Below are 72,089 nucleotides of genomic sequence, written 5' to 3'. Positions count from 1 at the left end.
AGGCCTACACTGGTTTAGGCAGTGTGAGATACACCCTTTACATACAGAGGTTTGATTCAAGCATTTGAAATACAGCCATTTTGGGCAAAAAAATCTTTAATTGAGGCCTAGTCTGGTTCAGGCCATGTGAGATACACCCTTTACATACTGTCGTTCTATTCTATAATTAATTAAACACCCATTTAGTGCAAGATCCTAAATTCGAAAAATATGAGGAGAGCGTCAAAAAAGGGACATGGCCCAGGTCGTGGTGATGCTGGTGGAGCTCCTGTTGCAGGGAGAATACGTGGTCAATCTGTGCCAGCTACACGCACAAGTGAAACCCCTTCCTCAGGTGCGAGTAGGCGACAAAACCTGCAGCGGTATTTGGTCGGGACTAATGCTGCTCTACGAATGGTGAGGCCTGAACAAGTACAGGCGATAGTAGATTGGGTTGCTGACAGTGGATCCAGTTCCTTCACATGGTCTCCCACCCAGTCTCCTGCTGAAAGACCACAGTTGGCACCTGCAGCCGATGTCCATCAGTCTTTCACCTCACCCCCTTGCAAGTCAGCCAAGCAGTCTGAGCCCCAAGTCATGCAGCAGTCTCTTCTGCTTTTTGATGACTCTGTTAGCAGGGTTTCCCAGGGCCATCCACCTAGCCCTGCCCCAGAAGTGGAAGAGATTGAGTGCACCGATGCCCAACCACTTATCTTTCAAGATGAGTACATGGGAGGACCATCGCAGCACGTCTCGAATGATGACGAAACACAGGTGCCAACTGCTGGGGCTTTCGAAAGTGTGCAGACCGACAAGGAAGGCAGGGGTGAAGACTGGGTGGAAGATGATGTGGAGGACAATGAGGTCCTCGACCCCACATGGAATCAAGGTCATGCGAATGACCTATGTAGTTCGGAGGAAGAGCCGGTGGTTGCACAGAGCCACCAGCACAGCAGAAGAGGGAGCAGGGTGCAAAAGCGGAGTGGCCGTCCTCTAGACAGTACGCCTGCTACTGCCCACCGCAGCAAGGGACCGAGGACACCAAAGCCAGCTCCAAGGAGTTCCCTGGTGTGGCAGTTCTTCAGACAATGTGCTGACAATGACACGAGTGGTTTGCACGCTGTGCAATCAGAGCCTGAAGCGAGGCATAAACGTTCTCAACCTGAGCACAACCTGCATGACCAGGCATTTAAGTTGAAAGCACGAGCTGCAGTGGAGTAGACACCTCAAAAACCAAGAAAGGTCTCTGGCTCCTCCCTCTTCCTCTTCTGCTGCAGTCTCAGCCTCTTCATCCACCTCTGGAGTGACAGTGCCACCTGCCACCTGCAAACAGAGGATCTGCCAGCAACACCAACACCTGGGTCACCAAGCATCTCCACAATGTCCCACGGAAGCGTTCAGCTCTCCATCTCCCAAACGCTGGAGAGGAAGAGGAAGTACCCCCCTACACACCCGCGATCCCTAGCCCTGAATGCCAGCATTTCTAAATTCCTGGCCTTTGAAATGCTGTCATTCTGTCTGGTGGAGACGGATAGTTTTAAAGGCCTTATGGCGGTGGCTGTCCCACAGTACGTCGTGCCCAGCCGCCACTACTTTTCAAGGCGAGCCATCTCTTCCCTGCACAACCAAGTAGGGGACAAAATCAGGTGTGCACTGCACAACGCCATCTGTGGCAAGGTGCACCTGACTACGGATACGTGGACCAGTAAGCATGGTCAGGGCCGTTATATCTCCATAACAGCACACTGGGTAAATGCAGTGGCGGCTGGGCCTGAGGCGGATAGCAGTTTGGCACATGTCCTTCCACCACCAAGGATTGCAGGGCGCTTCAGTTTGCCTCCTGTTACTTCCTCCTCCTACTCTGCTTCCTGATCCTCTACCAGCTCCTCATCCGGTCAGCGTAACACCTTCACCACCAACTTCAGCACAGCCAGGGGTAAACGACAGCACATCCCTTGCCTGGCGCATGTGCTGAATTTTGTGGTGCAGAGATTTCTTAAAAATTACCCCAATATGTCAGAGCTGCTGCATAAAGTGCGGGCCTTCTGTGCGTGCTTTCGGCGTTCTCACCCTGCTGCTGCTCGCCTGTCAGCGCAGTAGCGTAACTTCGGCCACCCCGCTCACCGCCTCATATGTGACGTGCCCACAAGTTCGAGCAGCAGCAGGCGATAGTGGAGTTTCAGCTGCAGCACGCACGGGTGAGTCGCTCGGCGGAACAGCACCACTTCACCACCAATGACTGGGCCTCCATGCGAGACCTGTGTTCCTTGTTGCGCTGTTTCGAGTACTCCACCAACCTGGCCAGTGCCAACAACACCGTTCTCAGCGTTACTATCCCACTTCTATGCCTCCTTGAAAAAACGCTCCTGGCGATGATGAAAGAGGATGTGGCACAGGAGGAAGAGGGATCATTTCATAGGGTTTCCGGCCAGTCATTCCCAAGTGGCTCCGAGGGTGGGTTCCTGCACCCCCAAACCCAAGGTACACAATTGTCCAGCCAGGGCACAGTTCTGGGGGATGACGAGGTGGAGATGGAGGAGGAGGAACCATGTTCACAGTAGGGTGGCACCCAGACCAGCTCAAGGCCATCACTGGTGCGTGGATGGGGAGATACAGAGGACACAGACGATACACCTTCCACAGAGGACAGCTTTTTGTTGCCTCTGGGCAGCCTGGCACACATGAGCGATTACATGCTGCAGTGTCTCCGCAACGACCGCCCAGTTGCCCACATTCTAACTTGTGCTGATTACTGGGTGGCCACGCTGCTGGATCCATGTTACAAGGACAACGTACCGTCCTTAATTCTCTCACTGGAGCGTAATTGTAAGATGCGCGAGTACAAGCGCACGCTGATAAATGCGCTGCTGGTGGCATTATCACCTGACAGCGGGGGCACAGTGGAAGGCGAAGGCAGAGGACAAGGAAGAGGTCGCCAATGCAGCTGGGGCACCGCCAGCACCTCAGAAGGCAGGGTTAGCATGGCCGAAATGTGGAAAAGCTTTGTCAGCACGCCACAACAACCAGCACCACCAGCTGATATGGAACGTCTTTGCAGGAGGCAACATTTCACCAACATGGTGGAGCAGTATGTGTGCACACGCCTACACACACTGAATGACGGGTCTGCCCCCTTCAACTTCTGGGTCTCCAAATTGGGCACATGGCCTGAGCTTGCCCTTTACGCCTTGAAGATGCTGACATGCCCTGCAGCCAGTGTATTATCTGAACGTGTGTTTAGCACGGCAGGGGGCGTCATCACAGACAAGCGCAGCCGCCTGTCCACAGCCAATGTGGACAAGCTCACGTTCTTTAAAATGAACCAGGCATGGATCCCTCAGGACTTGTCCGTACCTTGTGCAGAATAGACATGTGTACCGGCACTAAGCAGCCATTGTTATACTGCAGCGCAATTGCTCATGTTTGTATTTTGGATATTTCACACTCTTTTGGAGTGTACCTTTATTTTAAAAAATTAAATTAAAACCAAAAACCTGTGTTGGCTATCTCCTCCTCCTCCACCGCTGCTTTCATCTACTCTGCTACGTCAACCGCCTCCTCAAACTCCTACTCTATATGGAACTTCCCCTCATAAATCTATTATTATTTTTTGTACGTATTTTATTTTATATCATTTCACTACTTTGTCATTTACATTTTCGGGTGAAATTCACCAATTTTTGGGTGTATAGTACCACTGCTATACCTAGTATGCATGTTAAAAAATTTTTAATAAATTGTAATTAACATTTTCGGGTCAAATTCATCAATTTTTGGGTGTATAGTACCACTGCTATACCTAGTAGGCCGGTTAACAAAAAAAAAAATTTGTCAGTTACATTTTCAGTTGAAATTCAACAATTTTTGGGTGTGAAGTACCACTGCTATACCTAGTAGACAGGTTAATTAATAAAACAATTTGTCTGTTACATTTTCGGGTGAAATTAACCAATTTTTGGGTGTATAGTACCACTGGTATATCTAGTAGACCGGTAAAAAAAATATATATATTTGTCAGTTACATTTTATGGTCAAAAATTTTTGGGTGTAATATACCCCTCTTCTACCTAGTTGACAGCTAAATAAATTTCAATAATTTTTATTTTACATGTTCGGGTGACAATAAACAATTGTTTTCTGTCATAGACCCCTGCTCTACCAAGTAGACAGGTTAATTAATTTCTGTAATTTTTCTGTTACATTCTTGGGTCGACATTATACAATTTTAGACGTGAATAAACCCCTGCTCTGCATAGGTGACAGGGAATAAAATTTCTGAAATGCTTCTTTAATTGATGCGCGCCACCTCCTTTGATTCAATGCTTAAACTTAAACAAGTTGTACCACATTTAAGCTTCAATACTTTGTCCCACATTTCCGCTATTCTCTTTTGGCCAACATTTGTGCCTCAATAGCTTTTCCCACAATTCCACTTGACTCTTTTGGCCCACATTTGGGCTTCTGTAATTTGTCCCACATTTACTCCTCAATAGCTTTTCCCACATTTCTTCTCGATCCCAAATTTTTAAAATAAATTTATCTCCCTTAAATTTGGTCTCTTTTTCTCACGCTCCCTCTCTGGCCTGGAACCCTGATTCCCTGCCACCGTTAATCAACATGGTAGGCGCATAAAAGAACATCGAAAGTTGATAGAGCAGATATCAAATTGGATCGTGAACATCACGGGGACGTGCGACAAGTTGAGGCAGTAAGTATGCACACGCCTACACGAACTAACTGACAAGGGTCAGCCCCTGCAACTTCTGGGTCTCCAAATTGGGCACATGGCCTGAACTTGCCCTTTACGCCTTGGAGGTGCTGGCCTGCCCTGCAGCTGGTGTATTGTCTGAACGTGTGTTTAGCACGACTGGAGGGTTATATTTCCCAATGTTTTGGGGTGTATCCTAATTTAAAAAAAATTAAATACATTTTAAAACATAAAGCAGTGTAGGCTACCTCCTCCTCCTCCACTGCCACATCCACCGCCTCCTCAACCTCCTACTCCATATAGACCTGGTCCTCCTAGATCAAGATTATAATTTTTTATTTTTACGTATTTTATTTTATTTAAAGTCATTTCCCTATCCACATTTGTTTGCAGAGCACTTGCCATGCTCTTAATCACATTTGCAGCCCTCTAGACCTTTCCATGACATTTTTACAGCCATTTTAGTGCTCAAAAGTTCGGGTCCCTATTGACTTCAATGGGGTTCGGTGTCAAGTTCGGGTCAAGTTCGGGTCCCAAACTCGAACTTTTTTCCGAAGTTCAGCCGAACCCGTCGAACCCGAACATCCAGGTGTCCGCTCAACTCTACCGTTCAGGGCTCTCACAAGCGGTCCAAAACGGATAGGTTTTGCCCTAATGCATTCTGAATGGAAAAGGATCCGCTCAGAATGCATCAGTTTGCCTCCGTTCCATTCCGCTCTGGAGGCGGATGATGCGGAGCCAAACGGATTCGTCCTGACACAAAATGGAAGTCAATGGGGACGGCTCCGTCTGAGGTGGATCCGTTTCAATTTGTTTTGATCAGCCATCTTGGATGAAGTTTTAAGCAACAGTTATAAAGCTCCTTCTTTCTTTCATTCTCTGGTTGGTGCTGATGGACTTGAGGTGGGGGGACGGGGTTGATGATGGCATGGGGGCATATTTTGGCAATGGGGGGGGATGGCGCAGAAGTGGGGCTGATGGCACGGGGGGAGAGGCACTGTTAGGGGCTCAAGGCATGTGGGAAGCTTTTGGCACGGGGGGAGTTTATGGCACTGGTGGTGGCAGATGGCATTGGGGGGGCCGTTGGCATATAGCAAGATTATGGGATGGGGGGAGTTGATGGCACTGGGAGGGGGGGCATACCGTGGGGGCAGATGGCAATGAGGGGCGGCAGATGGCACTGAATAGGGGCAGATGGCACAAAGGTGTGGCTGATGGCACGGGGGGAGGAGGCACTGTTGGGGCTAAAGGCATGTGGACAGATTATAGCACTGGGGGAGTTGATGGCAGTGGGAGGGGGGGCAGATGGCAGTGGGGGCGGCATATGGCACTGAATGAAGGCAGATGGCACCGAATGGGGTCATCAAAAACAAGATCATGGGAATATTTTTTTTTTTTTTTTTAGCATCTTCTTTAACCCCAAAAAAAACTAATTATAAAAGAATTTCTGTGGTGGTCAAGCCCAAAGCTTATCTAATAAAAAGTAAGTTTTTTAAATAAATATTTTATAAATGTGATATCTCTGGCAATGTTTAATGTACATTTGCTCTTGATTATGTTTCCTACAGATGTCTGAAGTCTCAGAAAGCGACAGAAGAAGGCCACCCAGAAAGTCCCGTAGAATTCAACAAGCGGTAAGTATAACAAGCGACAATTGGATTTTGTAACACAATTAGATTCATTGCATTAATCAGTATGTGTTTTATTATAGTCTTTATCATCAACCAGCTCACCTGCTGCAGCACCCTCACCTGCTGGGGTTGGGTCACCTAGGGCCTCGGCGTCATCAAGGGGAAGTGGAAAAAGCACGGACCAGGGCCGGCAGGAAGTAAGTATATTTCTATATATTCTGTTTAAAAAAAATTGTATACCCCAGTCTCCTCCAGAGATCGTGGGAGAGCCCGTGGCGGTTGGAGACATGTAAGTATTGAATACGTAGTTTTAATTTGCATTAGTTTTTTGTACTATTTTCTTTTTCTTCCAGGGTTCCAGAGTCTTCACCTGGGAAAATAATGAGTTTGTTGTCCCTCACATCGACAACGAACTCCTTATCCAACTGGTGGAGGCGCGTCCTGCTTTATGGGACCACACCGACCGCCACCATGTCAACCATCATCTCACTCGGCCGCTCTGGAGGGAGATCAGTGAGTCCTTATTCACTGGCTGGAGGGATCTCACTGCGGTGGCTCATAAACAATGTGGTAAGTATAGAAATATGTATTTTTTTACCACATATATAATGTTGACCTAACAGCATGCTAATATTTTTAGAATTATTATTTTTTTGTTCACAGTTGACAAGGTTATCATTCGGTGGCTGTCAATCCAGGACCGCTTCAAGAGAGATTATAACAAGGAGGTTCAGGCCCCGAGTGGATCCGGAGAAACCTCAAGGCCGCCATATATGTATAGTGCGGCCTTGGAGTTCCTACGACGGACGCTGGCACTAAGAAGTTATTTTTATTTTTTTTCCAAAATGAATAGAAAACACTTTTGCTTCCCTCTACCTCTGAGTGCAAGGGGCTGTCTGAGACAGAGAAGCGTTTGGCCCCTCTGTTTCTGTCAGCCCCCTACGGTCAGAGGGACAACTGTTCTCTCCCTCTGACTGCAAGGGACTGTCTGAGACAGAGGAGCGTTTGGCCACTCTGTTTCTAGCAGCCCCTACGGTTGGAGGGACAACTTTTCTTTCCCTCTGACTGCAAGTGGCTGTCTCAGACAGGGGAGCATTTGGACCCTCTGTTTCTGGCAGCCCCCTACGGTCAGAGGGACAACTGTTCTCTCCCTCTGACTGCAAGGGGCTGTCTGAAACAGAGGAGCATTTGGCCCCCTACTGCCCTACTGTAAGAGGTAGGCATAGCATCGAACCTGGACGCAGTAATTCAAGGCCTTTTTTTTTCCTCCACAGAACTGCCAGCAGCACTCGGGCGTATGACACAGCTCTTGAAGCGGACCCGGAACCAACCGCCACCCCCAGCCCTCCTGTCCATCATACCCCTGTTCAGGACAATCCTGGTGCCCTACCGGGTCCCTCTATTCAACAGGCACTCTGTAATTTGAGACAAAATGTGAGAGCGATGTTGAATAGTAGATCCGATAGGAGGTGTCTGAGGATTATGGGAACCTTGTCAGTAAATTATGTGAACTGGGTATCTTAAAACATAACTTTTACTATATATTATTTAAAATAAGTATACACCACATTGTTGTGAGACAAAAATGCAATTTAGGTAGAAGCGCCACTAACTAATATCACAGAATATGTGAAGAAAGAAAAATGGGTGGATCTTACCACGTCCAGTAGGGAGATCAACACCTGGTGGCGTAATGGTCGTTTTGTGAAGCGGCAGAAGGACAATGGTGACCGGCACTCTTTTGGTCAAGGCATTGGTTTGTTCTCCTGTTTAACCCTAAAATAGGACCCTACCTATGTAAAGGGTAGGGGGCTAACCGAGTTGCCTGCCTATCAGACACAGAGCACCGCCCCCCCCAACAGGGGCGACCCCATACGGAACCTTTCCCTGTATATGGACCTAATCCCTATTTGTACCCTATTTATAAAGCCCTACATGCCATGTTTCATTCCGAATTACCGGAACTCATCAGGGGACTTCAATGAACTTTTAGGGAATACTAAAAAGGAAAAAAGGGAAATACAAAATACACAAAATATTGGTCACTAACCGTCCTGGATAATGGACTATAAAAAGCTAAATGCTAGATCTTAGATGTTAAAATCTACTTACTAGAATTGAAGGTACGTTCCCCGTCGTATTCTATGTATAGACAATCAGTGGCAAATGTCCATACTAGGTGTAGGGAAGTGTTCCCTGTACACCTATGTCTCGCCGCAATTGGTGGTGGTTTGGGAGAGCACCTGTTTGTGCTCGATCCCTCCTTAAATATACTAGATATCCGGCTAATTCAACCCCTAATTACCTACCTCACCTGGCTTGCAGAGCGCGGAAACCATGGTCCGCATTTGGAACGCACGCCATCCGCGTGCGTTCCACAGTACCGGAAGTAGGAATTACGTGATCCCGGGTTGCCGGAAATGGGGTGGGAACTAATGTGTGAGCGTCGCCTGCAGCTTAGCAACCTCGCGACTAACATACAGAATACCCACGTGTACCGCCAATGATGTTTTGACAGCTGGTAAGAAATAGCAGAATCGCTTAGAGTGGATTTAAAATGACAGAACGGCTAAATACATTATAAGATACTGATTATGTGTAGTATACGGCAGAAGGTGATCACTAATGATTCATTCATATAATAATGAAAGCAATGAAAGCATTCAATGAAAGGCAATGAAATGGGGCAATCTTGTTTTAGTTTAGATAAAGCTGCTAAAGTTCAGCTGCTTGTTAGGGCCTAGGGGATAAGTGGTCTTCAAATAGAAGATCCATTTTGCCTCACACTGGAGGATTCTCCTGTCAAGGTCACCTCGTCTCACCCCTGGCTTGATCTTTTCAATGTGCATAAATGAGAGGCATTCTGTCTTCCCTCCATGTTCAGCTCTGACATGGCGCGAGACAGAAGTGTCCCTAGCATTTTTCACGTCTCCATGTTCACCTACCCTCCTCCTTAATTCTCTTGTTGTCTTACAGACGTACTCTTTACCACAGTCACAAGTGATTTTGAAAACCACCCCTGTGGACTTACAATTAATAAAGTCCCTAACCGTGTACGTCTTATGGGTATTACTGCTCTTGAAGGTCTTTGCACACTTCATGTACCTACACGCCGTACAACCTCCACACCTGTAATTACCATAGACACCTCTCTCTAACCAGGTTTTATTTGTGGGTGCTGGTGTGAAGTGGCTGTTTACCATCAGATCACGAACACTCCTACCTCTCCTGTACGTGATACTGGGGTGCTCTTTAATGACTCTACATATGTCGGGGTCCATCCTAAGCACATGCCAATGCTTTGAGATGATTTCCCTTATTGCAGCAGAGGACCCATTAAACGTGCTAATGAGACAAATTTCTCTTTTATTCCCTTGAGGATTAGCCCCCATTAGTTGTTTCTTTTTAGGGGTAAGAAGGGAAACACGATCACAGTTGAGGGCTGCTTGTAGGCCGGTGTCAAGATACCGACCGGGTAGCCTCGATCAACGAATCTGGTTTTCAAATCATCAGCCTGTCGTATAAAGTCAGAACGTCTCGAGCAATTCCTCCTTAGCCGTAAATATTGGCCTCGGGGGAAACCTTTCTTGAGGGGGAAAGGATGGCTACTCTCCCACCTCAAGAGAGAATTAGTGGAGGTAGGCTTTCGAAAAATTGAAGTATCAAGCGTACCATTGCGGTTCTGGATGACACATATGTCCAGGAAGGGGAGTTGTGTTGGATGACATTCAGATGTAAAGCGCAGGCCCATGTGGAGAAAGACTCCGGACTCCCCTTCCAAATGACATGTGGTGTATATGATACTTATTTTAAATAATATATAGTAAAAGTTATGTTTTAAGATACCAAGTTCACATAATTTACTGACAATTTGTTTGGGTTGTGACATTATACCTCTACACGCTCAATTCAGTGTGGAAGGTATACAAATATTTGATTATGGGAACCTTGTAGAGATCATTTTCGATGCTCTGGAAGGTTTTGCTGATGAAATGAGGCGAAGGTTAGATGACTTGGCATGTTGCCTGGAAGGGGAGGAAGCGGCGCATCAAGTCAGCCCTCACCATCATTACGTGCTAACCATAATCCCCAGGATGGACCAAATGATGCCCAAGCAGATGCATGAGTTTAAAAATTTGGTGGAGAACGGGTCATGGGAAATTTTGCACCGCCCCCGTCCCACACCTACCCCCCATTTCACTCCTTTCGCCCATCCCCCTTCCGAAAACCATCCCATTCCCGGCATCCGTCCCTTTCCCAACCACAATCTTTTCTTCTACTCCTTCTCCTCCTCACTATGTCGCTCCTACTTCTTTCCAAACTCCCTCTTCGACATATGCTTGGGAACATTCCAGTTCCGACCCGTCCTCTCTCCACACCCCTCAAATCCAACCGGCATCTTTTCCTGCGGCTTGTCATTTTTATCCCGCCACTAAAGAGAGGGGGGCTAGCGCTGCCGGCCAAAGACAGTCCACCCCGCAACAGTCCACCTCTCCTCCACATTTTGAAAATGTAGAATTTATTTTATTATTTTGTTAATATTTATTTTTCTAATTCAGAGACTTTTTTTTATATTTTTGTTAAATAAATATGTTGACTGTACTTCAGTGTGTGTGTGTGTTTTTTATTTTCTGGTACAGGCTATCATCAACTTTGGCCACTCCAGCTGTTTGGAAACTAGAACTCCCAGCAAAACACTAATTTGCGTTTATTATAACACTTATAGAATTAAAAATTGGTTTCTAGGAGTTTTATTTTCTGAACGCCTGTAGTTCAAAAGGTGGCTGAACCTTTGATGTTGCATGATCAACAACGGGCTTTCTTCTAGCTCCTTATTGATCATATTCCTGCTGATTGGCACATGAACAAGCAAATGCTTGTTAATCAGTCAATCTTGTACAAATTCACATGAGCCCTTGTGGGAGTCACGGTACATGTGAATCAACCTCATCAACAATTAATTTACTAGAGAGCGTCAATTTTAAATTTAGCTCTTTAGTACAGATGAAGCTCTCACATAAACTAGCATCATTACCACAAGGGGCACAAAAGGGACATGATGCTGCTAAAGGTGTTGTCCGGGTTCAGAGCCGAAGCCGGACCTACACATAATTTGCACCCAGCCAACCACATGGATGTTAACAATGGAGCAGTTCAAGCTCCAATGCTCTTCCTTGCCCTGCGCAGGATCAGGCCGAACAAGGGCTGACAATAACACACTGCTAAGCGGAGGATTAAGCCAAACAGTGACGTCACTGTCTCTAATGGGCAGGCTTTACCGCTGTCTTAGCCGTATTAAAGGCTATGCCAGGGCTACAGACAGTCCATTAGTGCTGGTAATGCCACGGGACTCACTGACGATGCAAGTCTCTGCCTGGCAGCGCTATGGAGACCCCAGTACATCAAAAAATCTCCATAAAATGCCTATGCACTGCGAGATTCAGTGGGGTAGTTTGGTTCAAAATATGGCTGTATCCGGGTTCAGCTCTGAACCCAGATAACCCCTTTAACAAGCATTATTTCTCATAACAAAAGGCATATTGTGTGATGTCAAATAAAATATATCAGCAGTGTAGCAGAACCATTCTTGGGGCTGAGTAAAAAAAAAAGAAGTCAAAAGGTGCATAAAAATTTATAATTTTGATTTAATATAAGAGAAAACAGTTTAAACAATTAAACAACATTATCCTGCCAACTCAGTCTGCCCGCTTCAGAAACAAAGTAATAGGGGAAACTATCCCTCATTCGGACGACGGCTATGGTTGACTGATATGACAAATGTTGCAGCCTGGTGAGTGTGCAATCAACCTCTTGCGGGTCCAGGTGCAGCGGTTCCTCAGATAAAAGATAGTTGTGTAGAACTACACAAGCCTTGACTATATCGTCTATGGTTTCCACCTTAAGATTAATGGCTTTGGTTAGAATACGTCATTTGGCAACTAAAATGCCAAAGGCGCACTCCAACAGTCGTCTATCTCGTGTCAGTCTGTAGTTAAACATGTGCTTTGTAGTGTTCAATTCAAGGCTAGAGTACGGCTTTATTAGGTTCTCGCACATTTGGAAAGCCTCGTCCCCTACTACCACAAATGGCATTGGAGGTTCATCAGTACATGGCAAAGGTCTTGGAGGTGGCAATCAAAAGTCCTTTGAATACAAGAGGCGTCCCATTGCTGAGTTTTGGTAAGCCATCAAGTCATTTGTCTGCCCATAAGCTCCAATGTCCACAGCGACAAACCGATAATCAGCATCCGCAATGGCCATCAGAATAATTGAGAAATATTTTTTGCAGTTGAAAAATTCTGAGCCACTTCCGGAAAGTTTTACAATCCGTATATGTTTTTCATCCACAGCTCTGACACAATTTGGGAATTGGCAGGTTTCCAGGAATTTGTCTGCTATTTGAAGCCACTGGATTACCTCCCACTAGGCACGACAAGTATCGCGGAGTATACCGGGGATCGTTGAAATTCCCATCCGATATTGGTAATGCAGCGATGACAGACTTTCTCCTGTAGAAAGAAACCTGTGAAAAAAATTAGTAAAAATATACAGTGGCTATAAAAAGTCTGCACACCCCTGTTAAAATGTCACAACAGTGACATTACCAAGAACTGGACGTACCTCCAAAATGGATAAAAAGACCAGAAGAAAACTAGTCTGGGAGGCTACAAAGAGGCCTACAGCAACATTAAAGAAGCCGCAGGAATATCTGGCAAGTACTGGCTGTTTGGTACATGTGACAACAATCTCCCATATTCTTCATATGTCTGGGCTATGGGGTAAAGTGGCAAGATGAAAGCTTTTTCTTACGAAGAAAAACATCCAAGCCAGGCTACAATATGCAAAAACACACCTGAAGTCTCCCAAAAGCATGTGGGAAAACGTGTTATGGTCTGATGAAACCAAGGTTGAACTTTTTGGCCATAATTCCAAAAGATATGTTTGGCGCAAAAACAACACTGCACATCACCAAAAGAACACCATACCCACAGTGAAGCATGGTGGTGGCAGCATCAAGCTTTGGGGCTGTTTTTCTTCAGCTGGTACTGGGACCTTAGTTAAGCTAGAGAGAATTATGAACAGTTCCAAATACCAGTCAATATTGGCACGAAACCTTCAGGCTTCTGCTAGAAAGCTGAACATGAAGAGGAACTTCATCTTTCAGCATGACAACGACCCAAAGCATACATCCAAATCAACAATGTAATGGCTTTACCAGAAGAAGATTAAAGTTTTGGAATGGCGCAGCCAGAGCCCAGACCTGAATCCGATTGACAATGTGCCATGCTGATAGACTCATACCCAAAAAGACTGAGTGCTGTAATAAATTCAAAAGGTGCTTCAACAAAGTATCAGTTTAAGGGTCTGCACACTTATGCAACCATATTATTTTATTTGTATATTTTTTCTTCCCTCTATCTAAAAGATTTCAGTTTGTTTTTCTATTGAGTTGTACAGTTTATAGATCACATTAAAGGTGAAAAAAGTTCTGAAATGATTTATCTTTGTCTCATTTTTTTTACATCACAGAAACCTGACATTTTAACAGGGGTGTGTAGACTTTTTATATCTACTGTAAGTAAAAAATAAATAAATATATATATATATCATATATACAGCTATACAAAAAAGACAATGCTTACCTTATTGTCACCATTAGCCGCTCTGCAGGAGAAATTGCCCTTCTGTAGCGGGTATTCTGTCTTTCGATGCGTTTGTAAATGCGCTGCAGCTGCTGGTCATAACTCTCGACTGTCATACGCATATAATTGAAAAAAAATTCAGGGGGGCGGAGCTTCCGCCGGTCAGAGATGGCTGCACACCTCTGAGCTCCACTACACAAGCCGTCATTAGCACCTGCTAACTGAAGCTACCAGCCCAAATATGGTGAAAATCGGGAACCCTAAGACTGGCGAACACCCGAACAAAACCCAATTTACCGGGGGTGAAATGGACAAATTCATTAAGAAAGCGGCCTCCTCGTTTGTGGCACGAGACTCCAAGATGGTGCCGGCAGATCAGCACAGAGCCAGCGCGCCGGATAGATCGGAGGACGACAGCGATGCTGAATAGTCGCAAGGTGAAGGGGCCCTCCCCATAACCAGGCACTATTTAAAACAAACCCTATGCAAGGCCATGGAGCTGATCATCAGCGAAATCGCTGCTATGCGCCAGGACATGAGACAAGTGGGAGATAGGGTGGAGGCGCTTGAAACTCACCAGTCCATGATCTTAGAGCATCAGAAGGCCGCCACCAGCTCGCTTCAAAAGTGCAGTACATACCCCCTAACTGCATAATGCCCTGGAAGACCAGGAAAACAGGGGGCGCCTAACTGACGCCTAAGAGGGATCCCAGAAACTATTACACCTGGGGACATACCGGCTGTGGTGAAAAATCTTTGCGCCTCACTTCTGGGCCCGATTATGCTCTCGTCATAATTATTGAGAGAGCTCACAGAGCACTGCGCCCTAAACCCAAGCCAGAAGACCCTCCTAGAAACGTGATCTGCAAATTCCTCAACTTCTAAGTTAAAGTGGCAGCCCAAGAGGCTGCTAGGAACAGTCCTGATATTTTATTTGAAGGTGCGCAGATATCCATATACCAAGATCTAGCCCCTTCCATTCTAAGAAAACGCAGTACCCTGAAACCCCTGACAGAATGGTTACGCTCCAACAGAATCCAGTACAAATGGAACTTTCCGTTCGGTCTCTCCATTTCCCAGGCTGGGTGTCGCTTCAACATCTCAACCCACTCTGACCTGGATAAAATATATGAAGTTCTACAAATTCCACCTCTGAAGATTGATAACTGGGACTTATTCCAGGATATTGCCGTACTTCCAGAGGTCCCTACAATAATACCTTTTACACTGCAACAAACCCCCAAAGCCCAAAAAGCTAGTAAAAGGGGACGCCAGCTAACTCCAAAGAGACTTGCTCAAGAACAATAGGTCCCTTCCAAGTTGGTTTTACCTCACTTCGGGCCGTCACCTGAGAACTTTTTCCAAGGAGGACGTCGCTCACAACAGGACCCGATGACAGCTGACGCACCAGCACAGTGCAATAAAGCTGAGAGATTAGGAGGAGACTTTAGCAACTGACATGTGATGAAAGCTGTTTGACATCTTAAGACCCTCTTCTTATCTCTCCTCTGAGTCACCTAACCTTTTCTTACTACATGTCTCCAGACCCCCCTTTGTCTCCTGTCTCCAAACTTACTTATTTATGTGTCCCTCCTACATGTCTTCTACCACCTTCCTGTCCGCCCTTTGTCCAATGTCCGACTGAGTGTCATCCTCCTAGTCACACAAATGTTCTCCTCCATTGTAGTATGACTGTAGTATGAGCATTTTACCATACTAGCTGTTTTACAACGTGCTTGACGGCACACAATCAGGTCTTCTGACCAAAACCCCTTCATGATTGGTGTAGGGGTGACCCTACGCTCATATTGTTATTATTTGGTTTTACCTTATGTTCTTATGTTTTCCCCTTCTCCCCTGTTTGATTTAAGGTACATGATACTTCTACCTCGTCTCTGTAGAGGAAGGCGCTTTGACTTTTGGACTTAGATCTTTCCACCGGATCAGATGAGTACCACCCAATCTGTGAGTGCTTTCTTCTGGGGGACCAACACACTGCAGCGTTACGTATTCAACCTGACCCATGACCATGGCTGATCTTCATATCGCCACTTATAATGTAAAGGGTTTCAACTCCCCATCCAAGAGAAGCCACATTTTTGCAATGCTGCATAAAGAAAGCTCAGATGTGTTGCTTCTCCAGGAGACGCATTTCAGGTTTAATCATTACCCCAAACTGGAATTCTTACATTATCCTTTGTGGTTCCCCTGTGGGGGGGGGGGGGGGGGCTCATCGGCATCCGGGGGCATGAGCATAGGTTTTAAGAGAAAAGTACCCTTTAAATATATCAACCATACCCAAGATCCAGAAGGGAGATTCCTTTCGGTCAAGGGGAATATAGGTCCTCAAATATACACCTTCATAAATCTATATGTTCCCAATACTAAACAAGCCTCCTGGCTTGCTGATATCTCCCAGAGTATTGCGTCCTTCAAAGAAGGTATTGTGATAGTGGGAGGAGATTTAAATGTTGCACTTCTACCCTCAAATGGACTCATCCTCCCACAAAACGGTCCACCCATTACGCTCCCTAAGACTGATAAGAGATACATTCTGGAGCCTGCACTTGGTAGACGCTTGGCGTACACTCCACCCAAATGTTGTAGACTATACCTTCTTCTCTCACGTCCACAATACTTATCATCGCATCGACTATATATTTATTTCCAAAGAGCACCTCCAGCTTTGTCCTGAAGCCAAGATTGGCTCTATCCATATCTCCGACCATACGCCTGTATTCCTCTCGATCCTATCCCCCTCACGCAACCCCACATGTTTTAACTGGTGCCTCAACAAATCTATTTTAGGAGACCCCAACACCATCAACAAAGTCTCCTCCCTATTGGATGAATACTTTAAGTTAAAAATCCACCCTCCTCTTTCCCCCCAGACCCTATGGGATGCTCATAAACCCTTTGTAAGGGGACAATTTATTAGCATAGTATTTCACTTAAAAAAACTTGGAGAAAAAAATATTGAAACCCTCCTCTCTAAAATAAAAAATCATGAAACTACACACAAACGCTCTCTGGCCAATTCACAACTTCAGGACCTTTCCAATCTAAGAGATAAATTAAAAGCTTTACTTCAAGCTAAATCCGCCAAATATTACCTCAACTCACAGCATAAATTTTTTGCCCACGGTGACAAAACAACTAAGTTCCTGATGAGTAGAATCAGGACCAGAAGAGCAGATAACTACATACATCAAATATCTTCACATAATGGAGATCCCCTTTTTTCCACTAATCAAATAGCCAATCAATTCAAAGTCTTTTACGAGGAACTGTATAATCTCCCCCCCCCATCCCCGTCTCTCATCTTTCCCTAATCTCCTCTTTCCTTGAGGCGACCACTCTCCCTTCACTTACCGAACCCCAAAAAAGCTCATTAGCAGCCCCTTTTACTATTGAGGAACTATATACGGCTCTCTCCCAGATGCCTCTAGGCAAAAGCCCTGGTCCTGATGGCCTTCCAGCATCGTATTATAAAACATTCAAGAAACAACTTCTACCTCACCTTCTCACTGTCTGCAACTTATCACTACAAAGCAGTTCACTCTCAAGAGACATGACAACAGCCCACATAGCACTGATACCCAAAGAGGGTATCATTATATCATTATATGCTATATTTACAGCTTGAAAATATTAGAGTGAATACGTTAGATATATTAATCATATGTTCTTTTTGAACACACTATACTCATTTAAATTTTGTCATTGATCGACATTGCCTTTATATCCATGCTTATATAATGGTGAAGGATACCCTAATTTGCATTTCATAATGTTTACAATACCTTTTGTTATTTTCCTTAATAAAACAAAAATTTACAACCAAAGAGGGAAAGGATTCTAAACTATTCTCAAACTACAGGCCTATCTCTCTCCTAAATATAGACCTCAAACTCTTAGCCAAAATGCTAGCCAACCGCCTTGCGAACTTTCTACCCCTCTTGGTGCATGGGGACCAGGTAGGCTTCGTTCGCAATAGAGAGGGCAGAGACAACACGACTAGAGTAATTAATGTGTTATGCCATGCCAATGTAATGACCGGCGTCACGCACTGGGAGGGAAAAAGGAAAGCCCTGCCCAAGGGAGAGGGAAAGGTGGTGACCCCTGACTCATCTTACGGCTGGCACCTGACTGCCCTGACGTCCCTAGACGGGTTCCTCACCCGTGCGGCGATCACGTGCCTAAACCCTGGCTTTCCCTAGAATGAGCCCTAGATAGTGAACGGGCCGGTGGGATCGCTAGTCCGCACCACTGACACTAAGAGGGAAACCCCAGGGAGAGGACAGACAATACAGACAAACACATACACCCAGGTGGGCGACCACAGCAGACCACAAAGGTCCAACAGGGATCCGGAGGGTAACGTTCTGGACCAACTACCAGAGAACGCAGCAACACAGCTCCAGAGGGTCAGTATAGAAGTCCAGGCAGGAAGCTCTATATCTGGCAACCAGAGAAGTGTGAGAGGGGAATATAAGGAGGTTGGGAGTGCTGGACAAGGAACAGCTGAGGAGAAGGAGCTACGGATCCTTGAGTGAGCCAAAAAGGGTTGCAAAGCAAACCCAGAAAGCTACCATAAGGAAACAGCCCTATCTTACATCGAGCGCGCAGCCAACCGCTGTGACTTCCTGACCCCGGGTATAACGGAGTCAGGCGTGGGTCTTGACACCCTCATGACAGTACCCCCCTCTCTACGAGGGGCCTCCGGACACTCAGGACTAGGTCTCTCAGGATGAGAGGCATGAAAAGCCCGAACTAGCCTGTTGGCGTTTACCTCAGACGCAGGAACCCACATTCTTTCCTCGGGACCGTAACCTCTCCAATGCACCAGATATTGAAGAGAGCGGCGGACCCGACGAGAATTAACAATTTTGGATATCTGAAATTCTAGATTACCATCCACAACAACAGGAGGGGGTGGCAGCGGTGACGGTTCTAGAGGTGGAACATATATTTTGAGTAACGACTTATGAAAGACGTTATGGATTTTAAAGGTCTGAGGTAGCTCCAGGCAAAAAGCCACGGGGTTGATGATGGCTACAATTTTGTAAGGGCCAATGAACCTAGGACCCAGTTTCCAAGAGGGAACCTTGAATTTAATATTCCTAGTAGACAACCACACATAGTCATTCACTCCTAGGTCCGGACCTGGCGACCGTCTCTTATCAGCCATGCATTTGTATTTACCTCCCATATTTTTCAAGTTAGCTTGCACCTTCTGCCATACCGATGAAAGAGATGATGAAAACCGTTCCTCTTCGGGAACCCCAGAAGACCCCCCCTCTTTGAAAGTACAGAATTGGGGATGAAAACCATATGCACCAAGAAATGGTGACTTGCCAGTGGATTCCTGACGACGATTATTTATGGCAAACTCAGCTAACGGTAAATATGATGACCACAACTCTTGGTTTTCAGACACAAAACATCTTAGATATGTCTCCAGGTTTTGGTTGGTACGCTCAGTCTGTCCATTCGACTGAGGATGGAAAGCTGAGGAAAAGGACAAGTGTACCCCCAAACGGGAACAAAAAGCTTTCCAAAATTTAGAAATAAACTGGGTACCCCGATCCGAAACAACATCGGAAGGGACCCCGTGAAGCTTCACGATTTCACTGACGAATACCTGAGCAAGAGTCTTAGCATTAGGTAGTCCGGGTAACGCAATGAAGTGTACCATTTTGCTAAACCTGTCCACTACTACCAAAATAACTGTTTTACCCGCAGACAAAGGCAAGTCAGTGATAAAATCCATTGACAGATGTGTCCATGGTCTATTGGGAATGACGAGTGGTAATAGAGACCCTGCAGGACGTGTATGTGAAACTTTTGCGCGCGCACAGGTAGAACAAGAAGACACAAAATCCAATACATCCTGACGCAACCTTGGCCACCAAAAACGACGAGACAATAGCTCCAAGGTTGCTTTACTACCCGGGTGCCCAGCAAGTGCCGAATTATGATGTTCCTTTAATAGTTCGAAAAGCAGGTTCAACGGTACGAACAATTTCTCTGAGGGGCAAGAGACCGGGGCGTCCCCCTGGGCCTCTAACACCTTCCCCTCCAGAGCAGAGTGTACCGCAGAAACAACCACTCCTCTTTGAAGAATGGGTACCGGATCACTCACATTACCCCCTCCAGGGAAACAACGAGATAGTGCATCAGCCTTGGTATTCATTGCCCCAGGACGATAGGTAATAACAAAGTTAAACCTGGTAAAAAATAGCGCCCACCTAGCCTGTCTAGGGGTGAGACGCTTAGTTGATTCGAGGTACAGAAGATTTTTGTGGTCCGTAATCACAGTGACGGGGTGGACTGCCCCCTCTAAAAAGTGACGCCATTCTTCAAACGCTAGTTTAATAGCTAATAGTTCCCTATTGCCAATATCGTAGTTCTTTTCTGCTATAGATAGTTTTTTAGAAAAGAAAGCAAAAGGACGCCATTTGCCAGGAGACGGACCCTGAGACAGCACCGCCCCCACTCCCACCTCTGACGCATCGACTTCAACAATAAAAGGCTAAGAGACATCAGGTTGGACTAGTACAGGTGCCGAGGTAAACCTCTCTTTTAGAGAGGAAAAAGCAACTTTAGCGGCGTCAGACCATTTAGAAAAATCAGTCCCCTTCCTAGTCATGTCAGTAATGGGTTTTACAATAACTGAATAATTTTTAATTAATTTCCTATAGAAATTCGCGAAGCCCAAGAACCGTTGCAGAGCTTTGAGGTTCTCAGGAAAATCCCAATCTAAAATTGCCTGGACCTTCCTAGGATCCGTACGGAAACCTGACGCAGATAAAAAATAACCTAGGAATTGTATCTCCTGAACGGCGAAGACACATTTTTCAATTTTAGCATATAATTCATTCGTCCGTAGGACCTGCAGTACTTGTCTGACATGCACCTCACGTGTTCTCAGATCAGACGAATAAATTAAAATATCATCTAGGTATATTACCACAAACCTGCAGATTAGATGACTAAAAACGTAATTAACGAAATGTTGAAAGACGGCAGGAGCATTGGTCAGACGGAAAGGCATGACTAGATTTTCATAATGCCCCTCAGGGGTGTTAAAAGCTGTCTTCCACTCATCCCCCTCCTTGATACGAATCAGATTGTAGGCCCCCCTAAGATCAAGTTTGGAGAACCACCTAGCACCCGCAATCTGGTTAAACAGGTCAGGAATGAGAGGAAGAGGGTATGGGTCTCGGATGGTTATCCGATTTAATTTGCGAAAATCTAGGCAAGGACGCAGGCCCCCATCTTTCTTTTTAACAAAGAAAAACCCTGCAGCCACGAGTGAAGAAGAGTGTCTGATGTGTCCTTTAGCCAAGCTCTCGGAGATATAATCCTTCATGGCTTGTCTCTCTGGACCCGAAAGATTATATAACCTGGTCTTGGGTAATTTTGCGCCGGGAATAAGGTTAACCGGGCAATCATAAGGACGGTGAGGTGGTAACTTCTGACATCCCTTTTCAGAAAAAACCTCCTCAAAGTCCGAAATAAATGTAGGTAGGGTAGTTATGGAGGCGACTAAGCAATTGCTATTTAAGCAATTTTCTCTGCAATGCTCACTTCACTCCGATATCTCCCTGGCCTGCCAATCCACCACTGGATTGTGCGCTACCAACCAGGGAAGGCCCAGCACTACCGGAGTGGGAAGCCCCTCCAGAACATAACATGCATCTCGTTATGGTGGTCCCCTACCCGAAGGTGTAAATTATGAACAATGTGGGTGAGGTTTCTCTGAGACAGAGGAGCAGAATCAATAGCGAATATGGGAATAGATCTCTGTAGTGTACAGAGAGACAAACCCATAGTGCGGGCAAAATGGGCATCTATCAAATTTACCCCTGCTCCACTGTCTAGAAAGAAAGAAATAGTCTCAACACCAAAAACAATAACTGCTGGCAACACAAATTGCGATGTACGTATGGAGGAAACATATACCCCCTGGCTGACATCCTCCACACAGCCTGGGGTTAGTAGTTTTCCGACGGTCTTTTGTTTCTGAGGAAAGACATTAATTAAATGACCCCTCTCCCCACAAAAAAAACAAACCCCACGCCTACGGCGAGCCTCAGGAGGACGGACCTGACGAGTAGTTCCTCCTAGCTGCATAGGCTCGTCTAAGTCTGTACAGACTAACTGCTGCTTGGGAGGGGTTACCAATTGCTCCAGTTTTTTCAACCTGTCCCTAAGGCGTCTATCTATTCGGATAGAAAGGGACATAACCGCATCAAGGGAAAAGGGGGTCTCATATAATGCAAGCGCATCCTTAACCCTTTCGGATAACCCAGAGCAGAACTGACTCCTGAGAGCCGAGTCGTTCCATTGGGTATCCGTAGCCCACCTACGGAAGTCAGAGCAATACTCCTCTACCGGCCGCTCTCCTTGTAGGAGTCTCCGTAAACTTGATTCAGCCAGTGCGACTCGGTCAGGGTAGCCATATATGAGACCCAAGGCCCCAAAAAACTCATCCACTGACCGAAGAGCCTGGGAATCAGAGGGTAAAGAGAATGCCCAGGACTGCGGGTCCCCCTGCAGCAGGGAAATAACAACCCCCACCCACTGTTCTTCATTACCAGAGGAGTAAGGGCGCAGTTTAAAATATAATTTACAGGCCTCACGGAATGTCAAAAACTTGACCCTTCCCCCAGAAAATCTGTCAGGGAGAGGGACCTTGGGTTCCGCAACAACCTGGTTACCAGTAGCAACCGCTGGGCTTGCGGTCAGTTGTAATTGCTGCTGTTGCTGGAGGACCGACGCCTTCAATCCTGCCACCTCCAAAGACAGGCCATGAAAGTGTTTGGACAGAGCAGCAATTGGATCCATACTGGATTCTAAGTAGGTCCAATTTTTTTTTTTTTTTTTTTACCTACACAAAATAAGGGCCAGATATAATGTAATGACCGGCGTCACGCACAGGGAGGGAAAAGGGAAAGCCCTGCCCAAGGGAGAGGGAAAGGTGGTGACCCCTGACTCACCTTGCGGCTGGCACCTGACTGCCCTGACGTCCCTAGATGGGTTCCTCACCCGTGCGGCGATCACGTGCCTAAACCCTGGCTTTCCCTAGAATGAGCCCTAGATAGTGAACGGGCCGGTGGGATCGCTAGTCCGCACCACTGACACTAAGAGGGAAACACCAGGGAGAGGACAGACAATACAGACAAACACATACACCCAGGTGGGCGACCACAGCAGACCACAAAGGTCCAAAAGGGATCCGGAGGGTAACGTTCTGGACCAACTACCAGAGAACGCAGCAACACAGCTCCAGAGGGTCAGTATAGAAGTCCAGGCAGGAAGCTCTATATCTGGCAACCAGAGAAGTGTTAGGAGGGGAATATAAGGAGGTTGGGAGTGCTGGACAAGGAACAGCTGAGGAGAAGGAGCTACGGATCCCTGAGTGAGCCAAAAAGGGTTGCAAAGCAAACCCAGAAAGCTACCATAAGGAAACAGCCCTATCTTACATAGAGCGCGCAGCCAACCGCTGTGACTTCCTGACCCCGGGTATAACGGAGTCAGGCGTGGGTCTTGACACCCTCGTGACAGCCAAGCACACTTTCTCTCCACTTCTACTTCTTAGCACTGATGCTGAGAAAGCATTCAACAGAATTAATTGGACCTACCTGAAACAAGTGTTAGCCCTATGTTCAAGCAGTCTTTGCTATGTATGCCCAGGCCACGGTTTAGTCATAGTCAATGGAGGTTTGTCTTTGCCCTTCCGCATACACAACGGTACCCGCCAAGTTTGCCCCCTATCCCCCCTCCTTTTTATTTTAGCAATGGAACCCCTTCTTGCTACCCTACGCGCAGACCCAGACATTAAGGGCATGAGCCTGGGAGGCAAGGAACATAAAATAGCAGCATTTGCCAACGACATGATGATATTGACTACAAACCCAAAAGATTCTCTACATAACATACAAAAACATCTACACCAGTATAGTACTGTCACTACCAGAGCTTTGAGACGTTCTCACAGCTCTGTTTCTCCACCCCTGTGATGATGTCACTACTAGAGCTTGGAGGAGTTCTCACTGCTCTGTTTCTCCGCCCCTGTGAGGAGGTTTTTACTTTCTGTTTCCTTCCTCCCAGCTGTTCCTCCTGCGTTTGATTTCCCTGCCTTTAAATCATCCTCCTTTGTAGGGTGTGGATTATATTTCTCATTTGAGTTGTAGCTCTTGCTTGAGTATCTTCACTTGTAAGCTATCATTTCACTGGACCTGTGTTCTGCTGCAGCAAGTACTCCGGATATTGCCAGCTGTCTTTGGATCCATCTTCTCTGCTGCTGCAGCTCCTTCAGCTAAGTGTGCAGACATTATAGTGTATCTGTTTATTTTCTGACTGGATCTGAGGCGACCACGGTTCCCTCCATATACTGAGCAGGGCACCGGTGGCCGTGCCCCTTCCACTATTGTAGGGGTTACAGTGGTCATCAGTCTTAGGTACGCGGGCATGCCTCGTTCCACCATTTGGATCCGGGCATGTGCTTTAGCAGCATAGGGAGAGCTTTGAGGGTCTGACAGGGGTCACCCTTTATCCTCCCTAGTTTGGGTCCGGTCAGTAGCTCTATTTACTGTGTATGCTCTTGTTGCTCACATACAGCCGTGACATTATAATCCACCAAAACCGTCCTTTTTGACATGGATCCGCTTTCTGGCCTGGTTGACCGCATGCAGGGTCTTTCTTTGGAGGTAGCGGATCTCCTTCAATCTATGACTCAGCTTCAAGCATTGGGCTCTGCTCCGGCCCATGGAGTCTGTTGCGAGCCAAAGGTCTCACTTCCGGAAACGTTCTCCGGGGGCAGTGCGAATTTTGTTCGCTTCAGAGAGGCATGCAAACTCCATTTTTGCTTGTGTCCCCACTCCTCTGGTAATGAGGAGCAGAGGGTGAGGATTGTCATCTCCCTGCTCAGGGGTAATGCTCAGACTTGGGCTTTTTCGCTGCCATCAGGGGATCCCTCCCTTCGATCCGTGGAAAGATTTTTTGTGGCCCTGGGGCAGATATATGATGACCCGGATCGTGTTGCTCTGGCCGAATCTAACTTATGTTTTTTATGCCAGAACAAACTGTCTGCGGAGCTTTATTGTTCTGAATTTCGGAGATGGGCAGCTGATTCAGGTTGGAATGATGCTGCACTCCGGAGTCAGTTCTGTCATGGTCTCTCAGAGAGATTGAAAGATGCGTTTGCTTTCCATGAGAGACCAACGTCCTTAGAGTCTGCCATGTCATTGGCGGTACGCCTTGACAGGCGTCTAAGAGAAAGAAACGAGACCTCTCTGTCCAGCCATTGTCAGTCTAGGGGCAGTGGTGCGGACTCATTCAGTGTGCAGGGGCCTCATCCTGTCTCGCTCCCCTCTGAGGAGGAGCCCATGCAGCTAGGTCGACTTGCCCCTGATAAAAGAGGATTTAGTCCTTAGAGTATGGTGTGTTTTTGTTGTGGGGGCATAGGTCATTTGGCAAATGTTTGTCCGTCTAGGAGATTCTTGAACTGTACTAAGAGCGATAATAAGAGAAAAACCTTAAAAGGTAAATCATCAAATTCTGCTTCATCTGCTACTTTGGGCAAAGTTGATGTAGGAATTGATGCTTTTCCTCTGACCTGCAGTTCCCGTTTTCTCCTGTCTGCCAGGGTGGCGCTAGAGAGCAAAGTCATTTCTTGTGAGATTTTTGTCGACAGTGGAGCGGCCGTCAATCTTATTGACACTCAATTTGTAGCCATGCATGGTTTTCAGGTTTGCACATTAGAAAAGGATATACCTGTTTTTGCTATTGACTCTGCTCCACTCTCACAGAGATCTCTGAAGGCATTGTTCACAATATCCGGCTAGCTGTAGGTGACACTCATGTGGAGGATATATCTTGTTTTGTCCTTACTGGATTGCCTTCTCCTCTAGTTTTGGGGTTACCCTGGCTCACTAGACATAACCCCACTATTGATTGGCAAGGAAGGCAAATAAATGAGTGGAGTGACTTTTGTAGAGAGAATTGTCTCACAGCGACTTTTGCAGAGGTGTCTACTAAAACTGTGCCATCATTTCTCTCTGATTTCTCGGACGTGTTTTCCGAGAGCGGTGTTCAGGAGCTACCTCCTCACCGGGAGTTTGACTGTCCCATTAACCTCATTCCCGGCGCCAAGCTGCCAAAAGCACGCCTCTACAATCTCTCACAACCAGAAAGAATCGCGATGCGAACCTATATCTCCGAGAGTCTCGATAAGGGGCATATTCGTCCCTCAAAATCACCTGTTGCTGCGGGGTTTTTTTTTGTTAAAAAAAAAGATGGCTCTCTGAGACCTTGCCTAGATTTTAGGGAGTTGAACCGTATCACGATTCACGATCCCTATCCCCTTCCTCTGATCCCGGACCTCTTCAACCAAATTGTTGGGGCCAAGGTTTTTTCCAAATTGGATTTGAGAGGCGCGTACAACCTGGTCAGGGTCAGAGAGGGGGATGAATGGAAAACGGCCTTTAATACCCCTAACGGGCATTTCGAGAATCTCGTTATGCCTTTCGGCCTGATGAATGCTCCGGCCGTCTTTCAGCATTTTGTTAATAGTATTTTCTACCATTTATTGGGGAAATTTGTATTGGTGTATCTTGATGATATTTTGATTTTTTCCCCTGATGTTCAGACCCATCAGGATGACCTTTTTCAGGTTCTGCAGATTCTGCGGGAAAATAAATTGTACGCCAAGCTGGAGAAATGTCTTTTTATGGTATCGGAGATTCAATTTCTGGGTTTTCTCCTCTCTGCTTCTGGTTTTCGCATGGATCCGGAGAAGGTCCGTGCTGTACTTGAGTGGGAGCTTCCTGAGAATCAGAAGGCATTGATGCGCTTTCTGGGTTTTGCGAACTATTACAGAAAGTTCATTTTGAATTATTCCTCTGTTGTCAAACCCATCACTGACATAACAAAAAGGGGGCGGATTTTTCCTCTTGGTCGGAGGAGGCGCTTGCAGCTTTTTCTAAGATTAAAGAGAGTTTTACGTCTGCTCCCGTCTTGGTGCATCCCGATGTTTCCTTACCTTTTATTGTTGAGGTGGATGCTTCCGAGGTGGGTGTGGGTGCGGTTTTGTCCCAGGGCCCTTCTCCTGCCAAATGGCGACCCTGTGCCTTTTTCTCTAAAAAACTCTCCCCGGCAGAGAAAAACTATGATGTGGGAGATAGGGAGTTGTTGGCCATCAAGTTGGCTTTCGAGGAATGGCGCCATTGGTTGGAGGGGGCCAGGCACCCTATCACCGTTTTTACCGACCATAAGAATCTGGCATACTTGGAGTCGGCCAGGCGTATGAATCCGAGACAGGCCAGATGGTCTCTGTTCTTCTCCAGATTCAATTTTGTTGTTACATTCCGCCCTGGGATCAAAAATGTGAAGGCTGATGCTCTCTCTCGCTGTTTTCCGGGAGGAGGAAACTCCGAGGACCCGGGTCCCATTTTGGCGGAGGGGGTAGTTGTTTCTGCTCTATATTCTGATTTGGAGGCCGAGGTCCAGGCTGCCCAGACTGAGACACCTGCCCGTTGTCCTTCTGGGAAGTTGTTTGTGCCTCCTGAGCTACGTCACAAACTCTTCAAGGAGCATCATGATACTGTTCTTGCTGGTCACCCCGGGAGTAGAGCCACGGTAGATCTCATTGCTCGGAGATTTTGGTGGCCGGCTCTTCGTAAGTCAGTGGAGGGTTTTGTGGCTGCTTGTGGGACGCGCGCTCGCGCTAAGGTCCCTCGTTCACGGCCTTCAGGTTCCCTTCTCCCGTTACCCATACCTTCCCGTCCTTGGACACACCTGTCCATGGACTTTATCACGGATCTTCCTCGTTCCTCAGGGAAGTCGGTGATCCTGGTGGTGGTGGACCGTTTTAGCAAGATGGCTCATTTCGTACCTTTCCCTGGTTTACCCAATGCTAAAACTTTGGCGCAAGCTTTTGTCGACCATATTGTTAAATTGCATGGCATTCCCTCTGATATTGTTTCCGATAGAGGCACGCAGTTTGTGTCCAGGTTCTGGAAGGCTTTCTGTTCTCACCTGGGGGTTCGGCTGTCTTTCTCGTCTGCTTTCACCCGCAGTCGAATGGTCAGACTGAGCGCCTCAATCAGAATCTGGAGACATATTTGCGCTGTTTTGTGGCAGAGAACCAGGAGGATTGGTGTTCATTTCTCCCTCTTGCTGAGTTTGCTCTGAACAACCGTCGTCAGGAATCTTCTGATAAGTCACCATTCTTTGGTGCATATGGGTTCCATCCGCAGTTTGGGACATTCTCGGGAGGGGCTCTTTCTGGTTTACCTGAGGAGGAGAGATTTCCCTCGTCTTTGTCTACCATTTGGCAAAAGATTCAGAGTAATCTTAGAAAGATGAGTGAGAATTATAAGCGTGTGGCTGATAAGAGACGTGTGCCTGGTCCGGACCTGAATGTGGGTGATCTGGTGTGGTTGTCTACAAGAAATATTAAACTGAAGGTTCCCTCCTGGAAATTGGGTCCCAAGTTTATTGGGCCTTATAAAATCTTGTCAGTCATCAATCCTGTTGCCTTCCGTCTTGATCTTCCACGGGTTTGGAAGATACATAATGTATTTCACAGATCTCTCTTAAAACCATATGTCCAGCCCACGGTACCCTCCTCTTTGCCTCCTCCTCCGATTTTGGTTGATGGCAATCTGGAGTTTGAGGTTTCCAGAATTGTGGACTCTCGCATTGTCCGCGGTTCTCTTCAGTACCTCGTTCATTGGAAGGGTTATGGTCCTGAGGAGAGGATGTGGGTTCCGGTGTCGGACATTAAAGACACTCGCCTCATCAGGGCATTTCATAGGGCTCATCCTGAGAAGGTGGGTCCTGGGTGTCCGGAGTCCACCCGTAGAGGGGGGGGGTACTGTCACTACCAGAGCTTTGAGACGTTCTCACAGCTCTGTTTCTCCACCCCTGTGATGATGTCACTACTAGAGCTTGGAGGAGTTCTCACTGCTCTGTTTCTCTGCCCCTGTGAGGAGGTTTTTACTTTCTGTTTCCTTCCTCCCAGCTGTTCCTTCTGCGTTTGATTTCCCTGCCTTTAAATCATCCCTCCTCCTTTGTAGGGTGTGGATTATATTTCTCATTTGAGTTGTAGCTCTTGCTTGAGTATCTTCACTTGTAAGCTATCATTTCACTGGACCTGTGTTCTGCTGCAGCAAGTACTCCGGATATTGCCAGCTGTCTTTGGATCCATCTTCTCTGCTGCTGCAGCTCCTTCAGCTAAGTGTGCAGACATTATAGTGTATCTGTTTATTTTCTGACTGGATCTGAGGCGACCACGGTTCCCTCCATATACTGAGCAGGGCACCGGTGGCCGTGCCCCTTCCACTATTGTAGGGGTTACAGTGGTCATCAGTCTTAGGTACGCGGGCATGCCTCGTTCCACCATTTGGATCCGGGCATGTGCTTTAGCAGCATAGGGAGAGCTTTGAGGGTCTGACAGGGGTCACCCTTTATCCTCCCTAGTTTGGGTCCGGTCAGTAGCTCTATTTACTGTGTATGCTCTTGTTGCTCACATACAGCCGTGACAAGTACCCTCTCTAATTTCAAGATTAATGCAAGTAAATCCCTGATACTTAGTACTGGGATATCCGCCGAAACAAAACGCCTACTGATGAAAGATTCTCCCTTCAACTGGTCCTCCCCAACCATCACATATTTAGGAGTAAAAATCAGTCCCTATATCCCAGACCTCTTTTCTCTCAACTATATCCCTCTTAAGACATCAATATTCAAAGCCATCGATAAACTACAAACTTCTGCCCCCACGCTCTCCTGGTTTGGCCGTAAAAACTCTCTTACGCGCTTTTATCCCATTCGCGTCAGTTAGGAGGTATTGGATTTCCTGACCCGGAACTATATGGAAAAGCTATACTGCTGGCTAGGACGGTAGACTGGCTCCGGAACTCAAGCCATAAACCTTGGGTGGACCTGGAACAATGCATATTAGGCCTGCCGACCCGAACAATCCTTTTTGGTCACCAAGCCCTTCCTTGTATACCACTACCTACTTATCCAATCATAAAAGCCACATTGGACGCATGGAGGTGGATGAGTTCCTCCCACTGCTCGGTACCCTTTCCTTTCCCATTACTGGCAGTCAAAGATATCTTCGGCATATCATCCCCAACTATGCTTGAATCCTCTTCTAAAAGGGTTAGATCATCCTCCTTACCTATCAACCACCTCCTTGATTCACCAGGAACTCTGGTCAATGCAGATGCCCTGCACGCCCTACTCAACCCTCATCCCTGTGATCTTACCTTAATACTGCACATCAAATCCTTCATTATTGGGAATAACACTAATGGGGAACTTCTTCGCCCCCCTGGCTTATAATATATAACAGATTACGCTCCCCCCCCCCCCTCACCACCAAACCAGCTTTCATACGTTATTGGGAAAGAGAAACCGGGATAGACATACCCACTCTATAATCCCTTTTTTACTCATTTTTAGCTTGCCACACAAAGCTTCACGCTGTGTTCGTATCCAGGAAAATGGATATAAAATCCAAACCCAGTGGCATATCACCCCTGCTAGATCCTCACACTTCGTTGGTGCTTTTTTGGACACATGCTGGAGGTGCTCGAAGAAAAAAAGTAACCTTCCTCCATATCTGGTGGAACTGTCCGTCGATAAACAAATGGTGGTCTGATATCTTTCAAATTAGCAACCAGATATGTTCGTCCTCAGTGAAGATGTCCCCATATATAGCCTTATTATCTTATTTTAATGAGGTAAAACATCCCCCTTCTACTTACCTTTTGAAACAACTAATAATTGCAGCACGCCTCCTGGTCCCCAAGTGTTGGCTCCAGACCTCTCTACTCTCCATGGAACAATGGAACCTTAAGATAGACCAGCTCTATCGATTTGAGGAACTTTCCTCTTGGGAATCCCGCACACACCTAACTTTCCTAAAGCGCTGGTCTCTTTGGTCAAGATACAGATTCTCTAGCCTTTGACGGCCCTAGACTATCAGATAGTCATACTTCTGGCTCTAGGTCCTTCACGGTCCCATCAACAGTAGTCCTATTGCATACTCTTTCTCTAACCACGGATGCTAGGCTTGACCCACCCCGGCTCCATTCCTGGCGCCTTGTTTTCACAATACCCCTCTATAATATATTTATGTTCCAACATAACCAGACATATGCATGCTTTCCATAAATATGTTTGAAGTGATAACTCAAATACAAGCTTCAGTAAGTGTTCTAATCTTCATACTGCTTTTAATTAGAACCATTAGAGCCGTGTCATTTTATGTTTGCCGCCCTTTACATACATGATGACTCCTCTTTCTCGCTAGTATTTTGGACCTTGTACCATGTTACACATTTATCTGTAACTCATTGCTATGTTTCATTGAATATGAAAATAAAAACTATAAAAAAATAAAAATAAAAAATAAATAAGAAAAATTCAGGATTCACACAAAGCTCCAAATAGGACAGAAAAAACGCCTCTGGTCATCCACTTTGAAGTTATTGGGTGGACCCAATACCAGTGCTTTCCTAGGCACGTCTTCTCCATCTCACTTTAAGGATTAGAAACCTCAATCAGACGCAGACTCAATCGCACGCAAGTGTGCAGGCAACATGGTTCCAAAACACAAAGAGCCTGAATGGAGGTTTCCCTGCTTAAATACACTGTAAAAGTGGGAGGACACTTTGCAACACGCCTCCTCCCTAAAAAACGGATCCGCTAAACGGAATCCAAAATGGAAGCAAGCCTAACGAACGGATCCGCTTTACAGATGGATCTGTTTGGACGGATCTGTTAGGAAGTGGTCCGTTTGCATCCGTTTTGCTATTTCTGAGATGGATCAGTTTTAGACGGATCCGTTAAACTCGAGTGTGAAAGTAGCCTTGGTTATTCTTAGACATGTGATAATAGATCATCTTCCTCTAATATGTTTGACTCATTTGTATGATTTGGTTATCTTTATCTGTTTTTTAGGCATGTGTGAAAATCTGATGTAGCTTTAGGCCAAATGTATCCAGAAATATAGAACATTCTAAAATGTTCACAATATTTCAAGTACCACTGTACTTGTGTGTATTTGGGTTAATTTGAACAATCCTTTCTCGTAGGACCCCTTACAAAAACAAAAACTAAAAGACACTAAACCCTGAAACCAATAGTAATCAGCTTTAATCTGTTCGAGAACCTGGGTCCAAGTGTTCAGTTCTTCTCCACCACAACCACACGTTAAATGAAGTATTACAGGGTCTCAATGGAAATCAATGGGCTGTCCATGTAATGCACAGGTGAACAGGATTAATCGAGAGTGAAAGACCATCTTTGCAGCTGCACTCTGAGTTACTGTAGTTGAGGGACATCATAACTGAGAGTCACGTTTATTAATTCAGAATGATCTATTAGATAAAAATAGATAAAATGTTTTTTCTAAACCCGACAAAGTAAATACACTCATTAAATAAAACACACCCAGACAGAAATGTTGGATTCCTGCAAATTTTGCAGGCAGATATGCAAATAATATGTAAATGATTACAGGTGTCTTGCAACAAGAGGGCGTAAATGTGCTTCCCCTGCTGACCTATAAAAAGGTTATCAGAGACTACATTTTGGTAGTGTACCCCTTGTGAGAGAGATTGTTGACTGCTAGGCATGCTTCTACTACGATTCGAAGACATTTTAACACAGTTGACAGACTTTGATGGAGGCCTATAATTTCACTGAGACAGCACGATAGTGGTTTCAACAATTTGCCAACCATCTAGACTATTCTGACCTAGTTGTTAGGAGATGTTGGGAGCAGTGGTAAAGTGAGGGCAAAAAACACAGCCAACAGTCTCCTGACAGCCCAGACCGGCCACCAGTATAGAGGATTATTTGATCCGCCGACAAGCACGAGCTGCTCCCACAGTTTTGCTGTCCACCATCCACACAGGTGACACTTTCATTACACTACCCTGTCTCTGCCTGGACTATTTCCAGGCATTTTCCAGAAATAAATTTGATTTCATGGCATCCATTATGTGTCCTGCCACTGACAGCCAGCCGCCATCACCTTTGTTTGCAGTGCTGTCATGAATAAGAAACCTGGACTTCCACAAACTGGAACCCTATTCTCTGTACGAATCCAGGTTCTGTCTGGGATCCAACGATGGTCGGGTTCAATATTGATTCAAATGATCTATGAGCGGTATGGATAAAGGCTGATAGCAAGTATGAGGTGAGAGTAGTCACAACACTATTGGCTTTAGTCAAAAGTGCATTGTTGTCTTAGAGCTTCTTAAAGAACAAGATACTGTTATGTGTCCTGATTTTTCAAAGAAGTCATCTTGACCAAAACTGGCAGGATGCCATGCTTGGAGAAAATAAACTGGATTCAAAGTAGGCACAAAGCATTACATGCTGAGTAAAACATGTTTTATTTAAACAAAATATGTCATTCTATAATCGTCTTTGAACCAAAAGCGGACACATTTCATTAGATTTTAAATATTTTATGTATATATTTTATTATTCATATTGAAGTCTGTGTGGGCTTTAAATAGAAAAGTATCTTGATGTAAAATGAAAAAAAAAAATGTAATTCCCACATTTCTAGTAAAAATAGAAGCAATGCAGTACTATTAAATAATGTATGGGAGGAAATCATTTAAAAAGTTACATAGCTGTGGTGATACACAGTGCTCTCATAGTGCTAGAAACAATGACAGTTTATACAGATTAGCTAAATTACATTTCATTTCTGTTAATTTCAGGCTGCAAATACAAGTCGTGGTGGTGAAGAAATAAGCTGGCAGGAGTCTGACTGCTGGAGTCCTGTGTTACCCTATTTGAATGGAGCAACTCTGTGGGACTACCACAGATAGGATGCAGTGTTAGGTCCCTTTCACACGAGCGAGATTTCCACGCGGGTGCAATGTGTGATGTGAACGCATAGCACCCGCACTGAATCCTGACCCATTCATTTCAATGGGGCATCACTTCTGTGTCGCGTGAAAATCGCAGCATGTTCTATATTCTGCGTTTTTCACACAGCCCTATCTCCATAGAAGCGAATGGGGCTGCGTGAAGTTTTTAACTCATGTTAATTAGCAACAGTTGAAGGTAAATTCACAAGAAGGATGCCGCCTGGGTGGAAATAACACAGGAGGTGTTCACAAGTGCGTGTTCAAAAAACCCTGAACCAAAGCGCATGACTTTAAGTGCACTGTCCATATATATATATATATATACACATACATGTGTGATATTTAGTTTCTGTAAAGTAGCATAGCACATGTCTAACGTTTTCCTCCATTACATAGCACATGTTAACCGAAGACATTGTTTGACATGTGCTATGCTACAAAAGGACATTGTTTGACATGTGCTATGTTACAGAGGCCATTGTTTGACATGTTCTATACTACAGAAGACATTGTTTGACATGTGCTATGCTACAGAGGCCATTGTTTAACATGTTATATGCTACAGAGGCCATTGTTTGACATGTTCTATACTATAGAGGACATTGTTTGACATGTGCTATGCTACAGAGGACATTGTTTGACATGTGCTATGCTACAGACGACACCCCTAGGTTAGCACATGGTAGTGATACTGTATTTAATGTATTAAAAAATTGTTTATTTATATTGTTTGTACAAACCGGATTCCAAAAAAGTTGGGACACTATACAAATCGTGAATAAAAACTGAATGCAATGATGTGGAGGTGCCAACTTCTAATATTTTATTCAGAATAGAACATAAATCACGGAACAAAAAGTTTAAACTGAGAAAATGTACCATTTTAAGGGAAAAATATGTTGAATCAGAATTTCATGGTGTCAACAAATCCCCAAAAAGTTGGGACAAGGCCATTTTCACCACTGTGTGGCATCTACCCTTCTTCTTACAACAATCAACAGACGTCTGGGGACCAAGGAGACCAGTTTCTCAAGTTTAGAAATAGGAATGCTCTCCCATTCTTGTCTAATACAGGCCTCTAACTGTTCAATCGTCTTGGGCCTTCTTTGTTGCACCTTCCTCTTTATGATGCGCCAAATGTTCTCTATAGGTGAAAGATCTGGACTGCAGACTGGCCATTTCAGTACCCGGATCCTTCTCCTACGTAGCCATGATGTTGTGATTGATGCAGAATGTGGTCTGGCATTATCTTGTTGAAAAATGCAGGGTCTTCCCTGAAAGAGATGACGTCTGGATGGGAGCATATGTTGTTCTAGAACCTGAATATATTTTTCTGCATTGATGGTGCCTTTCCAGACATGCAAGCTGCCCATGCCACACGCACTCATGCAACCCCATACCATCAGAGATGCAGGCTTCTGAACTGAGCGTTGATAACAACTTGGGTTGTCCTTGTCCTCTTTGGTCCGGATGACATGGCGTCCCAGATTTCCAAAAAGAACTTCAAATCGTGACTCGTCTGACCACAGAACAGTCTTCCATTTTGCCACACTTCATTTTAAATGATCCCTGGCCCAGTGAAAACGCCTGAGCTTGTGGATCTTGCTTAGAAATGGCTTCTTCTTTACACTGTAGAGTTTCATCTGGCAACGGCGGATGGCACGGTGGATTGTGTTCACTGACAATGGTTTCTGGAAGTATTCCTGAGCCCATTCTGTGATTTCCTTTACAGTAGCATTCCTGTTTGTGGTGCAGTGTCGTTTAAGGGCCCGGAGATCACGGGCATCCAGTATGGTTTTACGGCCTTGAGCCTTACGCACAGAGATTGTTCCAGATTCTCTGAATCTTCGGATGATGTTATGCACAGTTGATGATGATAGATGCAAAGTCTTTGCAATTTTTCGCTGGGTAACACCTTTCTGATATTGCTCCACTATCTTTCTGCACAACATTGTGGGAATTGGTGATCCTCTACCCATCTTGGCTTCTGAGAGACACTGCCACTCTGAGAAGCTCTTTTTATACCCAATCATGTTGCCAATTGACCTAATTAGTGTTAATTGGTCTTCCAGCTCTTCGTTATGCTCAAATTTACTTTTTCCAGCCTCTTATTGCTACTTGTCCCAACTTTTGGGGATTTGTTGACACCGTGAAAATTTGAATAAACTTATTTTTCCTTTAAAATTATACATTTACTCGGATTAAACGTTTGATCTGTCATCTACGTTCTATTACAAATAAAATATTGACATTTGCCATCTCCACATCATTGCATTCAGTTTTTATTCACTATTTGTTTAGTGTCCCAACTTTTTTGGAATCCGGTTTGTAAAATATACTTTTTTTTTAAAAATAATCTACATTTTTCCTTAAAACTGTAAAATATTCTATCTATCATCTAATGGCACAAAAGAAAGGTCTAAGGTGTCCCGTGAAAAATAATATCAAGTACATGTAGGCTGGATCAGAAATGAATCAGTTGTTTACAGTTAGATAGGCCCATTGCTACAACTGAAAAATTGGCCTGGTAAAGAAGAAGGGAGATAAACATTCTGGCAATGAAGCGGTTAAACAAGCCGTTTCTTAACACTGTCAACCATTTACTCATAGGTATATATGTCATTTTCTAACGAATAAGATAGGGGGCGGCATCACTGCTCCGGCTGAATACACGAGGAGAAAGACGCTGTATATGGCTGGAGAGGACAATATGTGTCATTTTCACTCTGACATTATTTACTATTGCTGTCATTGTGTTAAAGAGCTTAAGGGGGAGGGCAAACATTTAAAAAAGAGAGAACAAAAAAAATTAAAAAAATCTTAGTCCTAGGAGACTACAGAATGTCATATACCAATGTGCAGGCCAATAGGAGCATTTTTGATTCATGTAGAATTGATTCGGCAGGGAATCAAATCAAAAAGATTCATACCCTGCAACAGCTATGATGCTGAATGTAAATACAGTTTTAACAAGTTGTCAATGATGGGGAATTAGCATTCCTATGAATGTAAAAGAGCCTTTAGTGATCAGTGGCAAAACCAAATCCATTTTAAACTTATGACATCTTTTTAATTCCACCCTTTAAATCTCTATTCTAATACTATAGGCATTCTATTGATAGCCAAATGAATAAATTAAGCACTTATGGCTTGTTTGCATCTAGTTTTGGCCCAACATCTGTCCAATGTGCAGAGAAAACTTCCAGTGTATATGATGTGTATCCACAGGCCACCATTGAGCCATTTCGTTTTGGTGTATACCCGGTGTATATATCAATGCAACAGTACCCTTTTTTTTTTTGGCCATTTGGCATGGAATACCTTTTTCACAACAGTACAAATGGTGTCTATTAGCCAGTGGTCAAATCATAGCACCCCATAGCAAAGGTCAGAATCCGCCCCCCCCCCCCCCCATATATAGTTAACCCTGTATGTTTAACATCTAGTACTTTTTTTTTTTTTAACATTGTCGCTGCTGAGTCTTGAACTCAGGACCTGCTATATGGTAGGCAAAAATCGGACCCATTAAGACACAGGCTTAACTGTAGACAACTAAACTAAAAACTAAAATCTTCAATAGCATTCTTCCTGTGCATAATGCACTGTGTACTGATATCTACAGATATATCTCTATATACCAGTACACCAGTTAAATATATATATATATATAAAAAAGGGGCACACAGTTCACACATCCTGATACTGGAGAGACGTTTCTCATTAAACAATTTTTGACATGTGACAGTGATCATGTGATTTATGTGTTATCTTGTCCTAGTAATTTACTTTATGTGGTCGAGACCACCCTCGATTTTAAAACTCGACTTAACCAACATTGTTACAATATTCGCAAAAAACTATAGGATTTGCGAGTGCCTAAACATTTTTCAGATTTAAATCATTCTGAACAACAGCTACGATTTCAGATCATTGACCACGTCCCCCCATTGAGGAGCATTGCAATAGATCTAACATACTGAATAAAAAAAGAGCTTCAATGGATCTTTAGGTTGAATACACTAAAACCCAAGGGCCTTAATGTGGATTTCAAATTAAATACAGTAATACGCTAACTCTTTGCTGGGGCTTGGGAGTTGTTTTGCCCCCGGTTCCCAGCGGGGCTCTGCTCCACCCTACTGTGTTGGCAGTTTTCTCTAATATGTTACTGATTATTATTGTTTTCTAGTTTTAAATTTTATATACATCCATGATTGATTTGTTTCTGTCTCTCTTTTTTCTTATTCATACAGATTCATGTGGATAACACTTGATTCATCTAGGGACTTGCGTCATATTGGCAGTTATTAAGCTATATTATTTTATATTGAGGTGACAGAGAAAAATGCCCCGTATAATTGAAGTTCTGACTAAAAGTAGGACGACATATATGTAATAGTTACACATTGGTTATTGCTGTGGTGAGTTCTGGATTGGAGTGCTAAGTGAGGGTTTAGAGGGGGTCACTCCAAGGTAGTGGGGTGTCCTTTCCCTCTGACTCTTCGCCGGCTTGGGATCGTCCCTCCAGTTTTGGGGTGATGACCCGCTTCTTCACTCCTCCAGCAATGCTAGTAACGCCGATTTCGGCGTGGTTTGATGCTGATAGTCCACTGGTGAGCTCAACTGTTTGATCTTCTCATTTAATAATTGTTTCTATATGAATTATACAGGTGTTATCAAGGTTCATTATAAATATCAATCATGGTTTTATATAAAATTTGGTATTTTTGATTATGAGGTTTCGGGTATGAAAATTATGTGTAAATAATTTGATATGCACGATAATTGATCATGATAATTTTGCACTATTATGGCACTGTAGACACTTTATTTTGTACTATTTATGTTTAATTATGTATATTAATTATTGATGAAATGCACATGCACTTTATATAATGTGACACAGTGAGAGGTTTTATATGGGAAAAAAAGGATTTTCCTCCCAGCATGTGCTGCTGGCCTGATTTACAGCCAGGTGAGGTCAAATACCGGACCAGATTTTAAATTCCGGTCCGGGTTTTGGCAGCACATGGCTGTCCTTAAATAGGCAGCTGGGCTCGCTCAGAAGCCATGTCTCTGTGTTGGGATCTGGGAGCCTTGTGTCTGGACGAAAGCTTGCTACCTGTTTGGCGTGAAAACAGGTTGGTGCTGCTATCAGCAAGACTCTGAGGCAGAATTGCTGCATGGTGTGAATTACCACCAACACTGCAAGGTGACTTTTAGTTTGATTATGACTGCTTGTTTTGTCACTTGCCTAAAGTGTGAGTAAAACACTGAACTGTTTGATCCATAGAACTTGTTGTTGCCTCTTTACTGCGTCCGCTAATCCTGTCTACCAGAGCGAGTCCCCACAATATATATATATATATATATATACACATATACAGGGAGTGCTGAATTATTAGGCAAATTAGTATTTGACCACATCATCCTCTTTATGCATGTTGTCTTACTCCAAGCTGTATAGGCTCGAAAGCCTACTACCAACTAAGCATATTAGGTGATGTGCATCTCTGTAATGAGAAGGGGTGTGGTCTAATGACATCAACACCCTATATTAGGTGTGCATAATTATTAGGCAACTTCCTTTCCTTTGGCAAAATGGGTCAAAAGAAGGACTTGACAGGCTCAGAAAAGTCAAAAATAGTGAGATATCTTGCAGAGGGATGCAGCACTCTTAAAATTGCAAAGCTTCTGAAGCGTGATCATCGAACAATCAAGCGTTTCATTCAAAATAGTCAACAGGGTCGCAAGAAGCGTGTGGAAAAACCAAGGCGCAAAATAACTGCCCATGAACTGAGAAAAGTCAAGCGTGCAGCTGCCAAGATGCCACTTGCCACTAGTGATGAGCGGGAGGTGCCATATTCGATTTCGCGATATTTCGCGAATATTCGCATGAATATTCGTGTTATATTCGTCGAAATCGAATATTTGCAATTATTCCAATTATCGCGAAATTATTTTTTCGCATATTGCGAAAATTTATCTTGATAGTATAAGGCAACGTTCCTATGCTAATGACTTGACTATGGCTAGGCTAATATGTGTATTTTACGAAATTTCGTAATATTGCTCTAACTTCGTCTCTTAGAATATTACGAATATTCTAAAAGACGAAGTTAGAGCAATATTAAGAACATTTGCAAAAGTCGAAATTGCGATGCGAGTAATATAACACGAAATAGTCGCATGAAGATTTAAACTTAGCACTGCTATATTCCATATTCTAGCCTAATATGGAATATAGCTGTGCTAAGTTAGCACTGCTATATTCCATATTAGGCTAGAATATGGAATATAGCTGTGCTAAGTTGAAATCTTCATGCGACTATTTCGTGTTATATTACTCGCATCGCAATTTCGACTTTTGCAAATGTTCTTAATATTGCTCTAACTTCGTCTTTTAGAATATTCGTAATATTCTAAAAGACGAAGTTAGAGAAATATTACGAAATTTCGTAAAATACACATAGATTGTATTTAAGCTAATATACTGCTATAGTAATAATTTTTAATAGTGTACATATTTTACAAAACTTAAGTTCAGAAGAGGCAAAAAAAAATTACAGGAAAAAAAAGGGATTATAGCACTATATTAGCTAAATTACAATCTATATGTGTATTTTACGAAATTTCGTAATATTGCTCTAACTTCGTCTTTTAGAATATTCGTAATATTCTAAGAGACGAAGTTAGAGCAATATTACGAAATTTCTAAAAGACGAAGTTAGAGCAATATTAAGAACATTTGAAAAAGTCGAAATTGCGATGCGACTTATATAACACGAAATATTCGCATGAAGATTTCAACTTAGCACTGCTATACTCCATATTCTAGCCTAATATGGAATATAGCAGTGCTAACTTAGCACAGCTATATTCCATATTAGGCTAGAATATGGAGTATAGCAGTGCTAAGTTGAAATCTTCATGCGAATATTTCGTGTTATATTACTCGCATCGCAATTGCGACTATTGCGAAATTTCGTAAAATACACATATAGATTAGATTGTAATTTAGCTAATATGGAATATAGCAGTAAGTTGAAAACGCCACTGACTGGAGCAGCCAGGAAGCCAGGAATCCAAAGGACAGGTAAGAACAACTTTAGGGAAGTGGGAAAGAAAAAAATATAATAAAAAAAAAAACTAATATTCGATTTCGCGAATATATAGAACGATATTCTAAATATTCGTGAAATCTCGAATATGTGATATTCGCGCGAAATATTCGCATCGCGAATATTCGCGCCCAACACTACTTGCCACCAGTTTGGCCATATTTCAGAGCTGCAACATCACTGGAGTGCCCAAAAGCACAAGGTGTGCAATACTCAGAGACATGGCCAAGGTAAGAAAGGCTGAAAGACGACCACCACTGAACAAGACACACAAGCTGAAACGTCAAGACTGGGCCAAGAAATATCTCAAGACTGATTTTTCTAAGGTTTGATGGACTGATGAAATGAGAGTGAGTCTTGATGGGCCAGATGGATGGGCCCGTGGCTGGATTGGTAAAGGGCAGAGAGCTCCAGTCCGACTCAGACGCCAGCAAGGTGGAGGTGGAGTACTGGTTTGGGCTGGTATCATCAAAGATGAGCTTGTGGGGCCTTTTCGGGTTGAGGATGGAGTCAAGCTCAACTCCCAGTCCTACTGCCAGTTTCTGGAAGACACCTTCTTCAAGCAGTGGTACAGGAAGAAGTCTGCATCCTTCAAGAAAAACATGATTTTCATGCAGGACAATGCTCCATCACACGAATCCAAGTACTCCACAGCGTGGCTGGCAAGAAAGGGTATAAAAGAAGAAAATCTAATGACATGGCCTCCTTGTTCACCTGATCTGAACCCCATTGAGAACCTGTGGTCCATCATCAAATGTGAGATTTACAAGGAGGGAAAACAGTACACCTCTCTGAACAGTGTCTGGGAGGCTGTGGTTGCTGCTGCACGCAATGTTGATGGTGAACAGATCAAAACACTGACAGAATCCATGGATGGCAGGCTTTTGAGTGTCCTTGCAAAGAAAGGTGGCTATATTGGTCTCTGATTTGTTTTTGTTTTGTTTTTGAATGTCAGAAATGTATATTTGTGAATGTTGAGATGTTATATTGGTTTCACTGGTAAAAATAAATAATTGAAGAGCGCCGGTCTGAGATGGCCGCTTGATTCTGAGCTCCGTGCCACAGCCCGTTCTTTGCACTAGCAATCATTAGCATTCCGCTAGAAAATGGTCAAGATCGGCAACCCCAGAGCAGGGGACAGCTCCGGTGCCAGTAAAAATCAAGTCGCAGGAGGCGACATGGATAAATTCCTGAAGAAAGCGGCAGCCTCATACATAGCCCGCGATTCCAAAATGGCGCCTGCTCAACCCCAGAAGGTTAGATCGGAGGACGAAGCAAGTGACAATGAAGAACCGCAAGGTAGAGGGGCCCTTCCGATCACCAGAAACTACCTAAAGAACACCCTGAGTAAGGCCCTTGAACCCCTGCTTAGTGAGGTCGCAGCCATGCGTCAGGATATGCGGCATATAGGGGACAGGGTGGAGACGTTGGAGAATCAACAGGGCCAGATGCTAGACTACCAGAGGGCCACGTCTGATTCCTTAAAGAATTGCGGTACCTACCTGAACCAACTCCAGAGTGCCCTGGAAGACCAGGAAAATAGAAGCCGCAGGAACAACTTGCGCATTCGGGGGATCCCGGAATCTGTACCTCCTGGCGATATTCCAGCTGCAGTTGTCTCCCTCTGTTCCTCTTTGTTAGGCCCAGATTATGAATTGGAGATCATCCTGGAAAGAGCGCACAGAGCGCTTAGACCCAGACCCAAACCAGACGATCCCCCAAGGGATATTATATGCAGATTTCTCAACTTCCAGGTTAAAAATGCTGTTCAGGATGCTGCAAGAAATCGACAAGACATCACCTTTGGCGAGGCCCAGATATCAATTTATCAAGATCTAGCTCCCTCAACATTAAGGAAGCGTAAATTCCTCAAGCCCCTGACGGAGTGGCTGCGGGCAAAAAGGATCCTCTATAAATGGAACTTTCCCTTTGGCATCTCCTTCTCTCATGGAGGCCGTCGCATCAACATCACGACTCACGCTGACCTAGTGGCGGTTTATGATCATCTGCAAATCCCCCCTATGCCAATTGAGAATTGGGACTTATTCCTGGACTTAGGAGCCTTACCAGAAATACCATCGGTAGAAGCGTTCACAATACAGCATACTCCTAAGGCCCACAAAACGGGGAAGAGGAATCGCCAGTTGACACCCAAGAGACTGTCTCAGGAATAATCCTTATGGATCTCTTCCAATACTTTCTTCATATACAGAGATGGTGCTTTCTATTCTCCTGGACTACCCTTGATCTATCCAGATAATTTGCTTCTCTCTTATATGAATACTTTGCTATTATCTGCTTTATTAGCTTAACATACTGCTAGTAGATCTAGGTCATAGTCCTGTATAATATAATGTGATCTCTGTATTGATTACTCCATGCTTATCTTTCTTGCTTCTCCTCTTCCCCCCATAAGTCTCTCCAACCTTTCCCTAATCATATCATATCCCTTTCTGACTCTCAATTTTTCTTGCTCTGACTGTCCGATGTTGGCCTGTCCAATCCTGCCTTCATTTGAAAAGCCCATTACGATGCGAATGAGGATTGCGTAGTTCTATTTCGCAATCTTATGTGCAGAACGGCCTGTTAACCGGTCTTTGACCAATTTCCCCCCATGCCTTACACCAGTGGACCAATCCACTTTATAAGTTATCCTTTTGTTTTCCTTTATTTTGTTCTCATTGTTTCCCCTCTCCCTTTGTTCAGTTCTAGGTACCTCACATGTATCTTCCTGTCATTATGGATGAGCACACAGGATCCAAAAGATCAGGCTTCTTCCCTGGACGGGGTGGTCTTCTTGAAAACCGTGAGTGCCCTCTCCTGGAGGTCTAGCACACCACTTTCCTTCTCCCTCTCTATACACATTGACTATGGCTGACATTCTCATAGCCTCGTATAATGTAAAGGGATTTAACTCACCCTCTAAAAGAAGTCAAATTTTCTCTATTTTACGTAAGGAGGGCTCGGATGTGCTGCTCCTGCAGGAGACTCACTTTAGGTTTAATCATTATCCCAATATGGAATTCTCCCATTACCCGCTCTGGTTCCATTGTGGGGGAAGTTCCGCCTCGTCCGGGGGAGTAAGTATTGGTTTCAAAAGGAGGGTCCCCTTTAAATATATGGACCACAAACAAGACCCAGAGGGTAGATTTATCATGGTTAAGGGGAATATAGGCGCCCAGGTGTATACATTTGTAAACCTCTATGCCCCCAACTCCAAACAGGTTATATGGCTAGCCTCCATAGCTCCTCTGATTGCCTCCTTTAAGGAGGGTATAGTAGTATTAGGGGGTGACCTGAACGTTGCCATCAACCCTCAACTGGACTCATCTTCTCACACAACTTCCCAATCGAAAAGATCTTTAAGGCGCATTAAAAATACACTCTGGGATCTTCAGCTAGTAGACGCTTGGCGAGCCCACCACCCTGACACAAAAGATTATACTTTTTTCTCCCATGTGCATAATAGCTACCACCGAATAGATTATCTCTTTATCATAAAAGAGCACCTCCAACTTTGCCAAATGGCCAAAATTGGGTCTATTCATATCTCAGACCACGCCCCCATATTCCTTAAACTCACTTCCCCTATACAGAAACCTAAATGCTTTAATTGGAGATTTAATGAATCAATCTTGGGCAATCCAGATTCCATAAAGAAAATAACATCACACTTGGAAGAATATTTCACCCTAAACTCCTCTCCAGAACTCTCTCCACAGACTATTTGGGACGCACACAAACCCTATATTAGGGGGGAGTTTATCAGTTTAGGAGCTCATCTAAAGAAATCCAGGGAAAACAACATCAACACCCTCCTCTCTAAAATAAACAAATTAGAGTCGGCCCACAAACTTACTCGCTCTGAAACTCAACTCCAAGAGCTTTCTAAAGCAAGAGCAGAACTAAAATCCTTACTACACAATAACTCGGCCAAATACTATCTCAACTCTCAATATAAGTTTTTCGCTCATGGGGACAAGGCTTCCAAATTTCTTATGAACAGAATTAAATCCAGGAGATCTGACAACTACATTCACCAATTGTCCACCCCTAATGGTGACCCCATATTTGCTTCATCTAAGATAGCTAAACAATTCAGGGACTTCTATGATTCACTTTACAATCTCCCCTCTTCCATATCTTCATCTGACCACTCCTCCTTGGTGGACGCTTTCTTGAAATCAACCTCCTGTCCAACTGTATCAGAGAGTCAAAAGCTTTCCTTAGAAACGCCATTTACAATGAAAGAGATTTCCACAGCCCTCGATCAGATGCCCAAAGGGAAAAGTCCAGGCCCAGACGGACTTCCTGCACTTTACTATAAGACCTTCAAAAGTCAGCTTTTGCCATACCTTTTGACGGTGTGCAATCAAGCTTTGAAGGGATCCCCCTTGTCCAGAGACATGACATTGGCTCATATAGTTTTGATTCCCAAGGAGGGGAAGGACTCTAAGCTTTGCGCAAACTATAGGCCTATATCCCTGTTAAATATTGACCTCAAATTACTCGCAAAGCTTCTGGCCAATCGCCTGGCAGTCCTTCTCCCTCTTCTGGTACATGTGGATCAGGTAGGCTTCGTACGTAACAGGGAAGGCAGAGACAACACCTCTAGAGTGGTTAATGCTCTATCCTATGCTAAACACACTTCCTCTCCCTTAGTATTCCTCAGTACCGATGCTGAAAAAGCGTTCGACCGCATCAACTGGAATTACTTGAGTCAGGTTCTCAAGTTTTTTGGCCTGCCTGATCCATATGTCAAGGCTGTATTCGCCATGTACGACCGAGCCTCGGCTCGGGTCATGGTCAATGGGGACTTGTCTACTCCCTTTCGAATTCAAAACGGTACTCGCCAAGGCTGTCCTTTATCCCCCCTTCTTTTCATTTTGGCTATGGAACCCCTACTGTCCAAACTTAGAGCAGATACCAAGTTCGAAGGGATAACTCTTGGTGGCAGAAGCCACAAGATCGCTGCGTTTGCGGATGATGTCATGATAATGACATCTAATCCTAAAACATCCCTCCCAGCAATCTTGGAACACTTGAAGGAATATAGCATAGTCTCCAACTTTAAGATTAACGAGAGCAAGTCCACCATCATTAGTACAGGACTCTCACCCTCACTCAAACTCTCCTTAATGAAAGATTCGCCCTTTAACTGGTCCTCCCCAACCATTACCTATCTAGGAGTTAAACTGAGCCCTTCCATAACTGACCTTTTTAATCTCAACTACGTTCCTCTAAAATCGGCCTTATTTAGCTCGCTTGATAATCTCACCAAGTCTGTCCCTACCCTATCTTGGTTTGGCAGGAAAAACATTCTCTCCGCTCTCATCATCCCACGTCTCACCTACCTCCAACAAGTGCTCCCAATTCCTGTGCCCAAATCATACTACACCTCCCTAAAACAGAGATTTGGAACTTTTATTTGGAACGGCAGGAAAGCGAGACTCTCTTACTCCTTTCTGTCTCGTTCTCGCACCTCTGGAGGGATAGGATTGCCAGATCCCGAATTATATGGAAAGGCCATACTAATGTCAAGAATTATTGACTGGTTGAGAAACACAGAGAACAAATCCTGGGTAGCCATGGAGCAAAATATTATCGAAATGCCGACCCGGGCCCTGTGCCTGGGCTACCAAACTCCCCCACAAATTAATTTACAACCTTTCCCAATCATCAAAGCAACGGTTGATGCTTGGAAATGGTGGAACCGTTCCCATTGTTCTATACCTTTCCCCTCTCCTCTTATCACGATTAGCGACATTCTTGGCTCGGCTACTGGTGGACTTAGAAGCACTTTGTCAAAAATAATTAGATCTTCAACTTTGACTATTTCTCTTTTCCTTGACCCCCAGGGTTTAATTCCCACGAATGAAACCATTAAATCCCTCCTGAATCCACAACCATGGGACTTCTCTATCACCCCTCTCATCAAATCCTTTATTCACAAACACAACACAAACGGAGAGCTTCTCCGCCCTCTCACTTGGTTTGAAGCTTTAATTGCCAATTCCAGCCCCCCCAAGAGACCCATCTCTTTTATCTACAACAAGTTAAGATCCCCACCTATAGTCGTCAAACCATCCTTCATTCGCTCATGGGAACTGGAAACTGGGGTAGATCTCCCGATCCATTCCTTGTATTCACTTTTTGACATACCGCACAAATCATCTAGATGCGTAAGGGCCCAAGAGAATGGCTACAAAATCCTATCACAATGGTATATTACCCCAGTTAAATCTGCCCGTTTCAACAGACCCACATCAGTAGATTGTTGGAGATGTCAAAGCGAGGTAGGCACCTTTCTCCATATTTGGTGGACTTGTTCTCCCTTAAATAAGTGGTGGGCTGAGATCTTCCAGATTAGCAATCAGATTTGTTCTTGTAACATTACACCTTCCCCGTACGGAGCCTTGCTCTTCTTATTCAATGACGGGTCATCTCTGCCACCCACATTCCTTTTTAAACAGCTCTTATTGGCAGCCCGTCTCTTAATTCCTAAATACTGGTTGCAATCCAGTCTCCCCTCAATAGAACAATGGAGATTAAAGGTAGACCAGATCCACCGTTTCGAAGAAATGGCCTCTTGGGAATCGAGAACCCATTTGACTTTTCTGAGAAAGTGGGCCCCATGGACAAAGTATAGATTTTCCCAGCACTAATCCTTTTTTGTCTTCCTTTCTTTCCGAAATATGGATCGCCCAACCTAAAAAGGAGCTACCCCATGGGTCATACTAATTAAACAGAGGCTAGAGACTTAACTTTTTGAGTATACTATACCTTATCCATTTATACTCCTATGATTATACTCCTATGATTATGGCAGCACTATCATTGCCAATTGCATGCCGTCTCCCCATCCAGCTGATGTATAACTATAACAAGCTATGTATCTTCCTATCTTTGGAATATAACTCTAAATTGCTTATATTAACTCATGCTCTACAAATTATTCTTGTGCTTAAGTGTATGGTACCGATTTACACCATTGTTGGTGTTATGTTACGTTGTAATTTTTTTTTCTAAGAATTCAATAAAATTCTTTTAAAATTAAAAAAAAAAAAAATAAATAAATAAATAAATAAATAATTGAAATGGGTATATATTTGTTTTTTGTTAAGTTGCCTAATAATTATGCACAGTAATAGTCACCTGCACACACAGATATCCCCCTAAAATAGCTAAAACTAAAAAAAAACTAAAAACTACTTCCAAAAAATATTTACCTTTGATATTAATGAGTTTTTTGGGTTCATTGAGAACATGGTTGTTGTTCAATAATAAAATTAATTCTCAAAAATACAACTTGCCTAATAATTCTGCACTCCCTGTACACTCACCTAAAGAATTATTAGGAACACCTGTTCTATTTCTCATTAATGCAATTATCTAGTCAACCAATCACATGGCAGTTGCTTCAATGCATTTAGGGGTGTTGTCCTGGTCAAGACAATCTCCTGAACTCCAAAGTGAATGTCAGAATGGGAAAGAAAGGTGATTTAAGCAATTTTGAGCGTGGCATGGTTGTTGGTGCCAGACGGGCCGGTCTGAGTATTTCACAATCTGCTCAGTTAGGCTACTTTCACACTACCGTTCAAAGCGGGTCCGTCTGATGTCTGCTCAGACGGATCCTCTCCTATAATGCAGACGTTTGGATCCGTTCAGAACGGATCCGTCTGCATTATAGTTGAAAAAAATTTCTAAGTGTGAAAGTAGCCTGAACGGATCCGTCCAGACTTTACATTGAAAGTCAATGGGGGACGGATCCGTTTGAAGATTGAGCCATATGATGTCATCTTCAAATGGATACGTCCCCATTGACTTACATTGTAAGTCTGGACGGATCCGCTTGCCTCCGCACGGCCAGGCGGACACCCGAACGCTGCAAGCAGCGTTCAGGTGTCCGCTTGCTGAGCGGAGCAGAGGCTGAACGCTGCCAGACTGATGCATTCTGAGCGGATCCGCATCCACTCAGAATGCATTAGGGCAGGACGGATGCGTTCGGGGCCGCTTGTGAGCCCCTTCAAACGGAGCTCACAAGCGGACACCCAAACGCAGGTGTGAAAGTAGCCTTACTGGGATTTTCACTCACAACCATTTCTAGGGTTTACAAAGAATGGTGTGAAAAGGGAAAAACATCCAGTATGTGGCAGTCCTGTGGGCAAAAATGCCTTGTTGATGCTAGAGGTCAGAGGAGAATGGGCCGACTGATTCAAGCTGATAGAAGAGCAACGTTGACTGAAATAACCACTCGTTACAACTGAGGTATGCAGCAAAGCATTTGTGAAGCCACAACATGCACAACCTTGAGGCGGATGGGCTACAACAGCAGAAGACCCCACCGGGTACCACTCATCTCCACTACAAATAGGAAAAAGAGGCTACAATTTGCACAAGCTCACCAAAATTGGACTGTTGAAGACTGGAAAAATGTTGCCTGGTCTGATGAGTCTCGATTTCTGTTGAGACATTCAAATGGTAGAGTCTGAATTTGGCATAGACAGAATGAGAACATGTATCCATCCTCTGATGGCTAATTCCAGCAGGATAATGCACCATGTCACAAAGCTCGAATCATTTCAAATTGGTTTCTTGAACATGACAATGAGTTCACTGTACTAAAATGGCCCTCACAGTCACCAGATCTCAACCCAATAGAGCATCTTTGGGATGTGGTGGAACAGGAGCTTCGTGCCCTGGATGTGCATCCCTCAAATCTCCATCAACTGCAAGATGCTATCCTATCAATATGGGCCAACATTTCTAAAGAATGCTATCAGCACCTTGTTGAATCAATGCCACGTAGAATTAAGGCAGTTGAAGGCAAAAGGGGGTCCAACACCGTATTAGTATGGTGTTCCTAATAATTCTTTAGGTGAGTGTATAAATATATATATCTGATTGGTTCACTTGTACCACTGCTTGAGAAAGGCTCTATAGCTGAGCCGAAACGTTGCGTATCCACATGGGTGAATAAAGAATATTTATTTTTATTATTGGAGTGCTGCTTGTTTTACTGTATATATATATATATATATATATATATATAAACAAATCATACAATGTATAGATGTACAGATGTATCTGTAGATTGCAGTATATTGCAGTACTGTAGATTGCGGCACCCGGAAGTGTAGCAGCACATGCATAGTTGGCATCTGCTTCAACAACAGCAGCAGTGGCTTAACTGGTAAAGTTTTGGATTCCAATACAGAAGGTCCTTGGTTCAAAACCTGGCAGAGAATATAACTAAAGTTACATATACAGGGTATCCTAAAGGCCAGTCCAGATTCAAGAAAAGAGTAAGGCAGTGATGGAAAGAGGGAGGGACTAAACTGTGACTCCATAGAGAAAGGACTCCTTATAGTGTCCCAACCATGTGGGCCCCATAGCAACTGTGTGGTCTTCCTCCATTGAGTATACGCCACTGCTATTAGCAATATATCCCACTATATGTGCAGAGTTCCGCTGCCTCCTCAAACAGCTGAACTGCAGGGGTCCCAGGTGTCGGACACACATTCATCAGATAGCAAGGATAGGTCATCAGTATAAAAAAGTTGGAAAAACCCATTAAATAATTTCAGAATGTTATTTTACTGTCCAGAAATAACCTAACTACAAAGAATAAGGATTCCTTCCACTACAAAAAATACTGCGCTGACATCAAAATACCACAAGTGATTCTAATCGTGCTGACTTCAACACTCTTGGAGGCTGACCCGAATAGAAGAAACTCATGATCTCTTTCATAGAAATTGAATACAATGACCTCTGTGGGGCTCAGAAGACCTACTCACACTAACAATGATTTCATTGACTGTCAAAGCATCTGACTATCATATGTTGATGACAACATTACTATATGCCAGGCCATGAAGAATTGATTTTGGAGTCTTAGCATATGTTTCTATATTTAAAGATCAGATCTGAAAATATGGCCTGCGGTAGCTGAATGACATAATGTTGTGTTATCAGACAAAGAAATATCAGAAAATGTGAACAAACTTCTCTTAACCATTCAAATTGATTGCATTCTATTTTTAACACATAATCAACTATCTTAAATCATAGCTCAATGTTTCTTAATTTCATTAACTTCAAAGTGTAGATGAATAATGACAGTATCTACAATGATGCTATTGTTTAATTAACTACTAGGCCTAACAGTAATGACTAAGAAAATGAGATACGTACAGTATTTTTGAAAAAGCTGAAAAAGCTATTTTTATGTTGTACATCTACAACATAAACATCTGAGAATAAAAGGGGCTCTGGAAACGTGGTCACACACTAACCAAGACAAATAATAATCTGGTTGTATCTGTTGACTGGACACAGAGTCCCATTTAATGGGTAACACTTTATGAGCAGCCATTCAAAAGCATATCTGCAATGAACATGGTATGCTCGGCTACACATTAAAAACCACCTATATTGAGATTTCCACACATGCCTGAGCCATGTGATCAAATGGAGTAATTGTTACATGGGGGGAAAAAAAATATGCACAATTAGATGGTATTGTGGAATGAACAACTCCATCACAGAATATATACATGTTCATAGTGTGTAAAGCAATATTCACAACGATATATATTTTTTTATATTACTTTTTTAGTTCTTTAAAGCAGTTGTCTGTCCAGCTTTTTTCAAAAGTTCGCCAAAGCCACTAAATGTTTAAAACTAATTAGAGGACATGTTACTGTATACTCATCACCTAAGCCCCGCTATTCCCAGCATTGATGCTCCAGTTCTCACTGCAAGTTGTAGTTTATTAGACAGCAGCTGTGATTTAGTCATATACAGCACAGGACCACTACAGCCAATCACCCGCCTCAGCGGTCTCATGCCATACAACACTGGAGCCAATAATTGGCTGCAGCAGTTAAGTGCCACATATGGCTACATAACTGCTGCAGCTGTGTAAACACAGAAACAGGTGAGAACCAGAGTGGCAGCACTTGAAACAGTGGGGTATTAAGTGGTAGGCATATGTTATTTTGTTATTTTAACATATTTAGTGGCTTTGAGAAGGTATAAAAAGTGAATGAGTCACAAGAAAATGTCCTACTGTTTAAATCATTAATTTTTTTATTTTATTTATGATGATTTTTGAATCTTTTCCATTTTTATTTTAAAGGGGTTATTCTATGATTAATGTAAAAAAAAATGTAAATATATAGATATATAGTACATGACAATCTCTTTTTCTATCAAAGCTAGAACCAGTCCTCACATGAATCCAGTGTTAGACCTAAATTTCTCAAACTGCGTGCGACATTTAATAAATTTGGTGCCAATTACTTCAACACACACTGAAGCAAAAACTGACTTCAATAGTCACTGCACATGCCCTTTCATCGGCAGCCTTTTTTAGGATGGGAGTGTTATGCTGTTGGGACAGAAGGTTTGTCCAAATGGTGCATAGATTTATATATATATATATATATATATATAAGTTTCTAAGGCCTCTTACACACAAACGTATTTTCTTTCCGTGTCCGTTCCGGGTTTTTTTTGCGGACCGTATACAGAACCATTCATTTCAATGGGTCTGCAAAAAAAACGTAAGGTACTCGGTGTGCATTCCATTTCCGTATGTCCGTATTTCCCTTCCGCAAATAGTACATGTCCTATTATTGTTCGCATTACGGACAAGGATAGTACTGTTCTATTAGGGGCAAGCTGTTCCGTTCCGCAAAATACGGAATGCATACGGACGTCATCCGTATTTTTTGCGGATCCGTTTTTTGCAAAGCCTCGTGTGCAAGAGGCCTAACACATTTGACATGATTATCATCCCTTTTAAACATAAACGTAGCTCCTCACTTCCTCATTCATCCTGTCCTCCTCCATGTTCTTGTGACCATCCCTCTTCTTTCTACATAACCTCTAGGAGGAGAGCAGGTTTGGTGGGGGGCAATGAGTAGCCATGCCCAGAGTTGCCAACCATCAAGAACTGGAGCAGTCTATAAAAATAGGTGATTTTTTTCCTGCGTCTGCGAAAAAAAATTCACGTGTCTGTGATTTTTTTTCATGCTAAGGGCTCATGCACACAAACGTATTTTCTTTCCACATCCGTTCCATTATTTTTCTCCCGGACCGTATGCGGAACCATTCACTTTAATGGGGCTGTAGAAAATACAGAAGTTACTTTGTGTGCATTCTGTTTGTCCGCATGGCCGTCACGCAAAAAAGTTGTGCATGTCCTATTATTGTCCGCAAATCACGGTCCGAGGTCCCATTCAAGTCAATGGGTCCGCTAAAAATACGGAACTCAAACGGAACACATCCGTATGTCATCCGTATTTCATCCGCATTTTGCAGATCCATACTGTAGAAATGCTATGCCCAGCCCATATTGCTCATGTGTTTCGTGATTAATAAGTTACTCTTTCTGTATACGTTCCGCAAAAAACGGATCAAATATGGAAACCATACGGATATGTTTTGTGCCATAACGGAACGGAAGAGAACTTAAATCAGAGAAAAAAAAAACAGATCAGTGAAACCGGACTGCAAAACAACAACGGTTGTGTGCATGAGCCCTAAAGGAGAGAGTGGCAGTGGCAGCATCATTACAGTCTTCTATGACTCCTCCTCCTGTCACATAAGCAGCCTTCCCCAGCACTACAGGAAAATGTGTGGACTGTCTGCTAGACGCACAGCAAATGTACTGGTCCAGCAGACAGCATTGAGCCACGCAGGGCCGTAGCTATAGGGGGTGCAGAGGTAGCAGTCGCTACTGGGCCCAGGAGCCTGAGGGGGCCCAAAAACCCTTGTGCCACATAAGACCCTGGCATTATAGAAAGTGCATGCTGGTCTATTTACACCTCTGGCTAGAGGAAAGGGGTTAGGTCAAGAATTTGGCATGAGGGGGTGCCCTTTCAATGTTTGCCTCTGGCAGCGGGAAGGTTACGTGCTACCCTGCCCCTTGCCAACAAGCACTAAGGGAATGGGGGCCCAAGCTGAACTCTTGCACCAGGGCCCGTGAGCCTTTAGCTACGCCCCTGGAGCCACATGAGGCATGGGTTGGGCACCCCTGATACAGAATTCAGCTAACAAATGAAGACAATTGGATTAAAGCTATTATATATTTTTCTTATTGTTATTGATACAATGTAGCAGGGGACAATATACCGTATGTTCCTCCTGAATGAAAATCAATCAAAGAAAGATGTAGTGACGTTTTTTTTACTGCATTGGATTTTCCCATAAATATTTTAATAAAAAAGAATGGAATTCTATTACCATAGGATAGCATTTTTAATAGCATTAATGTTCTCTAGGACCCAGGAAGAGAGATGTTTCTGAATTCCAGGGAGGTTTTTTCTCTCTAAATTAGGTAGAGCTATTCTCAATATGCAAATGTAAAAATGCTATTAAAAGGTTGAGCACACAAAAATAATTGTCTAATTTCGTTGTACCCTGTTAAGGTAGATGGTTAGCTACAGCCTTTTAGCAAAGAAAATGAAGGTGTTATACCACAGTCTCAATAGTATGATCTCAGGTCCTAACTGGCAATAAAATTATAGCAGTATAGGAGTCGTGATAAACGTTTTAAAAGGGGTTTATAATGCCTGTTTGCACTGTTTTTATAAGTGCAGTACTCAAAGGAGAAGTAAAACCACTGGCATAAATCGAGTAATGGCATAATAGGCATAAAACAAGGTCAAAATATTTCTGTCTGGAACTGGTTTGTTCCAAAATGGCAACAGTCGTGAATATCATATATCTGTAGAATATATCCTTAATTTTATTTGCATATTTGCCTCTTTTTAACCCCTTCAGGACCCAGTCATTTTTCACAGAAAGAACCCAGCCTAATTTTGCAAATCTGATGTGTCACTTTATGTGGTAATAGCGATGAAATGTTTTCAGGGGCAGACTGGGAACTTAAAGAGACCCTAGAAAAAATAAATAAAAGTGGCCCCATGTTGTAGATGGGTCCAAATTGACAGAAGGCATGGCCAATACAAGAAGGCAGGGCCAACATACGTGGGCCGAGCCAGCAATACTGTAGTGCAATGCAAAATACTACCCCAACTGAACCAAATTGTTTGCATAATATTCACAATAAATTCGCGAATTCTAGAATTTGCTATCTCGTCATAATTTTCACAAATCGGCACTAATGATGCGCATATTTTTAGTTTTTTTCGCAATACATGCAACTTCACATTTTATCAGGTCTGAGTCGATATTACTGATTGGTGCACTAAGTATTGTTGTGACATCACAGCTCTATGTCTGTAGCATGTATGTATGGACAGCAGAGGAACAGTAATTCCTATCACACTACCTAACACCCTGCACTGGAACCTATCAGCTACACTATATCACTATCTAACCTACACTGACTATCTCCTACTAACTATCTGTATTATATACATGAGCTAACTAACTATCTAATGTAATTGGATAAGGAATAGGATCCAGATGAAACTTTCCTATTGGTTGCTAGGCATGTTGCTAAGCTCAGACAAAGACATTGCAGCCTTCTCATTGGCCCTCAAAATTATTTTTTTTTGTTCATGGTAATGCAAACGGATCCGTTCTGAACGGATACAAACGTTTGCATTATAGGTGCGGATCCGTCTGTGCAGATACTAGATGGATCTGCAGCTAACGCAGGTGTGAAAGTAGCCTAAAGAATAAGGACCTATAGTTTGAAAAAAAATACTTTAAAAAAATGTTTGTACAGTTTCCCCCAAATAAAACAAAAAAAAATGATAAGGCCCTATGTGTCAAGTGAAAAAATTTTTCAAAAATTTATTTTGGTAGTCCCAACACAAAAAAGTTACAACCGTTCGAACCACCACGTGTGCTAAATCACAAAAGAAAGTATTTGTTCAGATCTGGTTATTAAAGTGTTAGGCCTCTTTTACACTACCGTGTTTTGCGGTCCGTTTTTCACGGATCCGTTGGTAATTTTTTTGTTTCCATTGTGTTTCTGTTTCGGATCCGTTTTTCCGTATGGCATATACAGTATACAGTAATTACATAGAACAAATTGGGCTGGGCATAACATTTTCAATAGATGGTTCCGCAAAAAACGGAACGTATACGGAAGACATACGGATGCATTTCCGTATGTATTCCGTTTTTTTGCGGACCCATTGACTTTAATGGAGCCACGAAACGTGATTTGCGGCCAAATATAGGACATGTTCTATCTTTGCACGGAACGGAGATAAAGAAACGGAATGCATATGGAGTACATTCCGTTTTTTGGCGTACCCATTGAAATCAATGGTTCCGTATACGGACTGTATACGGAACGCAAAAAACGGCCCGCAAAACGGAAAAAAAAAGGTAGTGTGAAAGAGGCCTTAACCAATAAGCGCTTTCCCCACTAGTAAGGGAAAATGATTACTGGTTATTGCATGGTGCCTGTAATTGGCAGGAGGTGGTAATAACCAGTGAGCGCCATCCTCTGCAGTGAAGGAAATTGCTGATTTATGAATAGGAGGCAGGAGGGAAATGTCGTCACTTTTTCTGTAAAAATGACTTTTAACAAGTTCATGCAGCATGGCCCCTGAACCAGAAGATTCATACTTACCTGCTCCATGCCACCCTTGCCCCCTCTGCCTCCATCTTCCGGTTTCTGCACTTTTACACCTGTCAGTGCATGGTCATGGTCACATACACCTCTCCAGTCAATGACTGGCTGCAGCAGTGACACTCTGCTTGTGGCCACATCATTGCTGAAGCCAGTCATTGGGTGGAGAGGTGCATGTGACCATTAGTGTTGATCCCGAATATTCGAATTTCGCATTTTTATCGCGAATATAGGTACTTCGAAAATTAGCGAATATTTCGAATATAGTTACATATATTCGTAATTTTGAATATTCGAATTTTTCCAATTTTTTTTTATATATATATATTTTTTTTATCAGTACACATGATCCCTCACTGCTTCTAGCTTGTGGGCCAATAAGAAGGCTGCAATATACTTGACTTTAGGAGTAGTAGTGTTTGCGAATTTTGCTCTATATTAGTTTTTTTTTAATATTCGCAATATTGCTATATATTCTTGTTTTAGAATATTACGAATATTCGAAAAAACGAAGTTATAGCACTATAGAGAATATTCGAAAAAAATCGAATATAGAGCAATTTAGCTAATATAGTGTTATAATCTTCTTTGTCTAATAGTTGTAAGTTGAAAATTTCTCAATAAAAAATTTGAATCCGAAAATTCGCATATTACACAATCATTACCTTTCCGATTTTTCGAGTAAAAAAAAAAATTGCGAATTTTCGAATTTGCGACGAATATTCTACTAAATATTCGCGAATTCGAATATGACCCCTGCCGCACATCACTAGTGACCATGGCCATGCACTGCCAAGTAAAAACAGCACAGGGAGCCGGTAAGTATAACTCTTCTGTTTCAGGGGACATGCAGCAAGAACTTTAAAAAATTTTTTTTTTTACTGTGAAATCACTTTAAGCCCCTATTGCACTGCAAGATATTCAGGTCAATTACTGTGAACAAGTGTTTATAAGAGCGCTCATTCATGATAACAGGCTGGTATAATCGTGCCGTACATCTTTGTGCAATCAGACTGTTATAGCTAGAGATGAGCAAATTTTTCCAAAATTCGATTCGGCCGCTTCGCCGAATTTTTCAGAAAAATTTGCTTCGATCCGAATTTATTCGCAGCAAAGAGCATTAAAAAATGTCTATTTCCTGGCTGCTGAGAGCCTTTATAGTTGTAGTAACATGCTTTGGTAGTGAAATAAGGCTACTTTCACACTTGCGTTAGGAGCGTATCCGTCTGGTGTCTGCACAGACGGATCCGCTCCTATAATGCAAACGCTTGCATCCGTTCAGAACGGATCCGTTTGCATAACTGTTTATTTCAGATCTGATTTTTCACTTCGGAAAACTCAGATCCGACAGTATATTCTAAACACAGAAGCGTTCCCATGGTGATGGGGACGCTTCAAGTTAGAATATACTGAGAACTGTGTACATGACTGCCCCCTGCTGCGTGGCAGATGCTGCCAGGCAGCAGGGGGCAGACCCCCCCCCTCCTGTATTTAACTTATTGGTGGCCAGTGCGGGCCCCCCCTCCCTCCCCAGTATTAATTGTAACCAGTGCGGCCCCCCTCCCTCTATATTCATAGGTGGCCAGTGCGGATTCCCAGTAATATGACCAGTGCGGCCTCCCCCTCCCTCCCTCCCCAGTATTAAATATGACCAGTGCGGCCTCCCCCTCCCTCCCCAGTATTAAATATGACCAGTGAGGCCTCCCCCTCCCTCTATATTCATTGGTGGCCCGGCCAGTGCGGATTCCAAGTATTGTGACCACCAGTGCGGCCTCCCCTCTTCCCCCCCTCTAATTAAAATCACCCCCCCCCCATCATTGGTGGCAGCGGAGAGTACCGATCGGAGTCCCAGTTTAAATCGCTGGGGCTCCGATCGGTTACCATGGCAGCCAAGACGCTATTGCAGTCTTGGCTGCCATGGTTACTTAGCAACAAATAGAAGCATTATACTTACCTGAAGAGCTGCGATGTCTGTGTCCGGCCGGGAGCTCCTCCTACTGGTAAGTGAAAGGTCTGTGCGGCGCATTGCCTATAGCACAGACCTTTCACTTACCAGTAGGAGGATCTCCCGGCCGGACACAGACATCGCAGCTCTTCAGGTAAGTATAATGCTTCTATTTGTTGCTAAGTAACCATGGCAGCCAAGACTGCAATAGCGTCTTGGCTGCCATGGTTAACCGATCGGAGCCCCAGCGTTTTAAACTGGGACTCCGATCGGTACTCTCCGCTGCCACCAATGATGGGGGGGAGTGATTTTAATTAGGGGGGGGGGAGAGGGGAGGCCGCACTGGTCACAATACTTGGAATCCGCACTGGCCGGGCCACCAATGAATATAGAGGGAGGGGGAGGCCGCACTGGTCATATTTAATACTGGGGAGGGAGGGAGGGGGAGGCCGCACTGGTCATATTTAATACTGGGGAGGGAGGGAGGGAGGGGGAGGCCGCACTGGTCATATTACTGGGAATCCGCACTGGCCACTGATGAATATAGAGGGAGGGGGGCCGCACTGGTTACAATTAATACTGGTGAGGGAGGGGGGGCCGCACTGGCCACCAATAAGTTAAATACAGGAGGGGGGGGTCTGCCCCCTGCTGCCTGGCAGCATCTGTACACAGTTCTCAGTATATTCTAACTTGAAGCGTCCCCATCACCATGGGAACGCCTCTGTGTTAGAATATACTGTCGGATCTGAGTTTCACGATGCAACTCAAATCTGATGGTATATTCTAACATAGAGGCGTTCCCATGGTGATGGGGACGCTTCAAGTTAAAATATACCATCGGATTGGAGAAAACTCCGATCTGATGGTATATTAATAGGGACTCCTGACTTTACATTGAAAGTCAATGGGGACGGATCCGTTTGCCTCCGCACGGCCAGGCGGACACGAAAACGCTGCAAGCTGCGTTCGGGTATCCGCTTGCTGAGCGGAGGCCAAACGGTGCCAAACTGATGCATTCTGAGCGGATCCGCATCCACTCAGAATGCATTGGGGCAGTACGGATCCGTTCGGGGCCGCTTGTGAGAGCCTTCAAACGGAACTCACAAGCGGAGCCCCGAACGCTAGTGTGAAAGTAGCCTAATACTGTGAGTCCGTACGACATGCAGATGACAGGCTTCGCTCTTAGGGCTCGTTCACACGAACGTGTGCTGCCCGTTGCCGTATTGCGGACCGCATTTGTGGATCCGCAATACACAGGCACCGTTTCATGTGCATTCCGCACCATGGATGCGGACCCATTTATGGATCTAAAACAGAGATGACATGTGAATGGAATATTTGCATGTTTTCTGTGTTTTGTACCCACTCCTGCTTTTGGCTACCAAATCATAATCCAATTCTGATGGGACCATACAGGCCTTAAAGCTGCTACACAGATAGGATCCATTGTGCGTCTTATGTTTCCTTCCTTCTGACAGATCAGAAGAAGTGTCAAATAAATGAGCATGTCAGCCAGGCCGAAAACCAAAAAAGTGTACCAGTCATGAAGTGGGGAAGGTGGGAACAGCATGAGACGTCCACAGAGTGGACCTATGACATAGTGGTGAGGTGAAAGCAGCATGAGGAGACCACAAAGTGGCCAAATGACAGGGTCTGGAGGTGGAAGCAGTATGAGGAGGCCACTGAGTGGCACAATGACCGAGTCTGCAGGTGACGGAAGCATGAGGAGACCACAGAGTGGCACAATGACAAAGTCTGGAGGTGGCAGAAGCATGAGGAGACCACAGAGCGGCACAATGACAGAGTCTGGAGGTGGCAGCAGCATGAGGAGACCACAGAGAGGCACAATGACAGAGTCTGGAGATGGCAGCACAATGAGGAGACCACAGAGCGGCACAATGACAGAGGCTGGAGATGGCAGCAGCATGAGGAGACCACATAGTGGCACAATGACAGAGTTTGGAGGTGGCGGCAGCATCAGGAGGCCACAGAGTGGCAAGGTGATATACTGTGGAGGTGGGTGGCAATACCAGTACCAGCTGAAGATGGTGGGTGAAAGAAGGAGCACTTGGCATCAGATGTGTGGCATCAGGTGGGTGGCAGCATCAGAATAGTAGCTGAGGCAGGTAGCCAGAAGAAACCGTTCTCTTTTGTCAAATTGTTGGTGTGGCACCATGGATGATCTAGTCTGATGCATCAGGCATTGGTGTGTGGAAATCCTGCCTGATCCACGCCTGATTCATCTTGATGCAGTGTCCCACTATGTGCTATATATGTGGGCACTTTAAACTCTTGCTAAATGTCACATCAAATGTATTGTGGTATCATGCTGTAATTCCCTTTAACAGGCTGGCAGTGTCATTTACCTTTATTCGCCCCTAGGTGTTGCTGTCACCACTTTATACACTTTATATAAATAAAGATTTTTCGACATATCACTGCAGTGCTGAACGCTGAATGAAATTTGTTTTTCCACCGAAATAATTCACAAAAGATTTGACCGCATATATTGTAAGTGCAGCGCTGAACGCTGAATACAATATTTTTTTCCACCGAAATAAGTCACAAAAGATTTTACTGCATATACCTTGTAGGAAGGAACAAGGGGCCATCATTGATGGTCGGTACGTGTCACTAAGGTTCCTGGCCTTGGTGAGGTAAGAGCTGTTTTTTTTCTTGAAGTGTCAGTATTGCAGATTGCAGTCTGACACTTCAGCTGGTTAGTATGGCTGTAAAGCTGATCCATGATGGCTCTTACTGGGAGTAGCCAAATTGCTGGGTGGGTGGTTTCTCCCCACGTTCCAGGCCGGGTCTTGGGAGGTTTATAGAAAGCAGTCAGCACTGTGAGGTGTGTGAATTATCCTCCATCACACAGTGAAGCTGTGGAGTCTCTGTGTTTTGGGATCTGAACATGTGTGCCGTGCAAAAGGGCTGAGAGACGCATGCTGGAATACAGGCCCCTAAAGCCTGCTGGGGACCGCTGATGAAAAACTGCTAACAAGGTGAATGTTTGTGTTCTGTGGACTTTCCATGGTGTGAACGAACACCAAGACTGCGAACTGTAATTTTGTTTTGCCTTCTGTGTGAATAAACACTGAACTATTTAAGTTAAAGGGAGTCTGTCACCTCCATATGGCCATATACAGTGCTTACATGGCTCTGTGGCACACCTATACAGGATTGTAACGGTACCTTTGTTTTTTTCTTTAGACTTGCACAAGCAGGAAAAACGACGTTTAATTCATATGCAAATGAGCACTCGCAAGTGCCTAGGGGCGGCGTTCAGTGTGTAGGTGCCTAGGCTGCTCTGCCTTCTTTTCACTTTACTCCTCCCCAGTCTCTGCCTTTGCCCACCCTCCAAGTCTCTTGCCTCATCGATAGGTCAGGCCAAGGGCATGTGCACTAGGTGAAGCGATGAAGTGCCCACAATGTGCATCACCGTGCGCATGCCCCAGCCCAGCGAAGCAGTGCACAGGTGTGGGATCTTGGCCGGACCTAGTGATGACGTAAAGGACTTTTTTGGGCGGCGACTGGTGTATCACGCCAGTAGAAATTATTTGTTCCAATAACACTTGTTCCTCTATATACCTGCAGTATCGCAGCAGAACCGCACACAACTGCTGCACAATACAAATGCACTATAATATACTTTCTAACATAGAAAGTATATTATAACATTGTACAAGGAAGGCAATCCATTAGAATATACATAAAGATAAAACGTAACCTTTAATAATGTTACTATGAGGTTCCATTCACACGTCCGTAAGTGTTTTGCAGATCCGCAAAACACGGACACCGGCAATGTGCATTCCGCAATTTGCGGACCGCTCATTGCCGGCACTATAATAGAAAATGCCTAATCTTGTCTGCAATTGCGAACAAGAATAGGACATGTTCCATTTTTTTGCGGAAACGGAAGCACGTATGCGGAAGTGCGGATCCGCAAATGTGGATTCGGATCCGCAAATGCGGTTGCGGACAGCACATTCCGGCCCCATTGAAAATGAATGGGGCTGCACCCGTTTCCCCCAAAATTGCAGAACGGATGCGGACCAATTTTGCGGACGTGTGGATGGAAAAGATGAAAATAAATGAAAATAAATTAAATTATTAAAGTTAAGCAAAAAGCATAGATGTGATAGGCAATAACAAGTGCTTGGCGGCACTAAATCAGGTGCTCGGCGGCACCAAATCAAAAACCATATGTCCTACCACAAACCGGGGGGTTCCAGTGCACATCCATGAATCCCGGAGGGAAAGCAAAAAACATCTATCCCTGGGCTAGATGATGATGTTGTATTAAAGGACAGGATGGGCAAAGAACTGTCCCTGATATTGCCCTACAGGGGGGTGCTATTCTGGCCCTGATAGCCTAACCACAGACAACCCTCCCTGATAAGAGCGACCCCGTCCGGAATCTTACCCTATATAAAAATGGCCCTAGTAAGCCCCTAGCCCCTAGGACCCTGACTTCCAGGTGATCACTATATAGATCTATGTGTTTTTGACTCATTATAAAAGTATATTATAAGTATATCGCACCCCTCTGTGTATCACACCTATCGATAGCACACCTATACCAGTCCTTAAAATGACTTTTGTTGCCCTTTTAGCAGGCGTTTAATGTCCCTAACAGCCTGTCCCTGCTCCACACAGCAACCTGTCCCAACACTGGCAAAACACTGAATGTAAAATGGCAGCCAGATCAGGTTTATTTATAAGGTAGGGGGTATGTCCATGTGCTGAAACGTCTCAATTGGCTGTCCTGTACCACCTGATGGATGTGTCATGGGTCAAAGTTCTTCACAATGTAAAAGAATATGGCGGGCGCGAATATCTCCATATGTTCGCATGTTCGGCGAATCGCGAACACGCAAAGTTCGCCGCGAAACGACCGCCAGGCGAACCGCAAGGCCATCTCTAGTGGGGAACAGCCACCCACCCTGCTCTTTGGCTGCTCCCAATAAGAACCGGCCCGGATCGGCTTTTCAGCCACACTAAGCAAAACAGTGTCAGCAAGCACTATCTGCCGCTGACACACAAAATTACCGGTTCGTATCTCACCGAGGCCAGGAACCTCGGTGACACGTACCTTCTGTCAATTTCGGACCCTTGCGCCTTCCTACATACCTCTCCCCTTTGTTCAACCCTGAGGGGGTGAACACACGCCAGACAGTGTACTCAGGACAGGGCATCCGCGTTTCCCTGTAACCGGCCTGCCCTGTGTTCTACTGTGAACTTAAAGTTTTGCAGAGACAAGAACCACCTGGTGACCCGAGCATTCCTCTCTTTGGCCTGGCTCATCCACTTGAAAGGGGAGTGGTTGGTCACCAGACGGAACTTCCTCCCCAACAGATAATGACGGAGAGACTCGAGTGCCCACTTGATGGCCAGGCACTCTCTTTCCACTATACTGTACCAGGTCTCCGCTGGAGTGAGCTTACGGCTGACGAAGACAACGGGATGCTCCTCCCGGTTGACTTACTGAGACAGTACTGCACCAAGGCCTACTTCGGAGGCATCAGTCTGTACCATAAATTCCCTCTTGAAGTCGGGCGTCACCAAAACCGGAGACCCACACAGGGCCGACTTCAAAGCGGAGAAAGCCTCTTCCAACTGGTCATTTCAGCAGACTATCACTGACTTCCGTCCCTTTAAGATCCCTGTCAACGGAGCCGCTAAAGTGGCAAAATGGGGGACAAACCTCATGTAATAGCCCACCATTCCCAGAAATGACTTTACTTGTCTAGAGGTGGCAGGTCGGGGCCAATTCCATATCACCTCTATTTTGCTTACTTGGGGTTTGATGAATCCACGCACAATGACATACCCAAGGTATTTAGTCTCCTCTAACCGTATCGCACATTTCTTTGGGTTAGCTGTTAGTCCCGCCTTTCGAAGGGAGTCCACTACGGCCTGTACTTTGGGCAGGTGACTTTCCCAGTCGGTACTGTGAATGATAATATCATCCAGGTAAGAGGAGGCGTACCGCCGATGTGGACGAAGTACAATATCCATTAGACACTAGAAAGTGGCGAGGGCGCCATGCAGGCCAAAGGGTAACACCTTATATTGGTACAGCCCCTCTGGTGTAATGAAGGCAGTTTTCTCTTTGGCAGCCTCCATCAAGGGTGCCTGCCAGTACCCTTTGGTGAGGTCCAAAACAGAAAAATACCTGGCTTGGCCTAACCTCTCAATAAGTTCATCTACCCGAGGCATGGGATATGCATAGAACTTAGATATTTAGTTTAATTTCCGAAAATCGTTACAAAATCGTAACGTCCCATCTGGCTTGGGAATTAAGACTATAGGACTGGCCCACTCACTTTTAGACTCCTCAATGACGTCAAGTCGCAACATGAGCTGCACTTTCTCCGAGATGGCTTTTCGCCGAGCCTCGGGTACCCGGTATGGCTTTAACTGGACTTTTGCCTGAGGCTCAGTGACAATGTCATGTTGGATTACGGAAATCCGTGTTCCGGCTAACGAACTCCCTGGTTTCCTGAGCCTGTTTAGAGGAGAGGCTGTCAGCACTTTTTATTGTGGCAACCGCTATCTTCACATCAGACAGAGGAGCCGGAACCTCTTGCCCCAGAAAGCCAGGCCGCGGGCTGTCTTCCGTACAGGTTTCCCTATCCTTCCAAGGTTTTAGTAAATTAACATGGTAAACCTGCTCCGGTTTTGGGCTCCCCGGTTGGTGTACTTTGTAATTTACCTCTTCAATTTTTTAACGTATCTCGTAGGGCCCCTGCCACCTGGCTAGGAACTTACTGTCCACGGTCGGCACCAGAACCAAAACCCGATCACCCGAGTTAAAGATCCGTACCCGGGCCTGCCGATTATAGATCCGACTCTGGGCTAGCTGAGCGGCCTGCATATGCTCCCTGACAAGAGGCAAAATGGTCTCTATCCGTTGTTGAATTTTGGTAACATATTCAAGGACGCTTTTATGTGGAGTGGGTTGTTGTTCCCATGCCTCTTTGGCTACATCTAACAAACCATGAGGATGTCTGCCATATAGCAATTCGAAGGGAGAGAACCCAGTAGAGGCCTGGGGAACCTCTCGCACTGCGAACATGAGATAGGGCAGAAGAAAGTCCCAATCCTTTCCATCTTTGGACACCACCCTTTTTAACATGGTTTTTAGAGTTTTGTTAAACCTTTCAACCAGTCCGTCCGTTTGTGGATGGTACACGGACATCCGTAACTGTTTAATGCGCAGTAACTTACAGAGTTCCCTCATGACCTTGGACATAAAAGGGGTCCCTTGGTCAGTCAAGACCTCTTTAGGTTACCCCACTCGGAAGAACATTTCCATTAGCTCTTTAGCTATAAGTCTCGCCGATGTATGTCTCAGTGGCACTGCCTCTGGGTACCGTGTGGCTTAATCAAGGACAACCAAGATGTGTTGATGTCCACTAGCGGACTTCAGTACTGGGCCTACTAGGTCCATAGCGATTCGCTCAAACGGTACCTTGATGATCGGGAGAGGCACCAAGGGACTGCGAAAAAGGTGCTGGGGGCTAGTTGCCTGGCAGGTCGGGCAAGACTTACAGGTATGTTTCTATGTCATATATGGGTGTCATCTTAGGGATCGCTGCACGGACTGCTTTTCGGGTATCGTGGACGCTTGGGGTTGCTCCTGTTGTTTGCAAAGCCATCACGTGTTGTAGCAGCAACTATTTGGTCTCTTGCTGCTGCTTATTAGCCTCGCCTTGCTGCAGGTTGGTCTCTCGCTGCTGCAGATTAGCCTCCATGATGGCCTTCTAAACAGCGTCCATTTTGTCACGTGACACAGGTTTAAATCTAGCAGGTTTGATAAACGACATACACCCATGTGCAAACCAAAAATAATTTGGCGATCACACCAGCCTCACTGCGCTTGCCCACATCCTCCACCAATTGTAGGGATTTGAAAATGCTCTGGTAGGCAGGGTAAGTGGACGCAATACAATACAGAGGCAAGGCCACGGTTGAAAAAACAAAAGTCCAGTGTTTATTCACACAGAGAAGGCAGAAAACAAAAACAATGCTTTACAGGGTCCTGGTGTTCATACAGCAAGAGTTCCCAAAATAACATAAATCACCTGGCAGACCACAGCAGGCTTTAGGGCGGCTGACTCCCAGCAAGTGGCTCTCATGCAGCTCTCAGCATTGCAGATCTCCTCAGCTTCCAAAAACACAGAGCTCCCACATCTCCACTATCACTTGGAGGATCATACCACCCAGCTTAGCTGCTGGCTGGATTTTTAAACCCAGCCCAAAACCTGGCCTGGACGTGGGGAACAGTCACCCACCCTGCTCTTTGGCTGCTCCCAATAAGAACCGGCCCGGATTTGCTTTACAGCCATATTAAGTAAAACAGTGTCAGCGAGCACTAGCTGCCGCTGACACACAAAATTACCGGTTCTTATCTCACCGAGGCCAGGAACCTCGGTGACACGTACCTTCCGTCAATGACGGACCCTTGCAACTTCCTACACCACCAAAATACTTCAATAAAGATTTTACCACATATAACCGAGCACGGAGATGGAAAGGGTCTTCGGGTTCCCCCCCCCCCCCCCCCCCCCCGCACTATATGGATGTCTCAGAAATGAACCGCTGCTCCTGACAGCAACTCCTGGGAAGGTCATGGAGCGTCCCGGTCATCCGGCATCTATTCGCTCCGCTGAAGGATTATTTTGAAAGCCCCCACACTGCAGATTTATCATGGAGACATCATGGAGATTTTACCGCATATAACCGCCATGCTGACCGCTGAATAAATTTTGTTTTTCGACCGAAATACTTCAATAAAAATTTTACCACATATAACTGCCGCACTGACTGACTGCTACTGCCACTTCTTCCGTGAACCCATGCACCACTACTTCCCGGGTAGGTACGCTGCTGTGAAACAGAAGCTCTACCCCAGGCACATTTGGCTCCCGACCTCCCACTGCTGCCAGCCTGCTGAATCCTAGCCATGCTTTCAACACATACAACAGCTAATGTGAACTGAAAATGTATTTTTCTGTTTGTACTGAAATAGGCCACTAAATGCTTTCAACACATATAACCGCCGCCGACGTGTACTGAGAATGCATTTTTCTGTTTCTACTGAAATCGGCCACTAAACACTTTCAACACATATAACCGCCACCGACATGAACTGAGAATGTATTATTCTTTTTGTACTGAAATAGGCCACTAAACGCTTTCAAGACATATAACCGCCACCGACGTGAACTGAGAATGTATTTTTATTTTTGCACTGAAATGCAAAATAACACATATAACCGCTGCACTGACTTCCTGGGTAGGTAGGATGCTGCGAAGCAGGTGCTCTACCCTGGGCACGTTTGGCTCCCGACCTCCCACTGCTGCCAACCTGCTGACTCCCACGCACGCCGTGGATCTGAAATTCCCTCAGACACAGCATTAAAGTGCACCAAAATTGGGCCGAAACGTTGTAATAAATGTAAGAAATGTACCACTGGTGTTGAAATCTGAACCAATAAAAGCTGAACTATTGAATAACACTCCTTTGGTGTGCTGTCTCAAACTCAATAGGAACCCTGCTGACTCCCAGCCATGCTTTCAACACATATAACCGCCGACGCGAACTGAGAATATATTTTTCTTTTGTACTGAAATAGTCCAGTAAACGCTTTCAGCAGAAATAAATGCACCAGTAAAGTGCGTATATTTTTTTTCTTTCTGTACTGAAATAGACCACTGAACACTTTTGCCACAAATAGGTGCACCAGTGAAATGCGTATATACCGTATGTTCCGCCCCATAAGATGCAATTTTTTTGGCTGACATGGGGGTATGATGGCTGACAATGGGGGTATGATGGCTGACAATGGGGGTATGATGGCTGACAATGGGGGCTGATGGCTGACATGGGGGCATGATGGGTGACATGGGGGCATGATGGGTGACATGGGGGCATGATGGCTGACATGGGGGCATGATGGCTGACATGGGTGCATGATGGCTGTCATGGGGGTCTGATGGCTGCCATGGGGGGCTGATGGCTGAAATGGGCTGATCTGAGGCATTGGGGGCCTGATCTGAGGTCTGATTAACATTGGGGGTCTGATTGGGGCTGTGAGCTGAGGTCTGATTAACATTGGGGGTCTGATTGCTGGTCTGACCTGAGGTGTAATGGAAAAATATTTTTTTTATTATTATCCTCCTCTAAAACCTAGGTGCGTATTATGGGCCGGTGCATCTTATAGGGCGAAAAATATGGTATTTTTCTTTTTTTACTGTAATATGCCCCTATATGCTTTCAACATAAATAACTGCAGAAGTGAACTGAGCATATATATATTTTTTTTACTGTAATACGCCCCTATACGCTTTCAACAGAAATAACTGCAGAAGTGAACTGAGAATATATTTTTCTTGTTGGACTGAAATAGGCCACTATACGCTTTCACCAGAATTAACTGCAGAAATGCACTGAGAATATATTTTTCTTGTTGTACTGGAATACGACCCTATACGCTTTGACCAGAAAAAAACTTAATGAGTTAAGTGCATATACACTCACCTAAAGAATTATTAGGAACACCATACTAATACGGTGTTGGACCCCCTTTTGCCTTCAGAACTGCCTAATTCTACGTGGCATTGATTCCACAAGGTGCTGATAGCATTCTTTAGAAATGTTGGCCCATATTGATAGGATAGCATCTTGCAGCTGATGGAGATTTGAGGGATGCACATCCAGGGCACGAAGCTCCCGTTCCACCACATCCCAAAGATGCTCTATTGGGTTGAGATCTGGTGACTGTGGGGGCCATTTTAGTACAGTGAACTCATTGTCATGTTCAAGAAACCAATTTGAAATGATTCGAGCTTTGTGACATGGTGCATTATCCTGCTGGAAGTAGCCATAAGAGGATTGATACATGTTCTCATTCTGTTTACGCCAAATTCGGACTCTACCATTTGAATGTCTCAACAGAAATCGAGACTCATCAGACCAGGCAACATTTTTCCAGTCTTCAACAGTCCAATTTTGGTGAGCTCGTGTAAATTGTAGCCTCTTTTTCCTATTTGTAGTGGAGATGAGTGGTACCCGGTGAGGTCTTCTGCTGTTGTAGCCCATCCGCCTCAAGGTTGTGCGTGTTGTGGCTTCACAAATGCTTTGATGCATACCTCAGTTGTAATGAGTGGTTATTTCAGTCAACGTTGCTCTTCTATCAGCTTGAATCAGTCGGCCCATTCTCCTCTGACCTCTAGCATCCACAAGGCATTTTTGCCCACAGGACTGCCGCATACTGGATGTTTTTCCCTTTTCACACCATTCTTTGTAAATCCTAGAAATGGTTGTGCGTGAAAATCCCAGTAACTGAGCAGATTGTGAAATACTCAGACCGGCCCGTCTGGCACCAACAACCATGCCACGCTCAAAATTGCTTAAATCACCTTACTTTCCCATTCTGACATTCAGTTTGGAGTTCAGGAGATTGTCTTGACCAGGACCACACCCCTAAATGCATTGAAGCAACTGCCATGTGATTGGTTGACTAGATAATTGCATTAATGAGAAATAGAACAGGAGTTCCTAATAATTCTTTAGGTGAGTGTATATTTTTCTTGTAGTACAGAAATACGCCCCTATACGCTTTCACCAGAAATAACTGCAGAAGTGAAATGCGTATATATTTTTCTTGTAGTACTGATATAAGATACTAAAGATACTACAGTAAGATATAAGCCACTAAAGGCTTTTCAACATAGCACTTGCAGCCCAATAACAAATAGCTGGAATGACAGAGCTGTCTAATGGCTATTTGGATTACCAAATTATCTTTCCCTGCACTTGTAAATCGCTTTCCTATCAATGTCCCTAGCGCCTTCTGACATCTCTCGTTGCACTAAGATGCATTTATAAATCATTTTTTCTGTCTTTTTTTCCCCACAATGAGATTTTTCCAATTGCTGTCCTTAGTGCTTTCACACATCTGTCCCTGCACTCTGAACGCTGAAAAATGGCAGAATCTAAAATGGCTGCCATATTTATAGGGCTGTGACATCACAGCGCTGGCTGGCTGCTGATTGGCTGCATGCATTCCTTGTCCCAAGTCCTCAGTCCTTACACTTGTAGCCTCCATTTTAGTAAAATTGCGATTCGTTACCACGAAGCGCAAGGGAATTTGCATTCCTTGTGAATAAAATTTTTCCTGAAATTCGTATCGAATTCCACTTCATCAGCTTTGATTCGCTCATCTCTAGTGATAGCGATCATTCCTCCCCAGTCACTATACACAGCCTGTGTAATAGGCTGATGCAAATGAGTGCCAATCAACATTTTTTGCAGCCCCTTGAAATAGAGCAATGTGACAATGCTGACCTCAGACCAAAAAAGGTTGTGCACCCCTGGCTTACATAATAGAAACCACCCATTGATTGTGGCCACTGAGGAAGAAGTCAGTCTTAGGCCCCTTGCAGACGAGCATGTCCGGATGCGTTCCGGGTGCATTGCGGCAAACCGCGCGAGTAGGTACGCAATTGCAGTCAGTTTTGACTGCGATTGCGTTCCGTTGTTCAGTTTTTATCGAGCGGGTGCAATGCGTTTTCACGCGCGTGATAAAAAACTGAATGTGGCACCCAGACCCGAACTTCTTCACTGAAGTTTAGGTTTGGGTTCAAGGTTGTGTAGATGTAATTATTTTCCCTTATAACATGGTTATAAGGGAAAATATTAGCATTCTTTAATACAGAATTCTTAGTACAAGGTCAATTGAGGGTTAAAAGATATAAAAAAAATTAACTCACCTCCTCCAATTGATCGCGTAGCTGCCGGTCTCCTGTTCTTTCTTCAGGACCTGTCAAAGGACCTGTGGTGACGTCACTGAGCTCATCACATGGTCCAAACACATGGTCTATCACCACGGTGATGGACTATGTGATTGGACCATGTTATGTGATGTCACCACAGGTCCTTTAGCCGGAAGCTCATGATTAAAGAAGTAAGAAGAGATCGGCAACTACGCGTTCAAGAGGAGAATTTATTTTTATTTTTTAACCCTCAATTGACCTTCTACTAAGCATTCTGTATTAAAGAATGCTATTATTTTCCCTTATAACCATGTTATAAGGGGAAATAACACAGTGAATAGACTGTCATTTTAGCAACCATGCGTGAAAATCGCACTGCATCTGGACTTATTTGCAGATGCTTGCGATTTTCACGCAGCCCCATTCACTTCTATGGGGACTGCGTTGCGTGATAAATGCACAATATAGTGCATGCTGCGATTTTCACGCAACGCACAAGTGATGCATGAAAATCACCGCTCATGTGCACAGACCCATAGAAATGAATGGGTCCGGATTCAGTGCGGGTGCAATGCGTTCACCTAACGCATTGCACCCGTGCGAAAATCTCGCCCGTGTGAAAGGGGCCTTAGGCCTCTTTCACACGGGCGAGATTTCCGCGTGGGTGCAATGCGTGAGGTGAACCCATTGCACCCACACTGAATCCGGACCCATTCACTCCAATGGGGCTGTGCAGATGAGCGGTGATTTTCATGCATCACTTGTGCATTGCGTGAAAATTGCAGCATGCTCTAT

This window comes from Bufo bufo, chromosome 5, assembly GCF_905171765.1.
Source record: "Bufo bufo chromosome 5, aBufBuf1.1, whole genome shotgun sequence".
NCBI classification, from domain to species: Eukaryota; Metazoa; Chordata; class Amphibia; order Anura; family Bufonidae; genus Bufo; species Bufo bufo.
The sequence above is the reverse complement of the archived record's forward strand: the minus strand, read 5'-3'. Positions refer to the sequence as shown.